This window comes from Thunnus thynnus, chromosome 15 (genome assembly GCF_963924715.1).
Source record: "Thunnus thynnus chromosome 15, fThuThy2.1, whole genome shotgun sequence".
Taxonomy (NCBI): Eukaryota; Metazoa; Chordata; class Actinopteri; order Scombriformes; family Scombridae; genus Thunnus; species Thunnus thynnus.
Genome location: NC_089531.1, coordinates 16,322,103 through 16,394,191, shown reverse-complemented (window position 1 = coordinate 16,394,191; position 72,089 = coordinate 16,322,103). Strand labels below are relative to the sequence as shown.

At 40.3% G+C, this 72,089-nt stretch overlaps 3 protein-coding genes across 5 annotated transcripts; 2 read left to right on the top strand and 1 right to left on the bottom strand.

Annotated features, from left to right (window-relative positions):
- Window positions 1-24,061: 24,061 nt before the first annotated feature.
- Window positions 24,062-47,141, bottom strand: zbtb10 (zinc finger and BTB domain containing 10). Of its 2 annotated transcripts, XM_067613013.1 has the most exons (5): window positions 46,211-47,137; window positions 37,444-38,476; window positions 32,127-32,192; window positions 27,804-27,979; window positions 24,062-26,927 (listed from the first exon to the last, which is right to left on the bottom strand). In XM_067613013.1, exons 1-5 carry the CDS (start codon window positions 46,850-46,852, stop codon window positions 26,634-26,636), a joined length of 2,211 nt encoding a protein of 736 aa, XP_067469114.1. In that variant the 5' UTR covers window positions 46,853-47,137; the 3' UTR covers window positions 24,062-26,633. The 2 variants fall into 2 exon arrangements, with proteins under 2 accessions (XP_067469114.1, XP_067469115.1); XM_067613014.1 differs by lacking the exon at window positions 32,127-32,192 and having other exon boundaries at window positions 46,211-47,141.
- Window positions 47,142-57,941: 10,800 nt separating this feature from the next.
- Window positions 57,942-64,441, top strand: tpd52 (tumor protein D52). 2 transcript variants are annotated; one of them, XM_067613010.1, is made up of 5 exons: window positions 57,942-58,367; window positions 61,902-62,032; window positions 63,018-63,166; window positions 63,631-63,732; window positions 64,411-64,441. In XM_067613010.1, the coding sequence occupies exons 1-5, from the start codon at window positions 58,244-58,246 to the stop codon at window positions 64,439-64,441; spliced, it is 537 nt and encodes a 178-aa protein (XP_067469111.1). In that variant the 5' UTR covers window positions 57,942-58,243. The 2 variants fall into 2 exon arrangements, with proteins under 2 accessions (XP_067469111.1, XP_067469112.1); XM_067613011.1 differs by lacking the exon at window positions 64,411-64,441 and having other exon boundaries at window positions 57,944-58,367; window positions 63,631-63,736.
- Window positions 64,442-65,002: 561 nt separating this feature from the next.
- LOC137198974 (tumor protein D53-like) lies at window positions 65,003-68,347 on the top strand. Its single transcript, XM_067613012.1, has 3 exons — window positions 65,003-65,407; window positions 66,368-66,416; window positions 66,784-68,347. Exons 1-3 carry the CDS (start codon window positions 65,352-65,354, stop codon window positions 66,904-66,906), a joined length of 228 nt encoding a protein of 75 aa, XP_067469113.1. The 5' UTR covers window positions 65,003-65,351; the 3' UTR covers window positions 66,907-68,347.
- The last annotated feature ends 3,742 nt before the right edge of the window (window positions 68,348-72,089 follow it).

Genomic DNA, 72,089 nt, shown 5'->3' with positions numbered 1-72,089 from the left:
GTTTTAAGTGCTCCGTGTCACGCCTGCGTGTTATTGAAATTCAGGGTTTGAAATTGTTTTTTCTCTCCGGGTGTGGAGATGGGGACACTTAAACAGAGCTAGTAAGAAAAACAAAATGAAGGTCGGCATATTTTCATCTGAAAGAAAAGCAGGAAGCTTTGAATTCCGAATGCCAACAGTTCAAAGACAGGAGCTGCAGTGAAGGTGGGGATACTGGAACATACACACACATATACACAGTAAACCATTCAATTTAAACAAACAGGAGGCCTCATGCACCCTCATAAGGCCATGTTCATGGTTACTGAGGCTACCAGTTGCCTTGCACAAACACATACATGTTCAAGCAAGGCCCACTTTCAGCAAGTCATTGTTGTGTTACATTCACACACACACACACACACACACACACAGTCAACCACAGTCAAACACATACAAGGCCCCTCACTGCCTCTCCTGTTTCAGCCGCATGTAACCAGTAATGCGTACAGCCACACAGGAGAGGCCTTGTGTGCGAGGGATCGTAACAACTGCGGCAGTAGCTGCACGGTGACCTTTAACCCCTGACAGCATGGGAAAGTGGGCTCACTCAGCTGTCAGGACCCCAGTAGGCCAGTTACCCCCCTCAGTAATGGTTAAACGATGATTAGACATCAATGGGAAGACACCCACAACGATGAGCGAGGAATGTCGTTAAGTGCACAGAAATGGACAAAGTGCACACAAACACACCCATTTCAATACTAACATCTGAGCGCTTGATGCACACACAAACACATTTCATAAGAACACTGTCCTGACCTCTGCTGTAATGATGTATTAGTGGTGAATATGACTTATAACTTATATGAGAATAAAGGGCAAAAAACTCCATTCATTAGTCTTAGCTTTTGGATTTCTTTGGTGGTGACTTTTTTTAATCACCATTCAAAAAATAAAACACAAGGAAATAAAAGTGTGAGGAACCGATTAAACTGTTTATTTTTCTGTTCCCACGGAATCTGTAATTGTTAGCACATCTGGTTAACCAGCTTACACCTACAGTAGTAACCTAGCATTACTTCCAAGAGGGGAGCACATCATTAAAAACTACATTAATTCTGTGGGGTTACCAGTTATGTAAAAAAAAGGCACCATTTCATAACTGTGTCGATGCTATCTACATTTTTAGAGGCAATGTCCAGCTCTTTTAAGATGTTTACATTACAGCAACTCCCGCCAGTGCTACTCAAGATAGCATTTGCCCATTAGCCATTTCTCTTGTATTGTTAAAAGTGAAAACATTATGTACAAGAATACAAGCAAGCAAGTAGATTAGCCACACATCTAACAGGGTTATGTCGCTAAATAGCAGTCAATCTTACATTTTCCCACATACTACTAGGACTAACTAGCTCTACGCTTAAATAAAAGAACAACGCTAAATTTTTTTAATTCTTTGACTTCTTAACTTCTTTTTCCCTGGACATATAGCTTTAGTTTAAGTTTTTTTAGCACAATATTATGTATGTAGCCATCAAGTTCATATTTAATCTCTTTTAAAGGATACTTGTTTTAGAGAAAGTCAGCTAGAAACATTAAAATGTTAGCCAGAAACACTGTTTTAAACCAACGCATGGAGCTAACGTTAGCTTAATTAGCTAGCTTCTTAACATCAACATAAATGAGAAGAATCTTGGGGTCCTTTTTTTGCATTATCTGGACTAAATTTGACTGTATTTGTATTCATATTTTTTGTTTGTTTGAGTTGTTTTTTGTCTCATTTTTGAGTAACAATCAATCATATGTAGCTGATATGTATTGTTATGATGCTTTGTGTCCCAGATACATGGTTGAGATGAACTACTTTCAGCTACTATTATCCTTCTCCCCTGGTGTGTGTATGTGTGTGTGTGTGTGTGTGTGTGTGTGTGTGTGTGTATGTGTGTCTGTGTGTGTGTGAGTTTAAGTTGGGTTTCAGGCATTGATCTTTGTGTGGTTTATGTGTCTGTATGAAAAATATGTCAGTAAAAATAATATATAAATAGATCATTTCAACCACAAAATTGGTCACCAGCTAGAAATGAGAAGCATGCTTTTGTTTACTTTTGTCTGAAATCAAAGACCCATTGTTTCAAAGATTGTGAGTGGTAAATTTGCCACATTGTCATTGTAAACATAATAATAAACCATGCAGGAATGAAAAGCTTGACAGGCATAGCAACTGTAACTAAGGGTGCAGAGATTAATGACTGGTTACCCACTAACATACATGTACATACACACACATACAGGCACAGTACTCAACTGAGTATATATAGACCAGTAATATACACTATACTAACTGTAGTCACGCTAGCACATAAAAACTGTCAAACATTGACCCACTTCTATGTAAGTGTGCAGGCAAACACGTACAAAACTTAACATTTGCACACGCATACACAGACACACACACACACACACACACACACACACACTGCATCAGTTTTTTCCAGTCTTTTAAGACCAAGGAGTATTTCTGCCCGAGTCTCTTGGTTCTCACAGTCTCAGTCAGTGTAGGAATGCTAAGTATCCAGGAACCCCCCTGGCTGAGCGGGCCAGTGGTTAGGCCTGTGATTTAAAACAGCCCTGGTTGTTCCCATGTCACACGCTGTGACAGGAGGGCATGTGGAGGTACAATATATGCCACAGCCCTCAGCAGTCCACTCTCCATGTGGCTTCACATTCTCCAAGAGTTTTTTTAGGTGGAGCAGACATGTTCACCTAAAGTAGCTGCCACACCACATAAGGGACCAAAGTGGTATGTTGTGTGTTTCAGCCCAGTAACTACAAGTCGTGAACATTACTGACAACCATTTTCCAAAGCATACTGCAGGTTTTCAGAGTGACAAATGCATTTTTCCTACCAGTGGAAAGCAGCAATTTTTTTTTAAAGACAAAAAAACAATTAAATTCATAATGTTTCTCTCTGCAATGGCTATATATGGTTGCTTCTGAGATTTATTATGTGTCCACATAGTTTGTGAATGTATTGCTTCACAGCAGCCAACAGAAATATAGGATGTTTTTCACACAGAGCTAAACTTCAATAGTGGATGATTCTAACATTTGCTTGCGAAACTTGGTTGAGGTTGGGGAAAGATTGTGGTTACAGATAAAATAAACTAAATTAATTGCGGGTTTGTGACGTGATGTGAATGCCGGCCATGCTACACACCCATTTACCACCCAGACATCCACAGCCATATTTTCCACTTTACACAACATTTGTTTTCTACTTTCTGCATTGACACTTGGAAGTGGATGTAAATGTTAACCGGGCTCCCCAAAAGCACCTGAATACACCAACAAGGAGGGGTCAGTAAAACTTGACCTGGTCTGAACTGCATTATCCAATAATAATAAAAAACTATAATACTTGGAACATAATAAAACAAGATAAAAGCAGTACAAATAAACATCATCACACCACAATGTTTTATAACAATATTTCATGTGTTTTAAAAAGTTAAGTTTTAAGAAGATGTCACTGAGTCAGTGAGCCTCAGATCCAATGATTAAAACATTTAAAAGATAAAATAAAATAGATGAAAACAGCAGACAAAATGCTCAAAGTGATGGATTACTTTCTCAAGAATGTTTTGAGGTTCTTCAAGTTAATCTAATAATGGTGGCATGAACTCAAACCAGTGGCTCCCAGCGAGACTTTATGGTATGCTTTTGTAAAATGGTCAGCAGTAATGTAAAGAACATACAATTTGTGGTTAATAAGAAAAAAACAGCAAAAGCTCTGTTGTGGTTGAAAAAATGATCAGGTTGCATTTAGAGTACATAAAGCAGAGTTGATTTAAGATTTGACAAAGCGCTGTGGTGTGTCTACAGCCTTTACTCTCATCAAGCTAGTAATAATGGGTCAATGACCACACTGTCCTGAAGGATCATCCTTCCATTGTTATAATCCCTCAGACAGCTGGGACCCTCGGACTCACAGATGCCCAGGCGAGAGGAGTTGAGACTGATAAGGAATGAGGGGTGGGGGTGTGTGTGCGGTGAAGAACCTGTTACTGATATGCATGTGAATGTGTGCATGTCTGTGCGATGCAGGTTTATGTATGTGTGCATGTGTGTGTGTGTGCATGTGTGTGTGTGTGTGGCATGGAGGGCTTCATGCTCTGCATCCTTTCCTTGTCAGGTTGGCAGCTGACTGTGATTAATATTTCACAGCTAACAAATGGAGAGCACAGGCAGGCCCCTGTGTGTGTGTGTGTGTGTTCGTAACCTTGCCATGACAGCAGTATAACTGACATAATTACCCACCCTTGCTAAACACCACACACACACACAGACACACACACACACACACACACACACACACACACACACACACACACACACACACACACACACTCGGACACACACAGGGTCAGCACTCCACACCTTTCACTGTGTGTGTTCACATGTCTAAACTGATATACTGTATGTTCAACAGTCACATGCAGAGGGGTGACCACATTATCCCGCCCCAGTGCCCGGACTAAACACGCACACACACACACACACACACACACACACACACACACACACACCACTGCTCTATCATGCCACTGTGCATAATTCATAAAGTGCAACAAATTGTACTTTTAAATATGCGGTTAAACTTTCACAGTAAGTTAATTTGTGTAAAAAATGACTAAAACATTTAACAAAATCACATTATCATTTTATTATATGAGAATCCAATTTTTTTTTTTTTTTAACTGGCAATGTAAAAATTGAGTATTAAAAGAAGAATGCTACAGAGCCTGGGAGAGGCCATGGAGAAAAAAATAACTAATTCATGCCCTCAATTTAATAATTTGTGCAGAATTCACCCTGTTATTCTCTCGTCCTGCGTTCACCCCTGCTATGGATCGCTTGGATTTAATAAGGTTTTATTTTGATCTTGGACTAAGATGTTTGCACAACACTGAGTTACCGTATCTCCTAAAATAGTGGCCAGGGCCTTTATTTACCTCAGCTGCAGAGGGTACCAGGCCTTTATTTCTATATCCCTCTGTCTGATAAGTATATTTACTCATATTTTAGTACAAAGCCTCCTTGTTTTCTGATCTGCTTCCATTTGCTCTGTTAAATTTTTTGTCACTGCATTACCGGTAATCCACTTACTCTGATGTGCGGAACAATAATTCTAGCGCTTGAGTTCCACCCGGATCATTTTGCCAGTGCACCAGAGCTGTAGCATGCAAGTCACATGCTCATGAATGTACCGTATGCTCGCCGGTTTAGCCAAGTTACCCTGCTTACCCATGCTCATGTAGCGTGGCTGCCGTCATTATAATTGAAATATTGGCCATTCCCACCTCCCCTCTCTGTGACGGTCGGCCACACATGTACTCATAGAACCGGAGTTACATCCAGGTAACTTCTACTGTATTTATGCTTAACTGACATGCACATTATATAACAGGCACCAAGAGTTTATCCACCCTTGTTTTTTCTCCCGGCCTATTTTTGGGGCCAGTCTTTATATGTTTGTGGTGGCCACTCCCCCAGCTGTTATCAGAGACTCCTCCTTTTAATTGACTACCAGCCACTATTAGAGGAAATACGGTATCTCTGAGATCCATTAAACAAAACATACGGGATAAGAGACTTTTTCACAGTAAAAACTTTTCATGCCCCTGCAGATGTCATCCAAGTTCATAAAAACTCTGACACTGAAATAAAGTTTTACCTGCTATTCATTCACCACAATCAGCACATTCGGGGGAAATGTCTTTGTCGCTTTCTTCAAACTTCCAGCTGATTGAATGCGTTTGGTACCCGCCACAAGACGAGAACAGGCAAAACAGATAAATCATGAGCACTAATTAAGTAATCAATGTGTACAAATTATTAAATCAAGGGCACAGATGATTAATTCAAGAGCACGAATAACGTGATATAGTGATAATATTCGTTACTTTAACTGCAGCATTAGTGTAGTTTCATTCTGTGTGTACATGGGTATCATTTTAAATATTTTTTTTTATTTCATTTTTTTATTAATCATTGCTTTAATGTATATCAACAGTTTTTTTCCCCTACAAAGCCTTTTTCCCATTTATCAAAAAAAGATATAAAACATTGTCTAAATAGAAGCAATTGGATTTTCTATTACGTCTAAATAAAATCCTTCAAGCTACTTCTGTCTCTTTCTTCTCAAGTAAGTAATCACTTTGAAGGACTAGGGCGTCACATGTTTCAAATAGCAGATAACTGATTTAGGAATGAAAATTAATGCCAAAGTTAAAGCAGTTATCTTTGTTGTTTGCTCTTTTTTTGTACGTGAAAACATCAAAATACAATCATTATCCCATGTGAAAGTTCCCCCCGATGAGACGGCTTTGATGAGGGCTTTGAAGTGGAGGAGTCGAGGTAATAATGGCGATGATGGTAATTGATAACGGTGAGCTGAATGGTAAATGGCTGTTCATCGGGGATAGGAAGTGCTGAATGGAAGCCAGACTGGATACTGCTGAGCCTCGGGCTGTGTGATAATAAAAGGGAGGGGTTGGAACAGAGATGATAAGAAAAAGTGGCAATTGTGTATGTGTGTGTGTAGTAGTTTCCATGTCACTCGTTAATGTGTGTGCATGGGAAGGTCTCTGTGTAAGAGTGTGTGTCTGTTGTTGTGCTGAAAAGCATATGGGTGTACACTTCCAGTACATGATGAGTGTTTTTATCTGTATTTTGTGCATGGGGTATGTGCTTCGGGCTGTATTGGGCCTGTTGGGAGTGTGTGTCAGGGTCAGAGTTTATATGTGTGCGTGTGTGTGGGGTGGTGGGTGGAGGGGGGGTGGTAGCAGGTGGTAGTATGGTAGAAAACCAACGCACGCTGTCACTCTGATTATAAAGGGGGACGTGGTGGGTGAGAAAAAGAAGTAAAAACAGACAAATGGATTAAAAAGTAAAGAGAAGAGAAGAGAGATGCTTGGATGGATGGTCAAGTACTGATGCAGTGATAACGAATCCTGGTTGGGGATTAATATGACTATAAGAAAATGAAAATAAGATAACAAAGCACCATTTCCAGAAGCAAATGTATTTCCATGAGATAGAAATATGAAAATCCTTCTTCCACCTCCATGTGGCTCAGTGAAATAGTCTAATGGCTTGTATTTTTAATCTTAAAAGAAACTAATCTCTAGTTGATCAGTAGAGGAGTGACATTAGGTAGTATTTGGGCAAACACTGCATCTTCTTCAGTTGTGCAAGAAAGATTACCCTCAGCATGACAGCCTGGCACCTGAGGTCAGGTATGCAATATATCTGTAGGGAGAAAAAGACTAGGTTTTTAATTTTACTTTAAATGAATTGTTGGGGAAAATATGCTTGTATTGAGCATATAAAGGGCAGAAAACTTAACTTGTTCTCCACAGTTACCAGGTTACGTAAAAGTGAGCTAGATCAGTACAAAACTTTCAGACAATATAGAATAACTGAATAAACATTAATATAAGCTAACGGCTAACTGACAATCACTATTCATTCATGTCCTCACACACACAGCCTTGAATACTTTTCCTCCCTCAACTTGTTGCTGTCACTCACTGCTTAGAGCACCTAATGATGCGCACCTGTTTTCACCATCGCTGATTAAGCAGATGATATGCCCTAACGTCATAAAACACACACGTTATCAATTCAGCAAAACATGCATTATCAACTCAGGACTTAAGCCCTTCAACAAAAACCTTGTGAAACAACAACTACTGAACTGAGGCTTGTATCTGGTTTTATTCGATTCATTACACAACACTGTAAATGTTGGGAAAGAGGGTCCACAACGGCCATGTAGGACAGCTTACACGGAAGGGAGATAGATTGCAACATTTTCTTACACTGTCACAATACATTCTGATAAATGACGTTTTCAATACTGTAATGTTTAAAATAAAGATAACTGGATAGACTGATGGCAAGAGTCAGAAAAAAGAAAGTTAAAAAAAGAGAGAAGCTGCATGACGAATAGGAGGAGAGCACGTCTGGACAGTCTTTATCTCGCCCTGTGTGTGTGATTGTGTGTGCGTGTGTGTGTGTGTGTGTGTGTGAGACTGTGCTGCAAACTAATGGAGCTGGCAGGGCGGAATCAATTACTGACCAGCAAGGATTTTCCCACAAGCTTGAGCTGGTGGGAAAACAGGAGCTCCTCAACATGCATCTGTACATGCTCGTGTGTGTGTGTGTGTGTGTGTGTGTGTGTGTGTGTGTGTGTGTGTGTGTGTGTGTGTGTGTGTGTGTGTGTGTACCAGTGTGAGCATGTAGAGGTGTGCATGTACGTGTGTGTTCACTTGGCTGCTATCTGTGCGTCTGCATATGCAAATGTGCAAGTGTGTTAATGTTTACTTGTGTGCGTGCGTGTGTGTGTGTGTGCATGTGTGTGTGTGTGTATGCATGTGTGTATGTGTGTGTGTGTGTATGTGTGTGTGTGTGAGGACAGCTGGCGCAGAGCAGACACTGGGAAAGGAGCCGGCAGGCCTTCAGGGAAGAAACAAGTTGACTTATAAGCGAGTGACTCAGTGTTCAGTACAAATCTTGTTATGCTTTCTCTCTCTTCCGTCTCTCCCGGGGAAAAAAAAAGACAAAGAGAAAATAAACTTCATCACATGTGGCTTTTGATTACACCCAACACTTTACGACATAAATCCTCCTCCTGTCAGCGTAATTGTCTGGCAGACTGAAACGTGAAGTTACAGATGGGTGTAAGAGTGTGTTCCAAAGGAACACGTACCAAAAAAAAGTGGGAGAGTTTGCATGAGAAAACAGAAATTATGCTTAGGGAGACAGTTTTTTTTTGGCCGACGACATTGTGTGCTTTCTGTGAAAATTTGTAAGCAAACATCTGCTCTGATAGGCTCAGTCAACAGTCACATTTTGCATACTGTATGTGTGTTTGTGCTATTTTTGAGAAACTGAAAAGCCTTTGAAAAGCTCCCCTCCCTCACTCTCTCTCTCTTTTGTTTTGTCTCTTTTTTTATTTGTTGAGTGAAGATGCTATACCCTTTGAACATGAAAGCATCTGTTTAAGGATTATAATAGTCAGAATCATAAGACTGTAACAATCATTTCCCAATAACTACATCTCCCATGAGTCTTTGCCATAGGCCCACCGTCAAAAACCTGGTGGGAGATGGGAAATAATTGCTGATAAAACCATGAGGATTCTCAGTTTTATTAGTAAATACAGCAGCCATTTAGTGTGTGTATAATAATGTGAACAAAAATCATAAAGAGAATCATATTCACATCCATCCTTAGGTCTCATCTTTTCAGAAAGATGGAAGAAAATATGTTAATTCTAACCAGCCACAGTTGTTTCCAACTTCATAATAGTATTGCCATCAGTACCATCATGCCTTATTTACTTCTTCACATCTGTAACATGGTAACCTGTCACCAAGGCAACACATACAAAGTGCAGGACTTTGACAACAGAGACCTGGTTTTGCATCCTGAGTCACACATGTGGTTGGTGCTTTGGTTTATGTTAAGGAAAGATTGCAGTTTTGGTTAGATGTTAATGAAGTGAACATGTCCTTTCTCATGCTTTAAGTCACTTGTAGTCTTCCTCTAACCTTATACCAAATAGTTCATCTATGAACATTTTGCATTTACTGTCTGTATAAACAATGTGGGATTTGGCAGATAGGTTTATTAAAAAATATTTCCTCATTATGCTGATTTTTTTTTTTTTTTTAAAAAGCTAGTCTGATATTATGTTTCTGTTTTGTTGTTTGAAATTAGCAGCATATGAAGGTAATTTCTAGGAGATATGGTTGTTCTGTTGGACAAATGAAGCTTCAAAGTTCAAAAAGGAAAATGTCTTTTCATTTTTTTTATCTCTTATTATGCTTTTTGTTTTTCCTGCTTCCAAGTGTATCAGCTTACTGTGGGTTTTTTTCCCTCTTGATTATCTTTAACCAGCTGGATTTACCACAACCTCTGTTAACCTTATGATCAACCTCATACCATTATTACTGTCTGAATTAAAAACTTTGTCCCCTATGGGCTGCTGTTAGCTGTCACTTCAGTGTTCAGTGTATGTGACTCAACTCCATCCTACAGTGTTCGTCACAGTGTGTCACAGGTTTGGATCTGTCCCATGAAGTCCTCAGGAATCCCACTCCAGGTCACATTCATCCAAATCTTTAGCTGAAGGCTTAATCTTTTATTTATTTTATTTTTCTTAAGCTTCACCACCAGGCTCTTGTGCAGAAAAAGAGGAAAAATTACCCCTGCCATCTCATTCTCAGGACATTGACACCCTGTCATGTCCATGAGATAGCATAGATGTCATTTTTTGGTTTGTTTTTTTGTGCAGATTTATTGTTACCTAGCCTAGAATACATTCCTGTGCAGTTCATGGCATTATTACCACCATGAAAAATAATAATTTCACGGAGGGGTCTTGTTGCCAAAGACTCTTTATACTAGATTCTGTACTATGCAGCCTATCAAATAGATTCCCTTCATTCTATCTTTCTAAGTCTTTCTTTCTGTTAGTGTCACCTGTTTGAACAAAACCACTTTGTCAAATGAATTGGCTTTAAATATACTGTATGCATGAACTTCTATCTCTATAATCAGCTGGTGTTTAATAAAAGAATAAAAATGTTCAAATCCCTGGTGTAAAGACAGTGCCACTCAGTGTGTGTGTATGTGTGCAAACATGTTTGTGTGTCTGAAAGAGAGAGTCTGTGATGTTCCTGCTCTTGCTCAGTGGAAAAGGGCAGGAGCAAAGGCTTCACATTATTGTTTACTCGTGCTTTGCGTGTGCACGTTGTCGGCTTTTCATTTCTTTGATTGTTCTGTTCAATAATCGGCTGTGTATTGAATGGCTGCTGCTCTATAGCAAACAACTGCAGCAGGAAGTGTTGCCCTGCAGGATAACATTGGCCTGAATGTAGGGCTTGGTGACCCTGGGGATACTGAGCCTGGCGACACACACGCACACACACACACAATTGGGAGCCAATAGGACTGGACAACAGTCTCTTGGGTGTGTCATTTAAAAACCAATCAAGCAGACATCTCGGCTCTTGTCATTGTTGGGTGCTGCAGTAACGCCGCCTCTCTAAGCAGATACAACTGCGAATAAAGTCTGTAAACACACACACACACACACACACACACACACACACACACACACACACACACATGCGGCGCACACACTCTCAACCCTTGTTGTTAACTGGCCAGTGGCATGTGTGTGTGTGTCTCAGGATGTAGGGTGTTGTTGCACATGTACAGTTGTACATAAAAAGCAGGGAGTCATCTTTCCTTGCATTCACATACTTCTATAAGCGGAAATACAGTTCTAACAAACATATTTACATTTAAAAGGGTTAAAAACTTGGTTGTAAATTGGCACCACTTCACCTATTGTAGGGTGAATAGAGAAGAAAGCAGTCTTAACACTATTTTATGGATCCGTAGTTTCCGACATTTCTCAGGAAGAACAATGGAATTTGGCACTAATTATATGGTAAATAAAGACAGTGTTCAATCAGTACTTTTCCAGTGAATTAATTCCAGTTACCAGTGGTTAATTGCTAGCATAATTAGAGAGTCTTTTAGTCAGAACAAAGTAAGTCAGCTGAACATATAAAGATGTGAGATTTGTCTACAAGCAAGCACACAACTCAACACATATGGAGGATAAAGTTTCCCAAATAAATTCATGTTTTCTTGGTTTTGAATGGAGCTTTTTCTTTCAAGGATATTCAGATTTTCCCTATAAATAGTATCAGATTACATAGTTCTTTTCAGGAACATTCAATGGAAAGACATTGTAGTAAATGTTATTTCCTAATTTCTCATGCTTAAAAAGTATAGAAAGTGGCTATTATTCCCTTCAAACTTTGCTCTTGTGACCTGGACAGTGATATTTTGAAATTGACCTATTTCCAATGGGAAAATGGGTGATTTTGCACATTTTCATTCACATGAAGTCAGAAAAAAACAACATATGAATCAAAATTGACATGTATTTATACAAAAGTTATACAAAAGTGACCACAAAAGATTAAGAAGTGAGTATCTCTTCAAGATTTACGATTATACTGTAAATCACTTTCATGAATCAGCCCCCAAACATAGTCTCCCACCATCGCATCCATTGATTCATATGTTGTTTTTTCTGACTTGTCAATGTAAATGTGCAAATTCGCCCATTTTCACATAGACATAAGCAGTTAGGAAAATAACACTTACTACCCAGGAACAAGAAACAAGTGAAAGTTTGTTACACAGTGTTTTCTTTTAGATTAAACAATTAATGTTTGTAGCCAACAAGCTTCATCCAGGAATGAAAGTGAAGAGGAACAAGGCCAACAGGGCAAATTCTGAATCTTTGATGTCACAGTTCACTGATCTGTGTGTGTGTGTGTGTGTGTGTTTGTGTGTGTCAGTGTGCGTCAGTTTGTTGTGTTTGGGACTGAGAGCCATCGTCTTATGTAACAAATGATACTGGGTGTGTGTGTATGTGTGCACAGACGGATGAGTTGTTAACAAGACCAACAACAACACCTTTAGCCACAGTAGCATCCCAACCTCCTGGCCTTAAACACACACACACACACACACACACACACACCCACACACACACACACACACACACAGTTAACAAGCATTCCTCCTGCCTGGTCTACCGCATGCTATTCAGTCAGTACACAACACACACACACACACACACACACACACACGCACACACACACACACGCACACACACACTTGCATGAATACAACAATAACAAAGTGTGCTGAATGCACACAAGCGACTGTATAAACACTTGAACATTAAAACTCATGGGGCACCAGCATTTGCATGAACAATGGTACACACACACAAACATACACACACACACACACTTATTTTCACACAAACACTCCCACATGCTTTCAGCCGCGCTCTCACACACACCCTCCCTGCCTCCCTGATCCCCAGCACACACAGGCGCACACACACACACACACACACACACACACACACACACACACAGTGCTCCCACACTCGCTCACATCTGTTTGGATTTGTTTTCTGTCTGAAGCAGCCCCCTCCATCCCTCACTCCCTCCCTCTTTCTTCTCTCATTTGCTCCTCACTTTCTTTCCTCTGTAGTCACAGCAGGCCAAAGGAAACTTCACACAATTCAACTTGACTCTTCCTCCTTCTCTCAATTACCTTTACCTCTTCATTAATCCTTCATTATATAGTTCTCGAGCCAAGTGATCACTGAAAATTCAGCTGTAATAATTATTAGATGAGGTGGAGGCCATTGGTCATATTGAAATAATGTTTCCTGCAAACTGGTACTAAAGAATGTTTAAATTATCATGTTTTTATTTAAAGTTTGTTTTTTGTTAGTTTAACCCATGGTTAGGTTAGTTTTCTTGCAAGAGTTACTGTACCCGTGAGACAGGGGGTACTGTTGCTATGGTTACCTGTAATTTAGTAGCCTATCCTTTGTGCAGGAACTGAAAAACTGAACTTCAAAGGACCAGTTTGTAAGATTTAGTGGCATCTAGTGGTGAGGTTGCAGACTGCAACCGAGTGAATACCCCCCCCCCCCCTTCCCTTTCCAAGCGTGTAGGAGAATCTACGGTGGCCATGAAACTCAAAAAGCGAAAGGCGCTCTCACGAGCCAGTGTTTGGTTTGTCCGCTCTGGCCTACTGTAGAAACATGGCGGTGCAACATGGCGGCCTCCGTGGAAGAGAACCCGCTGCCTATGTAGATATACAGGGCTCATTCTAAGGCAGGGGTGCACACACTTTTTCAGCTTGCGAGCTACTTATAAAATGACCAAGTCAAAATGATCTACCTACTATAAAAATGCAAAACATATATTTATTTATAAATATATTGACAATTCTTTATATGTACAATGTATGTTGATGTACCTTGCATAACTGCATGAGCCCATATTGCACAATTTAACTCATTTTTTGTCATCACTTTATTCTGATGACTTGCACTGAATGGAATCAGCCAGGGACGCAAAGCCCGGACAGTAGCTCTTTCAACACTTCCAAAGGATCATCAGTCATGGTGGAACGGTACTTGGACTTAATGATCTTCATGTGGGAAAAGGCTGACTCACATAAGTAAGTGGAGCCGAACAATGCAGTCAAGGAGGTAGCACATTTCCTCATGTTGGGGTACTTATCCTCTGCGAGTAAGTTCCAGAGCTGTCCATGAGCTCTGGACTTCAGCTGAATGTCGGCTTGTAGTGTCAAAATCTCATCTTCCACTCCAGAAGAGTTCAGGTGAAACAGTGTTGCAATTTTTGATGCAGAGTGAATCAACCTCAGCATCTTCCCAAAAAGGGTAGCACATGAATGTAGAGACTGGCTCGAGCAAAGAAAAGTCTTGAAATTGTCAATCTGCTGTGTAGTGTGCACTGTCAAGTTGCACACAGGCCTCCCCTTGCATCTCCAGCTCTGACGCCAGGTTCTGGAAGTTTGCCAAATCATGGCGCTGCAGCTTTGAGGAGAGATCTTCGTTTGAAAGCATTAACTGAGCTGATCATATTGATCACTGTTTTGTCTTTTCCCTGCGGCTCTAGATTAAGGTCATTCAACATGTTTTTCAGACCGGTTAAAAGTGCCAAGTCTAGCAGCCACTGATCGTCATTTAATTACTTGTATTCTCCATGTCCAGCTACACAGAAAAACTCCTTAATCTCCGGACAGAGCTCTCGTAATCTTTGCAGGAATTTCCCTTGACTAAGCCATCTCACGTCAGTGTGTAGCAACAACTCAGAGTGGTTACAGTCAGCCTTCTCCAGATGTGCACGGAATAGCCGTCTTTTGAATAGGCGATCTTTGTTGCCACATCCATGATCTTTCATGTTGATCATTTTAGCGCATAACGCTTGTTGGTGTATTATGCAGTGGTAATTAAGGAAGTCCAGGAAAGCATTGTCCTTCCTGCACTTGGCAATAAATCCATTCAAGCGGCCAACCATCGCGGGTGCTCCATCCGTGGTGATGGACACCAATTTGTACACTGGGAGCTGGGTTTTCTCAATAAAGTTTTTGAAAGACTGAAATATGTCCTCTCCTCGCGAGTGTTCTTTCATGGGCAGTAATGTTAACAGCTCCTCTTTTGCAGTGATATCAGTAAACACCATCCGAATAAAAATGTACAACTGGGCTGTGTCACTCACGTCCGTAGATTCGTCCAACTGCAGTGAGAAACACTCGCAATCTGCGATGTCCTTCCAAAGTTGCTGGGTCAAATCCTCGGCCATGGCTTCACTGCGCCGTGTAACTGTACTTCTTGACAGCTGGAGAGCTTTGATTGAAGATAATATTTCTGTTTTGTTTTTAAAGTCTCGGAACAATGAGTCAGCTGCTTCAACAAATGCCTCTTTTACCATCGCTCCATCTTGGAAGGACTTCTTATTCTTAACGATGAAGAACTCACCCGGAACGATGCTTCGGTGGCGGCTTTCGCTTTTGAAGTTAGCTGTGAGAAAAATTACTGCTGTCCGGACAACTGGCATTTTAGGTCCTTCACCTTTTGTCTTTCTCAGCTCGCTTTTCGGCGGGAAGTCGGTGTCGTACAGTCCGAAAATGCCGCTCCACATTTCCCTTCTCCGGTATTGCGATGGTAGACTGGCAGATGAGGCAAACACACAAAAAAGTCCTCCTCCCATTCCATACGAGAACGATACGTTTTTGGCTTCTTACTTGGTCCAGCTCCCCCACTCTTTTTTATACCCTTTCTTAAGTTTAAGAGAAAAAACCGATGGCTAAAAATTGGAGGCTAACTAGGCAACTTGCTAGCTTGTTTAGTTTTGCAGCACTTAGCACCGTTGTTTGCGCATGCACAGTGACCTAAGTGTCAGAAAAGGTCAGATGTCAGACTGGCTGCCCTGTGTATCAATCAAGTGACAAATTTCATAGTGGGGATGGATGATAGGCTCACGTCTATTTTTTTTACTGCCATGCGATCTACCCACACTACCTTTGCGATCGACTGGTAGATCGCGATCAACGTATTGGGCACCCCTGTTCTAAGGTAACGAAAACACAACGATTCAAATTTTCACTAATTAAAACATACTTATCAATATTATATTCCATTTCTGCCAAGTCCATTCTTCTAGATGCCACTAAATCTTACACATTGATCCTTTAAAGTGTTTCAATATACAATTTTAATTTTAAGATACCTGCCAGCCTATTAGAAATAAGTATTTTCTGTTGCCATAGTAGGATTACGTTTATTACTATAAATACATACAATAAAATCCAACAGTAACAATCCAACATCCTGCAGTATTATGGTACCTCACAGCATAGTTATTGAAACAAAAAAACAGCGCTAACTAATTATTTGTGTTGCATTTTTGCATCCATTTTAGCTTCTGAGTTGACAGCCATGTAAAAAATGAATAATAAAAGGAGTAATCGTTAGTCAACAGACTATAATGCAATGCAGTAACAAGACACAACATGTTTTGAATACGATTGTTATTGCTAACTGAAATATGTTATATGTAAAGAGTGAGGAATGTGAGTCAGGAAATGATTTTTCTAATGAAAGCTGCAGTTAATTCGTCATTCATTTTTCTTTTCTCCATCTATCAGTTAAAGCTGTTAACTGTATTCACTATGAATTTGTATTATAAAGACTTTAAATATTCCACACAAATATCTTTCTGCTCAATACACCACTTATCAAACCTTACATGTACACAGATACAAAATGAACTAACTAAACAATGTCACATAAATGAAACTAGAAGAACCAACTCAGGATTGAACCAACTCAAATACCTTTGATGTGTCTCACTGACATTCAACAGGTGTCATTTCCTATATTAACATATTTAGCAAGAATGTAAGACTCCACCTGCATTTGTAGGTTTATGACAAAGTTATTATATGTGTTAACCTGCCATGACTTATATTTTTATTTTCCGCACGGGGTTAAATTAACTTATCTGACATGTGAGTATTATTTTACATAGTACACACGTTCTAAGACAGCATACAAGTTTTTTGACCCAGCGGGTTGAAGAGGTTAAATGTCTGTTGTTAAAAAATGACAGCAAGTAAATGGGATATTTTATAAAAATCTAATCTTAAAGACTAACACTTAATTGTCTCCCAAATCAGTCAATGCCAAATAATTATAAGATCTGTGCTACCAAGACATTTTAGACATTGCTGAGCGAGTTCAAATATCAGTTTAACACCTTCTTATCCCTCGTGTGCGCTCAACTAGTTGGAAGGACTTGTGTCATGTCATGTGTCATCGCCCCAGAAAAAACACACACATACATACACAAACAAACAAACACACATCACCTGTGTCCCATAACCTCCCAGATCTCTGAATGGAAGGTGTCCAGCTTATATGCATATATATATATATGTATATATATATATGTATGTATGTGTGTGTGTGTGTGTGTGAACGTGGCTGCTGCTGCTGCCGTCAAGCTCCTGGTATTGACACAGTAAACTGATCCTAAGGGGTCTGAGAGGGGAAATGTCTCAGTGCCACACACACACACGCGCGCACACACACACATGTAGGCCTATATACACACACACTCCAGAGGGAGAGGAGAGCACTGGAGGAGCGGCACTCACACGGAGATTGAGTTACAGCTGAATTAGATCTGAGCTGTGGGAACCAGCACCTTCCCTTAGACACACACACACATACACACACACACACACACACACACACACACACACACACACACCGACACACACACACACGTGTTGTCACTTCTTGACACCGTAGACTCCCCGGGACACACGCTGAGATGATACGGTATGTGTACACATTCTCACACACACATGCTCTCCCACACACGCACCGACAGATGCTTATAAACAAACACACGGTCATGAACAGATGCAGGGAGACCTTCAAGAACACACACACACACACACACACACACACACACACACACACACACACACACACACACGCAGAGGGAGCAAAATGACATCAAAGAAAAACTATGTGATCCCACAAATATAAAGCAAGTATGAACATGACATGAGTGTGTGTGGCTGGATTAACAGACATAATCATAAACTCAGATACTCATCTGTAAACATGATGGATTAAAAACACAATCACACATTTCTGTCACCCAGAGATAGATAGAGAGAGAGACAGAGAGAGAGGGAAGCCTGAGGTGGTGAGTTTATATTTGGCACAAACTCCTCCACGCACAATGTCCTGGAGATGGCGGCCCTAAATAAAGCGAAGCTGAAAAGGAAAGGACAGAAGAGAGGCCACCACACCACAAGCCAGTAAACTCTCCACATCTTAATTGTCCCTTTCGTTTTCACATGGTAATGCCTCCTCTCGTGTGTGTGTGTGTGTGTGTGTGTGTGTGTGTGTGTTTATTCGTGTGCCCCTGCCAGGTTCACACAGTGGAACCCGCCAGCCCAACAATGCGTGCGTTTCCTCCTGCCATAAACACACACACACACACACACACACACACACACACACACGCTAGAAACACACCCCACTGCCCCAAGCTGCAGCCGGATGGATGGAGCAATCCCACCTCCGCCCCCACATACCCCCATTTTATTTCATAAACAAATGTTTTCCATCCCCTCCTCTGCTCAGCCACTCCTTCAGGAAGCATTTTGACATTTTGGAGAGTAAAGGCTCAGTCTGAGTGGCACTTTTTAACAATCTGACTGTTTGATTTGGTTACATTTCAACAAACTGTACATCTGTATCTTTGCTATAAGTCAAGACATGAACTGCTTTTAGTTTTTAAGAGTAGTAAGTCACCAAATATCTAGAAATCATTCTTTATTTACACAAGATAAAAACATTTTGTGTCGTGAACATTGGATTTTGAGTTTCTACATGATTGAACCTGAACAACAACGACAAAAAAGTTGATACATCTCAATAAATTTAGAAACATTTCGGTGGGACTTGACTTTTTCAACTTTTCCTGCGCTCTGCCAGCACACTTCAGAAGAAATCCTTCACATATGCTGGACTGAACTTTTCCTGAACTTTTGTTTTTCTTTAATAAGAAGCTGCATTATTCCACATTATGTTTACAGAAGAAATGAAACCCCAAAACTCAAGCATGCGTCATATTTTTTTGTCACATGCAACGAGCCAACTGCTGCGTTTGCTTAAAGACACAGTGTGATTTAAAAAAAGGATTTTCAAATTGTAACCCTGCACTAAATGTTAAGTTATTGCTTGCTGTATGACAATTATGTCAAAAAATATAAAGATTTATATCAAAATCCTTCTCTTTCTCTTCTTGTAAACACATTTTTGATGACTCTTCTTGAACTCTGGGGCTTATAGATTAATTTTTCCAGTCAAATGTGAATTGAGGAGACAAGCTAACCTCGTCCATCACATAAAACCACACTTGACTGTTAGCTTGTGGTTCATAACTAGCAGAGCAGTATCATATCTCATTCAAATTCATATTGTGTATACTGTGTTTTTGTCTGTCCTGCACTGTGTAGATGTTTATAGATTTTATTTTTTTAATTGCTAACATTATATATATATATCCTGTTAACACACACACATACTTTATTTACATTTGAATGTATATTTATACCTACACTGGCATTTATATGTCTATTTATATTCTGTTTTTTTTGCACACACATAGTTTTTATCATGTCAATATGCAGGCACATAGTCTGCCCCCACTACACAGAATCTTTGTAAATGACTGTCTCTCTCTTTCTTACACTGTTATGTTTGTGTTTATGTTTATTGTTTAATGTTCATGATTATTTCTTTTTTTTCCTGTTGACATCTGGACCGCAGATGTTAACTGTTCCTTGTACTTGTTACTTGGCAAATAAATCTGATTCTGACTCTGACTTATAGTCTGGGCAGTGTGTTTGGCTCTCAGTTAACAAAAACTTACATTTCTAAGAAAAGAAAAAAAAAAAAAGGTGTGGTTGTGCTTTAAATATTCATTTCTCCCTCGTCCTTACTCCAGTCTTCAGCAGCTTTATATCTCTCTGCAGCCCCATATTGCTCCATATTTTCAGAGTCACGCCCACTTTAAAGCAATCTAATCAAACCACAATAACTTCATTTAAATCCTTATATCCTGCCTACACATTCAGTTTCACTTAAAAATACATCACATTGAACAAGCTAAAGACACTCTGGCTGCTGTATCACTTTGACTTTAAGGTGGGAAGATAGAAGATTTGTAGCCTGTGTGTCATGTGCACGATGACTCTCACACTATAGTCAGTTTTAAAGCTGCGGAGTGAACGCAGGACATGTGGAGCGCAGCATTAAGCCGTCCTGCTGGGAACACTTAACGCATGGGAACCAGATTTGTCTCAACACCAGCGCTGGGTCACAGGAGGTCACAGAGGAGATAATAGCGATCAGAGAATAATCTGCTCCATTAATGTTTGCTCTCCCTTTGACCTTTAAGTGCCTCACTGTGAACCATCAAATCATTTCAGACGACAGCAAAGGACCAGTACGCTGTGACGGTCAAAACCACACCACAAACCTACACAATGGGTGGCACGGGGAGGTTTGCCTGTCAGAGGTTGCAGCTGTGATCACATGATTACCTGTCTCAACACCTTAGAGACACATATGCAAACATACACACACACACACACACAACCCCACTCTCCAAACTTCCCCCTGCATACAAACCACAAACACACTTGCACTATGTCGCCATCCGTTGAGCCCCCGTCCCCATGGACAGGAGCTCCAGGAGCACCAGGGGAGTGAAAGGGGAGTGCAAACAAACTCTCCCCAGGTCCGGGGCTCCGGTTTCAGCCTTCCGTCCGCCGTGGCTGGGGGGCCATGGGAACACGAAGCGCCAGGGGCCCTGTGTCAATAAGGAGCAGCGGTTCAACACAATGGGGGCCTGCCTGCAGACAACACCGCTGACAGACACCCACACAAAAAGCGCCTGTGAAAAGGAAGGAGGCTCATGCACACACACATGCACGTGAACACACACACATACACACACACACACACACACACACACACACACACCGAACAGAAAAGAATAGGGCAGTGTGTGGTTGCCCACAAGGCCAATGTTTGATGACTACCTCTGTGTGTGTACATATACACGTTCATGCCCACGAGGAAATAAACACAGTACAATAAACTGTGACTCGTACACTGTTTACACTTACAGTACAGCTTGTACCACAGAAAATCAGCGTGACAAACAGACATCAGTACTTTTAAATGCATTCTTTGCATTTGTTTCAGTCTCAAAGTCAAATTGGTGGAATTTGCTGCATTCAGGCGTTCAGATAACATTAGATAAATTATCACAGAAAACTGTATCAGATACTTCCAGTTAATCTGACTGTTACAAACGGGCGTATGGTCCTGTTTTGACAATCCTGCATGTTGAAATGCCAAAGTTATAATTCTGCTTATCGTGCATGCTCAGGAAGAGGAAGATGTAATGTGACAGATTTGATGCTGTTAAGGTGTTGACAGGGCTACCTTAGAAGCACTAAGCACTTTCGCTCTATGTTTCTAATGTTTGAACACATGGACGAAAGAGGAAATCAGACAGGAAGTTCCTGAGAGAAGCGGTGTTTTTCATTAACCCTAGCTAATACAGTGATTTGGTTGTCAATCTACATGCACATCTGTCCTCCAGCTCATATATTGAATTAAACAAGCTAATAATACAATTAAAACACTAGAAGGCTAAACTAAATGTATGAGTTAATGATAAATAAAACATAATGAAGCCTAATTTTACACCTAAACTTGAGCTTGGATCAAATCATAGTTTGTTATTTAAGGATTTAAACATTAAAAATCATCTTACCTGCACCACATCAGGCAGATGACAGTTACAAAGTGCTCAACTGCTGAAAACCCACAACCCCAGTGTTAGTAAACCCATATTTCATCAATGCATCAATCAATTCTTTTCTTCATTTTAACTGGAGCCACAGCTGAGTTCACTGTTTGACTGTTCAGGGTGAAATGCAAAGACAAGTACTGCCACCTGGTGTCAGCAAATGCAAAAAACTGAATGATGTTTTAATCCAAGTCTGAACAGCAGGTGGCAGCAAGTTGGCTTTTAAAGGAGGGTGAGTTCATGGTTTAAACATTCCTTCATCTTAAAATAATAAAGGTCCAGAAATCAGCAGAAAACACACTCCTGGGCTGGAGAGATGTGGAGAGAAAATCAGTTTATTCATGATGGAACAAAGACACATCAGGGGTTGTTGGATCATTCAAGAGGAAGGGATAATTTGCCATCAGTGTCTTTTTTTTTCTTCCTCAAAAAGATCTAACAGACCACAAACCATACTATGAATTGATGATTCAACCTGAAGCTATGCAAAGAAGAGTAAGGATCTAAAAATATATTCTTATCACCCGGGATGAGTTACTGCGGCTGTCTGCTGTCACCCTGTTGTTATCCCTTAACCACAGGTGTGTCAGGATGAACTGTGTCCCTGTGCAAGCTGCAGGCAGTTAGTGGACTCTCTTACACAACAAAAACATCTAACGCCTACATTAAAGTGCATCATTACCACCATACTAGCATTTCCGTTTATGATTTCTTAAATGAAGACACTCAAATGTGTAAAGAACTGTGTCAAAAGTTCATTATAATTGTGTTTCTGAGTTTTATTCCTCAATAACATTTCTCAGTGACCCAGAAATTCAGTCAAATATTCTCTACAGCTGTAGTTAACAACCTTTTCAGCCTGTGACTCCTTAAATAAAGCAAAGTCTATCTGGGACACCTCATCACATGTTGCACTGTCCACCAGTTAAACAACTCACTCAGTTTATTTGAATACCTTTTAGTGGCTGGATGAGATAAAATACAGTAATCCACATGAAATAAAGTAATAATTTGAGGAAAGCTATCCTATCACCTTGTGACATCGCAGGGGTCAAGCACCCCAAGTTGGGAACCACTGCTCTACAGCCAACTGAACGGTAAGTCCATATTCACAGGTTTCTCTCATGTGGAAAAAAAAGAGAGTATTGCTACATAATTTCATCTTCCTCATATCTGACATTAGCTCTTGCATGTTTTGGTGTTATGAAACTCTCCCCAACATCTCCGCTGTGATGTCCTCACAGGCAGCGTGTTTGTCTCTGTCTGCTCTCTGTGTTCACCTGCTCCTGTCGTCTGTCTGCTCCATATTCACACCAACTTATGCATGACTGTCAACAATACTTTCACCCTGTGTAGTGTAAATGTGTTTGAAAAATGAGTGCATGAGTTGTATCAGTGAAGTAAATTGATAATTTAGTGCAAATGTGGTCATTTGCATTACAATTGAAGGATAAACATGCTGCTAATTATCTCAATATTATGACAGCAGAAAACCAAATTACTGAACTTTATGAAACATTCATGTTTAAAAAGGTTTTGACCACTGGCACCGATTTGTTGAGATTGAGGATTTACACAATAAGCATGTCCATAAACACATCTGAATGTAATACAGTTCAACTGGAAACAGTAATTCATTCTAACCACCAAGACTGACTCAATGCATCACTTGACAACCGAAGATATTGATGAAAGCAACAAGAAATTTTAGATTCAAGAACCGCACACAATTATAGAAGACATAAATTGGTAAACCTAATCAGAAAGTAGTTCATGGTCTGATTGGCATCGTCTCTGAAAAGAAAATGTTTGTTGTTGCAGAATTTTTTTTCCCATTTTCTCAAACAGAAATGATGAACATTAAGAGGACAAGACGTTTAAAGCAATATCAAAGTTTTATTCTTAAAATGTAGTATAGAGAGGAACAGTAGTACAATTCAGACAGAAAAAAGGAGAATGTAGTTCCATCTTTGAAAACCTTCGATAAAAACGTAAAAAGAGTAACCTGAATTTGCTTTGTGTTCGGAGAGCACTGAGGCGCGGCCCTAGTTTTGCATCACTGTTAAAGTTCGAGAGAAATTGAAAAATACAACCTTTTGCAACAGCGTAAAAAAATACAGCTGGGGAAAAAAAACCTCTGCTTTACATCTGTAGTGTTTTTGCTTTGTTTTTGTGTGTTTTTTTTTTTTTAGTTTTTTTTTTTAATGTTTGTGTCCATATAACAAATACAGCATAAAATCCAAAATGATACATCATAGTTTTGAGTTTCATTCATTACAGTAAAATCAGTAGGATGGTAAATAGTATCAAAAGAACAAACAAGACAACAGGATGGTGTGATGAACAAGCACACAGCGTGAACAGAGAGAGAAAGTGGAAGGTTAACGTTCACGGAAATAAACCACCACGCCCAGGAGGTTTGTAGAGCTGACTGTCAATGTGTTTCATTAAGTAAATCCATTAGTTAAATAATATTTTCTTCATATATATATATTTTATCTTGTATATTCTCAACATATATATATATATATCCATAATATAACCCATCCCACAGTGATTTGAAGGTAAAAGTGACACAAAGAGGATGAAGATCTCTACGACTTAAAATATATCTTCTTCCACTGAGAGTAAAGGGAAGTTATACATCTTCTGTATCATTAGCACTTCAGTACATACTGTATATTCCACTGCATATGAACAGATACTGCTGTTCCAAGGTTTTAACCCGCAAACAATCCGTGTTTCTTTAGAAAATATGTGCTTAATGAAATAAAAAGGAGAAAGGAAACATCTGTGGAAAGGACAAAAATTAAACAAAGTTTGTATCAAGGGTAAAGTGAATGATTCTGTAGCATAAAACATTTAAAAATCTCAACAATTACAGACACGAGCAAGGATTTTCTACACTAAGCAAGTTTTCACCTGGCTTTTCTCATACATTATATTTCAACAATAATTAAAAACAACAATTTTGGTTGGACAAATAGAAATTAACAGTCGTGATTGCATTTTGGAGTCAATATATATAATATTAAATAACAAAACAAAATGTCTAATAAAAAAAGTTGCGCATTGGAAGAAAGACACAACAGTTGTTTTTTTTTTTATAGTTCCATTCAGACCCGCTTTTGGGGAAGCAAAGAAACATAAAACGAAATTATTTTCATGAACGCAAAAGTAAGTGCATGTCTATGAGGCGCCATAGAGCTTCACTTTTTGTGGAACAAAGTGTTTTCCTACCTGGCAGACCTAAAAAAAAAATAATAATAACAACAAAAACTTACATCAAATTAATCCGATGACATTTTGTATACCTTTTACACATGAAAAATGGAGTTCTTTCAGACTTTAAACATCACACATCATGATTTTTCTGCACACTTTCTTCCCCTCACAGCCAACGTTCAAGTGATTCAAAATATATATACTGTATTTACTATATAACTCAGTACCAAATATAAACAAACGTATACAGGTATTGATGTCCACTTAGGTCCTCATAACGTCAATTACAAGTACTGCCGGTAGTTCTACAAAATGGTATGTGTGTGTGTGTGTGTGTATGTGTGTGCATTAAATAAAATAAAAGCTTAAAAACAATGGCAAAGCATACCTGATAGTCGCCGTAGCACAACAGTGTTCTATAGTTTAAGCTGATTACATATGTATAACTGAGTCAGTTTAAGCTTTATGATTATAAACATCATATATAGCCTGTAGGTCCAGTATTCTGCGACAAGCATTACAGCACCAAACGTTTCATCATTTGGCAAAATTCAAGCTTTAAGTGAAAGTCAAATGCTTTTGTTTAATAACAATAAAGTGTTACTGTGACGCTGTGATTTGTATAAAGCTAGCAATAACATTTCCCCTTGTACTTTCGCTTTTTTTTTATTCATCTTTTTTTCCCCCGCTTAACGAAAAACCTCACGTTGTCTTTTTTTTTTTTTAATTTTTGAAGCGTATTCAGTAGTTTTTGTTTCCTGCTAAATCTTGGTGTGCGGTCTGTTTGGCACAATATCACAGCCCTCTTAAATTAATCATAAATATGGCTGCAATACATTAGAGTCACAAAACAGATTTTTTGGTTCCAAGATTTGTGCAGGGAAAGAAAAAAAAAAAAAGAAAAGAATAATATAATATTTAGCGCATCTAAACAAGATTCTACAGAGAAAGTTAAAAACCTTCTTGTCTGCAATAATGCTCTTCTTCCGTGTACTTCTACAAGCACCAAGCAATATACTTTCAGATTAAGCAGAAGGCGACAGCCGTCACTGCGCCTCTGCTTACCGACAAAAACAGAAATAAAAATTATAGCATTTGATAAGACCATAATAACCTCTTTTCATAAATTAAATAATTAACATTTCTTTTTTTTTTTAGATGATTGGCCTACCCCAACTCAAAAACTACATCATCACCCTGCCCAACTCTCCCCCAAATAACAGGAAATAAAAATACATCACCAAAAAACCTGATTTATCATATTATTCGTCGTTAGAATCTTTCTCTAGTGGGCGCTGGGCCCAGCGTTGGACACATTTTAACAATAATAAAATCTGTACATCTTGGAGTTCCCACTCTACCAAAGCTCTTTTTTTAAATCCATCTCTTTGTCATATACTTGCACAATTAAGTAACCTCAAGGTTTGATAGCACTTTGGAGTTGATTGTTTACCAGCTAGTTTTTGTGTACATAATATATTAAACATCAACTTATTTTATTTTGTTTCTCAAGCTTGTTAAAATCTAGTCTCTCTCTTCCAGGGCAGCACCAGCGTTGCCCTCACCCCAATTTGATTGGTCGTTGTCAGTAGGCTCCTCCCCCTCCAGGTCCTCCCCCTCCTCCCCTTCGAAGTCTTCGTCGCGAGGAAACTCCATGCCCTCCATGGCCTCCAGGCCCTCCTGAGTGGCCTGGTGTGAGTCGGCACAGTCTGCGCACACGCCGTAGCGCCGCGAGCCGTGGCGGATTCCGACGCTGGCTGCGAGCATGAAGATCTTTTTGCACACCATGCACTTGTACTTTTTGTCCTTCTTGTGCACCTGTGAGAGGGATTTGGGAGAGGAGGAGAGGGTCGAGGAGATGGGGTGGAGTCAGGTTAGTTGTCGTTTGAAGTTTGGGCTCACTGCTCGCTGGCAATTTAAGGAATATTTCAACATTTTGGGAAATCCGCGTGTTTACTTTCATACTGAGAGTTAAATAAGAGGATTGATACCACTCTCATGTCTTTACTGTAAATATGATCATCTCCCTGTTTCTGGTCTGTGTGCTGAGCTAAGCTAACCAGCTGCTAGCTGTCACTTCATATTAACAGTAAAGACACGAGAGTGGTCTCGATCTTCTTATTTAACTCTTGGCAAGAAACTGATTAAGCAGATTTCCCAAAAAGACAAACAATTCCTTTAAACATTAACAGACACTTTCTCAATTATTGCATAATGTAAGAAGCGAGAAATCAGAGTTGCATTTTTAGCTTTTTTCCCACATGGGCTTGAGTATAAAAGAAAAAGCTTTTTATCCAACAGTCTGACCGTTCAGTTCATCAGTTTAGCTCAGTAAAACCATTCAGATTACATTAGTATTTAACAGGACAATGCCTGCTGTCAGTACTATGATATAGAGTCCTGATTTTTTAAACACAAGTATTGTATATTATGAGACAGTCTCACAAATCAGAATCACAAATGTTTTGTACCACATTGTGAGATCCTCCCTACGTTAGAAGATAGATATCACACACAGACTTCTTGTTCAACTTTCTTTCTTGAGATAAAATCTACCAGACACAAACCATGAGGCGGAGCGCTAAGATGGCCAAAACACTGTAGTGTTTGGCAGCCAAAAGGGGAAGTGCATCACATGGTGGTACGAGAGGAGGAGGAGAAGAGGATGATGTATGTGTGCATGTGGGAACTCACCAGGGAATGTCTCTTTACGTGCTCACGGCGGGTGAACAGCTTGCCACAGATGTCGCAGCTGAAGGAGCGCACGCCTGAGTGGATGATCAGGTGCCTCTTGAGCGTGCGCCGGTGCTTGGCGATGTAGTTACAGTGGGGGCACTTGAGCTTATTGAGGGCTAGGTGTGAAGACTCGCCTGGGTAGAGACAAGGGAGAAAAACACAAACAGGAAGAGAAAGGTCAGCAAGGAACAACAGAGCAGATGTGGAAGCAACTTGTTTTGATGCAAGATGTGTTTTTTTCCTTTACGTTTAAAAAAAAACAAACAAAAAACGGTATGGTCTGCTCTTTTATATAACTTAAAGAAGAATTTCAGTTTTATTGGACCGGAAGTTACTTACACAAACTTGAGATGGAACAAGACAATAATGATAACAGCTACATTTGCATCTATAAATCCTCTGATGAGAGAGGGGTGTGTCAGGAACCAATATCCTGTTTATCAAATAACTGAGTTAGGATGCGGTGGCCATTAGAAAGAGAAAATAAACCACAAACTGATTTAGGAGCTTTTTGCCATACATCAGCAATTGCTATTGAAGTTTATTAAACTGCAGAAATGCAACAGATTACAGTGGCGGCCATGTTAACTTCACAATCCAGCTCTGTGACTGTTGCTAAGTAACTGCAGCTCAACTTAATGATGTTGGGAGGTCTCACCATGGCAATGTTAAAAAGGGATACTGATTCATATTAGCAGAAAATGAAAGGCATCAACAGGGATGGCCAAAATATTGCAGTTTGGTGTGAAAAAAAAAATCATCTATGTCATTGCAACTCAAAAGCCTCCTACTGCTATTCAACTGATGAAGATGTACAACTATTAATTCAATCACAATACATAAAACCAGGTTACGTTGCACGAAAACAACTACAGCTAAACAGCAACAAAGATTGTAAATGTAAAGAAATATCCTGCAAAACTAAATAACTAAACAACATGGACTTATATAACCATTATGCATTTCCTTCATGCCTGGCTACTTAACGAACAGAGCTTATGGTACCAACATGTTTTTATTTCAGTCTATAAAAGGGAGAACTCAAGATGTCCTCACACCACTGAGTTCTTCATTCACCATCTCGGATGTTTACGCTAACGAGCTACAGCGGACAGCTGGGCTTAAAAGTAAATGTGAAATCTATTGATTTTGAAAAGGCTCCAAACAGTATGATAGTCTTCACCGCTGAGAGAGAGAGAGAGAGAGAGAGACAGAGAGAGAGAGAGAGAGAGAGAGAGTGGGGTAACAGGGCCTGGGCCTTTTGTTTGAGCCAGGGAGCACACAACAGAGGCGTTGTCAGGGCAGGTTGCTAGGGGGAGGAGGGAAGAGGGGAGAGTGTTGATGAGAAGCAGGTCACCTGTGTGTTCCCTGTGTGTGCGCGTGGGTGTGTTGTATACAGCGGAGACACGCTTTGTGGAAGTGCAACAGGCAAAAACATGCAAAACACACTTTTTCAACATAAATGTGCGTCCCTTGTGTGTCTAGAGACCCCCAAACTATGAGAAAAGACCATCCTCTCCCTTTTTTCTCCTGCTCCATCTTTCAGTAAATGTGTATGCAAAAACAACTGAATTTGGCTCCCTTTATGACATCATAAAGGGATCTGTTGAACATAGACCTCCCCCTCAAGCCCTTCAGCAGGTGGACGGTCCCCGCCCACTGAAAACCTACTGAGTTAAATTTTAAACTGAATCAAAGTTCTGTTGTTGGCTGCAAAAACCAACAAAACAGTTTTTATGTCCTCCCATCACCTGAGGAAGTGAAGATCAGTTGGATTCACTTTATTTTCGATGGAAGTATCCCCACAACGACTGTAAAACGGAAGTATGCATGTGTGATGGATTGATACCATCTGTCCGTGACTCAACCTCAAACATGGAAGCTGTACGTTTTGCCATGTTTTATGCTATTTTACTGTTTATTCAGCAGGTAAGCCTGTTGAATTTGGCATTAGCATGTTGCACGGCTAATATTGCTAGCGATGTTGGACTTTTGTTGTAATATTGAGGGACAGTCAAGATAAATTGTGTGAACGTTAAGTCTCGTTAAATAACGACAGTATCAGGTTGGATGGTGGTAACTGGTTTTTTATGTTGCTTTTTGTGGAACTTTGAACTGCAGCGGCGCTAATTCAGCTAGCTTTGTTGTTACATGTTAACCTCTTCTGCTCTGTGATCCTTGCTGATATGTGTGTGTTGCTGCGGTAACGTTATGTAAATGAACTTGATAGACACACCATGAAGGTAACGAAACACGTAAAAAAGAAATGGTCAAACTGCAGGAATTGTGTAACTTTGATTAGCATCCAGCAGCTAACTTGCTCAGACAATAAAGCTATAGTGGCCTGCTGTGGCAGTGTGTGTAGAGTCAAGCCGAGGTTAATAATACATCCATTATGATCCACAGCACAGAAACACTTAGCACTACTGTAATACTAGTATTTGTGACGCTACTGCAGCTCCGTTGCAGTTTCAGTATGAATATGAATTCTGTTAACAGCCTTTGGTCTCTCCTTTTATGGTCATATAATCTCACATTGTATCACCGCTGGAAAGTCGCACCCAGGTATGGAGTTGGGAGTGGGGAGTAGCAGCTCATTTGCATAGACACAGAAACAGCCCATCGAGAGCAGGACTGAAACAGAGGCGTGCTAGAATGCATTATCGCAGTGGTATTTTCAGCAAAAAAACTTCAAAGGCATGTTTTGGGGACCTCAGAGACCTATATTAACTTGTTAAAAAGGAGTATAATATGTCATCTTTAATTTTTGTTTCAGAGGGTTGGGATGAAATCAAATTTTCGCCTACACACACATACAGAGCAGCAATAAATATAGACCTTAACAGGTGCAAACTCAAGTTTTATACAAAATACAAGCACCTCATTTCCTTTTTGCAAAAAATTGGATTCTTACATTTTGTAGCATGTTTAGCTGAATGGCTGATTCACAGTAGAGCCCCTTCTTCTATGTCTTCCTCACTACTTTTCCACTGAGCTCTCAACTACATCTGACTTTGGTCAACTGTCAATAGAAATTGGTCTCCTGTAGAGCTGCAACAATCAGTCAATTAATTGATTAATTGTCAACTATTAAATTAATTGACAACTATTTTTGATAAATCATTTGGAGTCATTTTTTAACCTTCTCTAGTGTGAATATTTTCTGGTTTCTTTAGTCCTCTATGATAGTAAACTGAATATCTTTGGGTTATGGACTTGGTGGGGACACAACAAGACATTTAAGGTTGCATCTTGGTCTTTGGGAAACAGTGATCGACATGTCAACATTTTCTTACATTTTATAGACCAAACAACTGATCAATTAATCGAGAAAATAAACAGATAAACTGATTCGACAGATTAATTGTTAAAAAAAATAATATTTAGTCGCGGCCCTTGTTTCTTGCGTCCACTGACCCACAAGATGACGTGGTACAGATCGGCAGACATATACAACACATGTGGCACTAGCCATCCATCTATTTATTATCTACATTTAATCCTGTGCATGATCCAAACTGATAATGCTATTAAATACTGGTATCTGTTTTAATACGACTTAATTTAATAGGGAGAGAGAAAATGCACAATTCTGTACATCAACAGTGTGTCCCAATCATGTACTACAAACAAATAGTAAACAGTATCTACTATATACTCTACTAATTTTCTTCATATAAAATGTTTTTTTGTATGCTAACTATAAAAGCTGTACACTAACAGGAAGTTATACAAACCTTCCATCAATGCTTGTCAAATAAACTTCTGTTTTACCACCATCCACAATGAAGTTTTAAATGTACTGAAGTAATGCAATGTTGTAAAATGGTGTCCACCAACAGCACACTTCAATATGCATGCTGACATTTTTGAGATACTTCATCTTGATACTTTGAACACACTGCCAACTAAAAACAAGCTTAGAGTTAATGTGTCCTATAGATTTGGGACACAGCACGCCACAGTGTACTGTAGAAAATGGTCGCCAACTTATGTGACTCACTCCACTCATATGAGGCAAATTTGTGATTTTTGGCTTTTTTTAAATAAAATCGGCTTCCATTTCCATATTTTTGTAAATAGACTGACATGGGGATTATGTAGATAATTTTGTATGAAAAAGTCCTCAATCAGAAATTCAGTGTTTTTCTGCTCTTTTATTAAAGGAGACATACTAAGTGAACTGCTCACACTAATTTTGAAAGATGCACACTAAAAGTTGTCAAGATTCACTGAAGCAGCCTAATCTTTAGTTGCAGTCTAGAGAGTGCGGCGTCTTACCATTCTCCCAGGACTCCCCTTGCTGTAAGTCTTGGATGATGCTATACTGGATCTGATTGGCCAGCTCTGGGAAAGGGGGAGGGGACAAGAAAAGCAAGAGGAAGAAAGAGAGATGAGAGGTGGTTGAGAGCCTGGGGGGTGCACACCTCAGAACGCCTTGTGTACATAACTAACCGGCCTCCACCTGAAACAATGGAAGTTTCAGTTAACAACATCGGCAAACACACACACACACACACGCGCACACACACACACACACACACACACACACAAAGAGGCCCCTACTATATGTAAAGCAGTGCGTTCCCCAGGCCAGAGCAACAAACAGGACTCCAGCGGGGAGGGGGTTAATTAGAGAATGACAAAGTCAAGCCCACACACTGGCTCGGCTTACACTCAGCTTTTGTAAGCACTTGTGTGTGAGCACCTGTGTGTGCGTGTCCGGTTCCTCCAGCATCAGCGCTTAGAGCCCATTAAAGACACGCCCCTGTGTGTGTGTGTGTCTGTGTGTGTGTCCATTCTCCCTGGGTCAATATTTGGAATAGTGAGGACAGCCCCAGTGCATTAGAGTGGATTAGGGAGAGAAGGGACAGCCCCTGGCGGCTTTGCACCTCTCAGGGATTGGGGGGTGGGAGGGGGGGGGGGGGGGGGTTATAGTGCGACGGTGTGCGTTTGTGAGCACGCTTTAACAGAGACTAGTGTGTATGGAAATGCGTTTCACCTGCTCTGTGTGCAGCACCCACCCTTTAAACAATCCAACAGTCTTGTTTGGAGAAGACCTAAGAATTTATTGGCTGCGAGTGTTGGCTGTGGGCTCAGCGTGGTAAGAGCAGACGGCGATGGTAAAGCACTTAAGAGCCTTGAAAGCATCCTTCACTTTCAACTGTTCTTATTTTCCACAACACTAGCCATCCTGTGACTCTGTAAACTGTCTACCTTCAACACCAGCTGCCTCTACATGCCTGTATTTGTCACTGTTTTTTCTTTTTTGGCAAAGCGTTATAAATATTTAAAATTTAAAAATGAGGTAAAAGAAAAAAGTGCTGTTTTCAAATTTTATCTTGTTGAACGTGTTATGGTGTAACAACATCTTTCAATCTAAGAAAAGGTCACATTTGATGGTTCTCAAGTGTGAAGATTTGCTGCTTTTTTTCCTGTTAAAAATTAAATATCTTTGAGTTCTGCATCATTGGTTGGACTAAATAAGACATCAATTTGGACTCCAGGAAACTGTGACAAGCATTTTCTCACATTATATAAACTATAATAATGGAGGAAACAATTGGAAAATCAATAAAATCGGTAATAAAGATAATTGTTAATTGCAACCTTAAACATTTAATTACTTCAATATCCTCTTAAAAGATAGGGGGGAAAAGACAAAAAAGGACTAAAAACAAACACACATCTTGAAGGGATGATAAACAATGCAACAGAAAACAAAAACACCACCATTTGGATGACTATGTTTACATCCTTGGAGCATGACCAGACAAATCAAACTGAAGCTAAATGAAAGCCTGACGAGTGACATCACTGCAGGAAACTGGGACAGTGAATATTGGGTGGATGACTGTTCGTACGCTCAAACAGAAACATGAAAGCAAACTAATGGTACAAGAAAGCCGTCTAGTTGTAGAGCAGCCGCCTCATAAGCAAAGATGTGTTTTTTTTGGTGCGGATGTGCCCACGAGCAAGATGGTGACCTTTCCTAGAGTTTTCTGCATGACTGTGCATGCATTAAATTTATAGAATAATCTAAAAAGCCCCAGTAGACATTAGTAATTGTACACTTTCTTGTTTTTGCTTTGTAAAGCAATATTTCAGGAAAGCATAACTAACATTTTAGACATCATGTGACGCGCATATCCAGAGCGAGTCACAACAAATGAGCACTGTGTGCAACACAAGGCTAATCAAGCCGGAGTGTGCCAGACAGCGGGGAGACGCTGTGGGAAATGCTGTCGCAAACTGAAACCTTTGACAAATCATTTTCTATCCATAAACGGCTCCGGACAATCTTTTCAAGTACATTCCAGAAGATGTGGCCTGAAAAATGGCATTGATATGGTTTCAAGTGCTCCGATTCTACACATATAACTAGACTCTGTGCAGTCCATTGCATGTACAAAAATACCTAATAATTCCTATACAATATTAATTATATAAATTAATCAACACCATAGATGTGATGAATTCATTAGCTCATCTACAACAACACTGATTTTGTAAGGTTTACAAGATGCTGAGGTGAGCTACTTTATTTGTATGAACTGAAAGCAAAGCTACTTAGCTTCTACAAAGTGGGGAAAAATATGCAACTATAAATATGATGGACACTTAATGTTTATGACTACAGGTCTCTCCTTAAATTTACATATAACTCTCTGTTTGTCTCACCTTGCTGTAATAGATGGACAGAGTTAAATTGTTGATGAAAAGCTGATCATGGGTCCCTAAGTTAGTATAAACTTTAAACTGTACTGAGAATAAGAAACACACACACATGCACGCGAACACAGTATCACTTCAGTAAGTACTATGGGAACACTTTCTTTAAAGGGAACTGAAGAATTGTTTAAAACACACTTTTCTTACAGCAGGAACTGAAAAACACTATATACAGAATGTCTGCTATGATCTACTCACAGAAATGAACACAACATCACACGTTTAATATAGTATATAACTAGGCCACGTGTTCGTTTTTAGTGGCTAAAAGGGCATACTACCTTCTTCCCGCTCGAACATCAAACGGCATCAGAATAATTTGTTGCACATTTCTGCCTCGAATTCTCTGGACACCATCTCGCTCACATGTTACGTTTCAACAATATGGAGTCCGTCAGTTTGAGACATTTTAAATGTTCTTGACTACGGCAAAGACTGAGAAGGTTATTTTTGGCGACCCTGTCTACACAGACAAATTTTTTATGATTTCAAGCCCTTTCAGAGACTTAATATTCACAAATCTATAATTAAACTGCATGAATGAATTCTACTGTTTGAGGTTAATGGACTGTTGAACACAACTATAATCTAGGAGTAAACAGCTGCCTTGAAACCTTTTACTGTGACTAACCGCCTACTTCAAGTCTTAGCCATATCTTTATTTGGAAAAGTAGTACACATTAAATAGAGACATGGAGCTAAATAGCAAAGATACATGAAGAGAGGACGGTTGGAGAGTTAGCACCAATGCACACAAACTCGGTCTTTAAGTGAGCTATTACAACACCCTGGATCACTTCGCACACACATTAAAAAAGAGCCCTAGGAGGAGTTGGAGGCACTAAGAGCATTCAAGCGCATTTAGGGAGGCCTGAGGGAAGAAATGTTTCCCCTGCTTTCTTCATTATCCTGCATTAGGGAGGGCTTCTCTCTCTCAAATACAAAATGTAGTTCTCTCTCTCTCTACACACACTCTGTGCCTCACACATCCCCTCCCTCCCCCTCCCCGTCCATACCACTCCACTTAATATGTGATATCATTATGGAGTGCCATGCTTAATGGGGCCAACAGAAGGAGAAGGCTGGAGTGGAGAGAAGAGATTACTAAGAGCGGTACACTGTATGTGGATAGGATGGACGGATGGAGCTAGCCGTGGATAGATTAAGGCACAGAGAGAGAGAGTTATCAAAGGGTAAATAGAAAGAAAGACGATGGAAAGAGCGCAAAAAGGTTTATCGAGCAAGACGGAGAGGATTGAACAATTGATTGAATGCGTGAAAGCCACTTAGAAAGGGTCAAGAGGATGTTTCCTGTCAGTCACAGCACGTAGCAGATTTACAAACTAACATAGGACAGGACAAATTATATATAGATTTTATGAATGAATGATTTTTAACTCTTTTGAAACATCTTTAAATATTAAAGTATATTTTTATACAATAAAAATAACAACCTGAATCATTAAATAGAAACAGAGGTCTTATATAGGACACATGGATGTAACAGAACGTCTCATCTTTTATTTACAACAAGTCTCAGCAGAGGTGTGTGGTTGAGACACAGCAGTCCAGGTGGGCGTAACTTTCATAAGCCCCCCGGCTCTGGAGTGATTAGTGGAGATCATGACTGGCAGTGAGTCACTTGTTGGCTATGCATGGCAGGTTAAAAGCTTGATAAGCAAATATCTCTGCTGTTATATTGATCAAAAGCTTAAAATCCACACTTCTTGTTCTGGGTGTGGGTTTTGCTGTGCTCAATAATTTGATAGTGATAACTAATGATTGTGCCAATGGTTCCCCACTGCGGTTGGCCAAAGATTAACCTCTGAGCATAAAATAACGTCAGGTGATCATGGGTGTGGCATGATAAGGTATGTCACAATATGGTGACAGACTGTTCATGCAAACAAGACAATGAAGCCCCAAAGTAACAACAGTGCTGTCTTACAGTATTACATTAAAATCATGCACAATTTTACAGGGAGGAAGACTGCAGAGGATGAAAATATTAAACCATGTGACCTAAAAGGGTTATCCTCTAAACCACTCTGACCCTTTAGTGAGTTAACCATTACAGTACACTGTGTTTGAACAGGCATTCTTCACCCTATAAAATGTAATTTAAAATATTGGTAATTACACCATATTTCCAAATATATCAAATAAGATTAAAACAAAACATCTAGAATAATTCTATTTGATGAAATGATGCAGCCATAAAAAAACCACTCTGTCTGGGTTTGTGTGAGCATTTAGCTTCAATTAAGTGTTGAAACAGGTAGAAACTGAACGTGACAGTAATTTCAGGTGAATACCAGGGATTTAGAGTTAAAACTATTAGTCATGGGGGCGGGTGGAGCATAAAGGGAGACAAGCATCAAGCCAGCTAATGACACTACCTGACATAACTGGTGACTGTGTCTCCAACTAGCATTAGCCCTGGTTTACGTGTGCAGTCATAATTATAATGTATGTTGAAAGCAGTATGGAGATCTTGACAGTTATAGAGATGGCTGATCAGGGACATCAGAAGGACTCTTATTGCTAAATTACAACTTTTTAGCCAAAGGGGCCACACAAAGGATTAGAGGATTATTTTGATCATTACTTTCCCCTCATAACATCTCTTTTAGCATCTCTTTGCCAAAAAAGAGGTTTGGCAGGATTGGCTATGATAAAAAAATACTACGACCACCTCTTTTAATGATATTCTTCCTTGACCCTGGCCATGTTGTTAAACTTTATGTACTTAACATGACTAGCATCATTCAGGTCTCTATATATAGTGGATAATTATAGGGGAAAGGACTGGGAGTGAAGAGTGTGTGACGTTAAAGGTGTCAAAAGGTGCAAATGTGTGTCATACCAGCATTTTCGGAGAGGGAGGAGAAGTCCTCTCTGGGGTAGGAGGCTGATGGCTGGATGAACATTCCCTCATCGAATCCCTCTTCAGGCTCTGGTGGGAAGTTGTAGACAAATCGCCGTGTGGTGGTTTGTTTTTTCCTCCGGCCGCTTCCAGCTGCAGCATCCGGTGCCTCTCGCTTTATTGCCGCTGGTGCTGCTGCAGTGCCACCTGGGGCTGGCTCGTTCCAGACGAATACCTGCGCCTGGCCACTCGCCGCCCGGGTTTCATTGGTCTCTGCTGAATCAGAAGAGTTGTCGTTGTGGTGGGCCCAGCTCCCAGAGGCTCCGGGAGTTACCAGGGCACAGCCCTCACCCCCGACCACTGTCACTTCTATATCGCTGGTCTCCTCCTTTACCCTGCCGCCTTCTTCGTCTTCTTCCATTGTTTCCTTTCCTTGGTTGTTGCTGGCCTTGATTGACAGCTTTGACAGGATGCTTGTGGCCCAGAAGTTGGTCGGCTTCCGGTCCAGCCCTCTCTGGCCCTCTTTGGCCACCATCTGCCTCTTGTTGTAGTCCACCACCACAGAGTCAGGAGCCTCCTGCTTGATGCTGATATTCAGGGCATCTTTTATAAAAGCCCTACACGACTGTACAACCTCTGTCATCTGGAGGTAACTAGCAACCGACATCACCTCAATGGCATTTTGGCTTGTGAGCAGCAGATTCCCGGAGTAGAGAAAGTCGAGGATAACTGAGAAGCCCTGGATTGCAGCGACATCCAGGTGCGTGACCGTGGCCTGGTCCTGGGCCTCGTTCTTGGTCAGACAGTAGAGGGTTTTGAAGTAGCGGCTGCCCGCCACCAGGATGTTCTTGTGTGCGCGAAACACCTGGCCTGAGACGACTATGTTGACGTCACAGAGGATGCCACTTTTGCGTTGCTTGTCCAGCTCCTGGAGAAGCTGGTAACAGTAAGAGTTCTCGTTGGGCTTGTTGCGGTAGTCTTCCTCTGAGGAGTTAGTGGAGGGGCTGGCATTGTCTGAGGGCCTCACCATCTCCTTTTAAAAGGAAGAAAGAGAAAAATTATTGCAGACAATGTGTTTATTCGCACACAGTAATTAGCAAAAGCAAGCACATATGCACTTATACACAAATATATTTTCCCTTCCTGTAACTCTGTCTCTACAAAACACAAAAGCGCACACACACACACACACACACACACACACACACACAGACAAAAACCCTGGAGGTTCCCGACACACCTGCCCTAGGGGTGAAACAGGTTTTACAGGCTTCTGTTATGGTGGAGGTGGGATACAAATGAGGTACAACCCAAGCCACAGTAGATCAAGGAGAGGCCTTTGAGAATAAGTACTGCAGCACTTGATTCCATTTGTTGATTTGCTCTACACGTTCCCTTGTGGTGGCTTACCTATTTCTATTTCAGTCAATGATTTACTACATTTTAAATCTTCTAACAACCAACAGAGAAATCATTCCCAAACTTGTTGCATTCAATAACTCTGGTCTGATCTGATTATTACTCTTTAAATTTAAGACAAACTGGAACATTTAATCCAGTAATCTTTATTTTATGCTGTACTGAAGAAAAATATGGTGTAATTTTGGGCCTACATTTGTTCACTTATCCAAGTTAAAAGCAAAAAGGAACTAACAACAACAACAACAAAAACAGAAATGTAATCAATTACTATTTTTTTAATAGATTCAAACTCTGAGGTTACAGTATGGCACACATTTTAGACTACTGTTCATTAGGATTCTCCTGAATTACTACTTTCATGTGTTGAAAGGCATCTATTTCTTTTGAGGCAACTATAAAGAATGTGTTTCATCATTTTGCCAGGAGCATAATTAAATAACTAATTTACAGTAAGACTACAGAATGTCTTGCTTTTGAAAAACTCCAGTCAAAGATAAATGCTTGTTTTTACATTATGAATGAATAAACTTTCCAATTTAGCTTTGGTTAATATAACCCCCCAGACATACCTAAAACTAGATTGGAAAATAGATTTAAAAGATGCAAAAAAGGGCAATGATTAGACCTGCAGGAGGGCTGACAAGTGTCAAAAGCAGGACACAACCTGACTGTGGGATGGGAGGGGAACTGGCAACAGCATAGAACTACCCTGTAACAGCCCTACTCCCCCTCCCCTGCTCCCCCTTAACGGGGCAAAGGGCCAGCCTGGTACGGAGCAGAAGAGAGGGGAGTACACACACACACACACGCACACACACACACACGCACACACACACACACACACACACACACACACACACACGTGCATGTAAATGCTTACCAAAATACATACAATCAAATATAACCCCCAAAGGTTGAGTTAAGTGCATACAAGCACACAGACAAAATACACGGTGCAGCAAAAAGCAAAAAGGCACCCAGAATGTGTAGAGGTCTGCATTAAAGTTTTTATATACAACACACACAGCAGCATACATGTCCAGCTCATTTTAGAATTGCACAGCAGATGTCCTAATCCAGAATAATTCACGTTGCTAGAGCCCTGCATTTTTGCCCCCACCCACCATCTCTTCCGTGCACACATGCATGTATATATACACACGCACAAACACACAGAAACCAAGCTGCCTACACACACACACAGCTGGGGTTTCAGCTCAAGTAATTCTGATTAAATCCATTTCTCTGAGGTCCCCACCCAGCCCCCACCCCCACCCCTACTCCCTCCACACTGCAGCTCTTGTCCAGGGCAGCCTGGGCACACAGGATAGTATAGGGGGGCTTATCGTCCTCTGCCACAGCTGGAGGTTGAGAGATGGGATAGAATAAAATGAGAGGCAGAATGAGGGAGAGACGGAGAGGGGGAAAGTGGATGTGCTTTGCAGGCTAGAAAAATTGTAAAAAAAAGGACGAGAAGGGCAGCATAATAAAAGGACAGCATATAATGGGTAAGAGTCGTGAAGGAGAAAAAAAAAAAGTAGAAACACGGCTGATAGAGATAAGTGTGAAAAGAAGATGAGAAATGGCTGGCGCATAAAAGAGAAAAGCCTGATAAGACAAGCACAAAGAACACTAGTGAGAGCATGAGGCAGAGATTGAGAGAGCGAGACCTTGAGCCTCGAGAAAAAGGGCGGAGGAGAAAATGTGGAGCAGAGGGGGACGAAAGACGAACACGAGAGAGAAGGAGTTGGGTCACCCCATTTTAGCCTTCACAATAGCCCGCGTTCTCCCCGAGGCTCATTGTCCACTCACTGTGGGCCTTTGTGAAAGGGCTCTGCAATCACTCTCTTATTACACAGCAGTTCCCACTTGCAAGCACAGAAAAGGAGCCAGGGTGCATGAGGGTGAGACGAAGAGGATGGGGAGAGGGAGAAAAATTATTCCGTGATATACACATCAAAGCCTTTTGGAGGGGGCATGGTCATAATGTTGAGTACTGTGGTGGAATATATTGGTGTGGTGCGGTGAAGGGCTAGAGTGCTACACAACAAGTAGAGTTGTATATGCTTCAGAGTAGGGTTGGTCCATCTGACATTCATCGACCACTGAGCCCTCTACCATCGTAACATCGTGATTTAAAAGCCACCCCCCCCTCCCGCTACCGCCCTCCACACCAGCACCGGGGCGCGCCCTGCCACACACACACACACACACACAGACACACTAATTTTTTATGGCCAGCCTGGATCAAATCTGCATGCCATACAGTAAACTACACCAAGCAGAGATTGACAATAGTCACAGACACTGAAATTACAAAACAAAAAAGCCAGATGGACAAAGTGGTACATTTTTTAGCGACCAGGTTTGTCACAACCATAATGCATGGTGATTTGCCACCATCACTGATCAATATCCACTCACATCCACTGGGCTGACTGCATTTTTTTTTAATTCACGGGTATATTCTGCAGTTACATCACTATGACTAGTATTTAAAATATTTTTTAAATCAAATGATCTGCTTAATGAGGTAGTTTAGGCATAGGCTACAGGGAGGAAAAGTAAGAAATGACCAGATGAGTGGGTGAGGATGGGCTGTAAATGGGCTCAAATGTGCAAAAAATATAAATAGTAATTAATATCTAATATACATACATACATACAGCATAAAAGAAACACACACACACACACAACATCATTGTCGTCCATTTCGACGTTTCACTGTGGATATCGTCATATGCCAATTCAGTAGACATGGCTCAACCCTTCTTCGGAGACAGACTGTCAGTGGTAACACGTCATTTTTTCTGCCTTGTTTTTGACTATAGTTCTCTTCTATTTGATTAGTTTAAACCTAACAAGCTTTCAAAACCAGAGGATGGATTATATTTAGCATTCTCATACAAAAATACCTTCAAACACGCATTTATAGTCAGAAGTCGTTGAGAGTTGAAAAGAAAAAGAGCCAATATATTAGAAATGCCATAAATAAACAAGTATTCTCAGACTCCTAAGTACCTGGGAATTTTTAAATCCCTTTTATCATCGTTTTCAACTAAATATCTATCCCACCCCCAAACCCCATGATTCCCCACAGCTTTTATCCATTACACATAGCAAGGCAATAGGCCAGAGAGGTAAGACTTGCCTGGCAGTTCTGATATAAGCTGTGTGTGTGTGTGTGTGTGTGCACATATTGGAATCAGGGTAGGACAGCCTGGTACTGGATAAGTTGCTCCATACTGGCCTCATCAGCAGCATCATCCTTTCTCCAGATGTGCCACGTGTCAGCTGGGAGCTTTGAGAACCAGCAGACCAACCCTGCACAGCAGATGCTGTAGGCAAAACCTGCCTGAACTCAGGCTGTGGAAGCCAGAGCCAAAAGAAAATGTGGGGACAATATCAACCTCCCCCAGTCTTGACATGGCTAGTTTTTTTTATTTGAGCCAGAGCTGGTAGGGGTGGAAGAATGAGAGGCAGGAACAGAGTGCAAGAGAATCCAAAAGGGCGCCGAGGAAGAAGAATCCTTTGATCTAGGTCAAACATGAATGCTTCAAAATCTACAGTCAATGGCCAATAAGAGCTGATTTACAGGTGGATTAAGCAAACCAAGATGTCCATAAATTCAGTCTTATTGAAGCACTGACCCCACAGTCAAGATGTGCACCAACTCGGAGAATAGAGTCCTTCAACAAATATAAACCTCAAACCCAAACAAACCACAAAGCCCCAAGGCCGACAGATCCATGACAAACATGACACACCTCTAACAGATCATGCGATATAGCGCTGTCCCCATACAACATAATGACCTACTGGAGCCAGTTTTTGTTTACCTTTTATGCACACACGTTCACCTCCGTCCCCTCACTTGTCTACCCCCCACTCACCATCAATGCTGTCCCATGACCAGCCTAGCCCTGAGGCCATCACTACCGCTCCTTCCCTAACTCCCTACATCTACTGTATAGTTCCCTCAATCCCCCCCTCACCCAACCCGTCTGTCCCCAGATGCTAGAACAATACCGCTGTGTACGTTTGGCCCAAGGTGTGGGAGGGCTGCACTGAGTGTCTCCCGGCCTCCTAACAATGCCCTGCCAGAAGAGGCAGAGGGGGGGGGGCAGAGTTACTGACGAATTCAACAAGAAGAATTCCCTCTGTGGCTCAACCCCACCCCATTCCCCTGACCTGTGCCCCCCAATAAACATCTCATATACTGTATCTGGAAGGCACCAGACAGCAATGGGTGGGTCCCCCTTTTCCATTCTGGGGAGACTCCCTCTTAGTAAAGTATTTGCTGTTTGTCTTAGCGAAAATGAGGGGGTGAAAATGACTTGTACTGCCCCATATCTGAAGTTTCCCCCCCAGGGATCGTCTAAGTAATCTTATCTTACACCCCATTAAAACAGACACAGGGGTGCCTCGATAGCCTACTGGTTAGAACGCATACCACATAACCGCAACATCCGTTTGATTCCGTCTGTGGACCTTTCTTGCACGTCATGCCTCTCTCTCTGCCCATGTCTCCTGTCTCTCTGCATTTTTGACTATCGAATAACTCAGTGGGTCAACGTGAATGCATCCTCCCACATGGCTACGTGATCTTTATCCCAACCTGGGCTGAACATAGATCAGATATTGTTGGGCTTTGTTGAGCAGGTGTCTACTAGAAATAGGAATTCAATTTGTTTGGGCATTCAGACAATGAATGCAGAAGAGAAAGACAAGAATGTGCATGAGTGGGTGAGAGAGATAGAGAGTGTGTACAAGGGTTGGCTGTTGCGAGAACTGAAATTGAAACTAAATTTATGGAGTAATTACTCGGTGTACCTCTGTGTGTAATAATGTATATGGAAATGCAGTTGTAGGCTAGATTCTCTATATGTGGTGATGACAAGGGATTCCTCTATGACAACCAATAACACGTTTCATAGCCACACGTCATACACTCATCTCCTGCACAAGAAACAGTGAAAGACTGTTTGAGAGAATTTTACTCTTTTGTCAACATAAGGAGAAAAAAACAGTTACTAGAGAATGCAACTGACCTGTATAGATCTCAGATATGTGCTCTCATATCAGATTTAAGAGAACCAATTGTCTACTTTTGCCTCATTTTAACCTTTTACCAGTGAGCATAGGGAACAATCTAGGGAACAATCTAAGCACAAGACCGCATCTAGAGAATTAAGGACAACGGCCCCCTTCTCCAAGGAGACCCACATTTACCACAGCTGCCCTGGTGTGCTAGGGCTAATCGAGTTAGCTTTAACGAATGCAGCAGAGGCCTGACTAACGTCAGGAATGGGTGAATAGAACAAGACATTGCCTCGTAACACCATAATTCCCCTTTAATGTACTGCTTCACAATGCAGCCTATCTTAACATACACTACTGCTCATGATTTTCACAAGTGCTTTATATGTGAGGAACATTACATCTTTATAGAGAAGGTGGACCGCAAAAAGGAAAAAAAATCTTAATGAGGGAACACCAAAACATAACATCAAAATATCTAAAAAGGAAAAAAAAGAACCAAATAATTTCCCATAAAGCAGCACTGGGGATTTTATCTCTCTATCCTACATGAGGAAATGGCCTGAATAACCTCTCAGTGCTCAGTACAGTGTCTGGGGTCCTTGTTGCTAGGGAAAAGCCACACCAAGCCCCTAATCCACTCCTACTGCTCTCCTTACCAATTAGAGATGTGTTCAAGTTAGTGGATCACTTTAAGTCATTCTGATTAGTGATTGCGTGTACAAAGGAGGGAACTAAATGTAGTAGTACAATCCTCTTCGCTGACAAATTAGAGTCAAATAGCACCCCGCTCTTAATTCCATTGACAGCTCAGACCATCAGACCATTGTCAAGACATGGTAGGATGTGACAGTGAACAAGGAACAGTAAGTAACAGTATGTTGGTTTTTTTTTCTTTGATTGGAAAAATGCCCTTTGACACCAGACTGTTTGGGCAAATATGCACTCCCTGTTTTTATGAGGTCACTGGAAGAGTACTGTGGAAATGTTGCCTACACTGCAATAAAAATAATGAACCAATAAAAACATTTCATGCACATCGATAAAGACAGGGTTCACCAAATATAGAACTGCCCTGACCCCAAAAACTGTCAATATCTTTACACCCATCTCAAGCTTAGGTGAACCACATAGTCTTTGTATGCCAGTTAAATAAAGAGGAGTAATCTCCAAATACTTTGACATATTGTTTCAGTCTTCTGCATACAGGATGGGCCCTTAATCATAAGATATGCCCCAAAGGTATAAATAAGGCCCATTAATCCAGAAATATGTTGATGACGGGGTGAGGTGATGAAATCTATTTCACTCATTCAAGCCCATTTAAACGGTTGCATGTAGGCCAGGCAAGCTGTCAGGCTCCAGGCAACATAATTTACTCTCCTCCTCTTGTCCAGCCTTGCAAGTGACACCATCTATGGATTTTGGGGGGTCAATCTAGCACAATGCCTCTAATTTAGTTCCCCCAAAGGGAGGAGGAGGTGGAGGAGGAAGAAATGCGCCAGAGGTCACCCGGGACTTGCGAGCCAGCAGAGCTGCTTCAGAGTCCAAGAGGCGGGGGGTTGGGTAGGGGTGCGGTTCCCCAAAGGCTGCTAGGGTCGAGCCCTTGCCATTGTGTGACCTCTATCAAGCTAGCAGTCAAGACAGCTGCTGATACAACAAAAGGGTTTGAGCATCTAAAAAAAAAGTCACCTACAACCCTACCAATGTCCATTATTTATTAATGACTTTTTAAGCACTTCACAATCATTAATAATTATCTGACATGCAATTCAACCTCCACTCTGGGAAACACCGGTATGACAGTAACTTAGCTAGCAGGTGTCATACTCAGGCAGGTTAGTGCGTGTAATTAGTTTGACTGGTTAATGGACAGGCAGACACATTTTAGCCGTTAACTTAATCACAGAAAATTCGTGTCACGCAAACTGAAAAGTGGTTCAGTGTGTTTTGCTTTTCAGAAACTGAAGTTAATCGACATTAGATTCGACAGGGGGGTTTCCACTACAGTCACCGGCCAACTACCTCCGGCTAGACAGTAAAGCTACAAGCGGCTAGTTTGCTAAGCTAGTCGTTAGCTCAGGTTAGCAGGCTGGCGCTAGCTAATTAGCCCGGAGAAGAGATTGTGAAGAAGCTTAGGTTAGAGCCGATTTTTGCCTTCGTTGTGTTTAAGAAATTGTGGAAACTAATGTTTTAAGTGACACACAATACAGATAATGGACTTGTGTTATAGCGAATGTGTGACAGGTATTTAAAGCTACGCAGGTAACGAAGCGAAAGTGTGACGGACCGGAGCTAACGTTACCTGTTTGGTGGGGTCGTTTCTCCCGTGCTCAGAAGACAGGTGATGTCTCAGCAGCAAGGCCCGTTTGTAGTTGCGACTACCTTTGACAAGCTCGTCGCTGTTTTTAGTGGCAATGTTGTGACACCAAGAACAGGACATGAGTCCTGTCTCCTGGCAGAATTTGAGCCATGGAAACTCTTGCAGCCACGAAGCGTGGAACAGTGAGCGTTTCTGAAGCAACGTCTGCGGTCTCATCTCGACCCCAGATTTCCTGGATCCCGTCTCACCGCTTCCCGACTCCTGACCGTCCCCCGCTGTCCAGCTTCTGTTCCCCTCCCCGGACCCGTCCTCCGCTTCCACCGAGCCGACGCGATCGTCGCCGGCTGCCGAGCTGCCACCTTCCGGGTCCTCTTCTTCCTCCGCCTCGGGCTCCGTGCTGTCGCTGACAGACCCAGCGCCCTCCACTCTCTTCTGCGATGGTCCTTTCGCCCCCAGATCCCTGTCCTCTTCTTGATCCGGCCTGTTCCCGTTAAAATGTCGGTCTTGACAGGCCGGGGCCTCCCAGCTGTTACAGTTCCCCCCACCGATTCCGCTGGAGCCCGTTAACCCAGCTAATCCACCTCCTCGGAAAGCCAACGACCTGCGGTTTCTCTCACCGGACATTTTTATCTTAATATAAATGACAATCTTCACTTTCTCAACAGTATCCCCCTCCGACAAAAAGATAATGCAGTTGTAAACGATGTATTTTCCCGAAAGAGATGGACCCGTCGTCGTTTCTTTTTCTCCGCTTTGGCCCTCCCGGTGAGAGTATGTAGGTTATGCGGAAATAAATAAAGGTTTTAAACGCATAATGAATTTCAGGGTTCTCGCTGCGTCCGCGCAGGCCCCGCAGAGGTCGAATGGCAACGACTTTCCTCCCCACAATGCACCTCGACCAGAGACAGGGGGGGTTGGAGAGAGGGAGGGGGCAGCTTTTTAAAGGAAGATGGGGGTGCTGTTGATCAGCAAGGGGTCTTTTGTGTTTGAAGGCTGCACCCATTTTCCGCATGCTTCTCATCTTTTGAGCTTTGCTTGTCTTGTCAGCCAATGAATACCGGCTTGTGTGCCCCACTTCAGACCTCCTGCTGATAATATGATAATAATAATAATAAAGTTTATTTATATAGCACTTTTCAAACACAGTTACAAAGTGATTTACAATAAAAAATAACACATTATAAAACACAGAGAGATTAAAACGAACTTAAGTGCCATAAAATATAAATTAATTCACTGAAAAGCTTTTTTTTTTTTTTTTTTTTTTTTTCTTAAAGTGGGTTTTTAAAAGTGATTTAATTGCTACCCTGATCTCCTCAGGCAGGTCATTCCAAAGTCTAGGAGCTTATTCCTATGAGAATTCAATAGTACTTTTGTTGTATTCTTATTTTTAGTCATTCATTTATTTTATTTTATTTACAAAAACGCCATATACAGAATGACATCACTGATTATCCACAGAAATGAACGCAACTTCACATATTTAATATATAAGTAGGCCACATGTTCTTTTTTTAGTGGGCAAGCCCCCTTCTAACCACTCAAACATCAAATGGCATCAGAATTCAACAGTACTTTTCTTACTTTTATTCATTCATTTTATTTATTTATTTATTTATTTTTTTACAAAAGATAAATACATACAATATAAAATAAAATATATGTACATGTATAAATATTTATACGTGTGTGTGTGAATGCATTGTGATTTATTAAATGAAAATCAAAGATGGCTTATTAATACTCCATTACATTAATACAAACTTTGTCTTTTTCCACAATGTTGAGTGGAAGTCACCATGTTATAGAGTGTAAGTCACCATAATACTATACTGTAATGTATATTTGCTGTAGCTATTTGTCATCCTAGAAATATAACAAAATCATGAGTTAAATAAATAAATGAATATGAATGATAATAAAACAAATAAAACATAAATGACTGCAATAAGTCAAGTGATGTGTGATCACTGGATGTGTCCTGAGATTATTGAGAAACAGCCTTCAGTAAAGTAACATATGAACATGGATCTCGAGTTGGTGTTTCTGTTCACTGTCATCAAGGTTGGGTCCAGCAGGTGGCAGTCTTTCATGTGAACACCTTTCTCTTCACCGTTTCTCTCTCTCTCTTTATATGTGTGTCTGAGTGTGTGTAATGGTTGACATAGTTGGGTGTATAGTTTCATTGCTGTCCAATTAAGGGCTTTGCACACAGCGTGTGAACAAGAGTAGGATTTAACCCAGGTTTTGATTACAATAACATGGGGGGGTGGGTTGTATATCCCACTATAATGGTTAAACTCCCATGGGGGTAATGAGGCATGCCGTGTACAATTAGTGTATCTATTTATTGCTCCAGCTCATATAAGCAATAGCTATCTATCAGCTTGATATTATAGATGGGATGGATTTGATGAATTTAATTTCCCCTGCATTGAATAGGATGGTGTACGTTATACTATTCTCTCAGGCGTGAAGTAAACGAGTCGCAGATATCAGTGACATGCCTCTGCCACTGGCATGCCTTCAGCTAGGTAATAATTGACTATAATCCTACTTCCATTGTTAAAAAAAAATCTGGTGATGATGTAAGTAGAAGCGCAGGAATAAAACCTGATAGTCCAGCTCAGCATGAACTCCCTGAATATTCCCTCCAGGTTCTAGTATTTCCACCAATGAAGGAATGCTTCAAGAGATACTGTTAATATGTTGGACTGATTACATAGCCACTAATTTCCCTTCAGTCCAGAGATAGGTTACTGCCAACACTCAAGACAGAAATAACAAATAGAGACCATTAAACCAACCAAAGATGAAATAAACTGATACATTTTGTAGAGCTATAAAAGCTGCTTTCCATACATTTCCCCCCTGTATTCCTGTAACCTGTATTTTTTTTCTTATCTCTTCCTCTCTTCATTTTGGATTTACATATGACTTCTTCTTTTTTTTTTTTTTTTTTTTTTTTTTTTTTTTTTTAACTTTTTCCATTGATATTCTGCACAACTGCTGCTCCATCTCTTGTTCCAACTTTGGCATGAGAGGCAGCAGGTAATGAACTGATTCTATGTATGATCTCACTGACACTTAAAAATGATTTATTTTTATCTCCCAATTGATCCAACATGTAAAGGACTTAGTTAGTATAAATATCACTATTATTCTATATAACTGAAATATGACAGAGATGCCTATTTGTGTTTTACAGTAATAAATAAATAAATAAATAAATAAATAAATACGTGTCGTTGCTATGCAGCTATTCAGTTGTTGATGGTGTAAAAAACTTCTTCCACGTGCTCGCCTCTGTTTACACTTGTACGCGCTGACGTCAGAGCGAACCCCACCCCGCACGGCGGCGAGCTGCCTGGCAACATGAGAGCGAGAACAGGAAGGTCTGCCGCAGCAAAGTGAGCAACCTGCACACTCTGGACATACAATTACCGCAGAAACAACGCTCAGCCGCACAATGGAGGATGCAGAGAAAGGTAACTGACGTGCTGAATTGTTTCACAGTTGGCTGCGTTGTTACCCGAAAACGTTTTCAAACTTTTGTCTCACGTGAAAACTTAGCAAACTAGCTAAGTTGGCGCAGTAACTAAAAAAGCTCTGTCCAGTGAGAACATATGCTACTTGTCAAACTCGTATAAATTGCTCTTTGTGACAGAGATAATTCTGCTGAGGCTTTTGGAAGGAAATAAATCTTTCGATGTCAACAATTGAGTGCCAACGTTTACCAAAAAATGACACGGAAGTGGTATATTACATAGAATTTGTGCCAACATTGAAGCAGCTGATGAGCAACTTCAGTAATAAATCAAAAACGAGGAAGTTGTCATGACTACATATGGCATAGACTTGTTTTAAATTTGGTCACGTTCTGTAACTGACAACTCAACCTGCACAAATAGGTTACACCCGTCTGACAGCTCATTACATGTTCTCCAAATTTCCCTCACTGTACCTGTTTTAGTGAAGTCACACTGTCCGCTATTATAATTCCCAGAGCAAGGAGTGCATGCTTTTTGATTGAAAGTAGCACTTTCCTAATCTGTATCAGACTTCATATGGGATAGTTGTGAGGTTTGTTACTGAGGGTCAAACAGGCCTAAAGGCACACGTGTGGGACTGTCAGGTATTTTAATATAAAGACAGCAGGTAAAAGTATGAACCAAAGGTATGCCGTGAATGCATTTTATTCTGTCTTTCCTCTCTCATATACCTACCTTGACATTTCACATCCTGCTAGGCAGCCATCTGTTCTACATTTCTTCCTCACTCATCTTCCATGTTTGTGCGCGTGCCTACTGGGACAGCTGCTCCTGAGGCAATTGCATGAGTCTTTCCTGCAATACCAGGTGACATTTGCAACAGATAAAGCGTAGTTGTAAGACTTAATTTAGTTTCTTCGTTTTTTAAAAAAAAATTATTTCCACATAACAGGGTCTTGTAGTTTTTGTGGAAAGAAATAAGTCATGACAGAGGTTTATTTGTGAAGGTGATGCCAGGTAAACAAGCCGCAGTCTTGACCTAATTTCCCTTCAACAACAAAAAAAAAAGTCTTCACCCATTGGTTTCAGAAATGTAATTTCCTGAAGTCTGAATTTTGTATTTCCTGTCCTCTTTTTTTTTTTGTATGTGTCAGGTTTGTGACGCTGGTGATGGTGAGGTGGTGTTTATCAATCCCAAAATCTGTCTCTTAGTCACTGTTACTGAGGCTACTTGTCTTGTGACCATGGTTCCTCTTTGGAAGTGTAGATTTCCTGTGTTATGCATAAGTTGTCTTCAATTTTAAAGGGTATTCCTGGCTACACATTTACATTATTTTCCAGTGTATGTGCTGAGGATAAACCAGCAATTCAGCCAGCAAGTATCTTGTCTCTTTATAGCTGTATGGGTTCTGTTAGATGTCTGTAAAGATAATACTGCTGAGTTGTACTACTGATTTTTATTAATTACAACATGACTTTCTTGTGGTTTATAGTAATCACCACCTGACTTGTTGGTGCATCCGTGGAAACAGCAATTTATTTAACAATGACCATCTGCACAATGTAAGAAAATTGTCAAACAAAAGCAAACTTTCCAGCTTCACTAAACTGAGCTTCACTACAGGGCTGTTAAATATTTAGTTTTCCAATGTCACTGTATCTCTTACAGCGTCATCATAGTACCTGACATGTTTGCTTTTTTTCTTCCTTTTTTATAACCACACTGTCATGACAACACGCAGTGAAGTTCATTTTCCTGTCACGCTTTCATGCAAGTATCTGTGGTAGCTGTTTCCTGGCACCATCGTTACCTGCATCTTATTCCTTGTCATGATCACCTGTTGGATTTCAGCCCACTCAGGCACCAGCAGTATAAAGACTAAAAGACACTTGGAGGGGTATTGTTACAGGTTTGGGAAACTTTCTATCCCACTTAGTGTCCAGGTGTTTTTCCACAATCTTTTGTCAGTGTTTGAGTTGACACATTACAAATGACCGGATGAAAAGAGCTAGGCCAGTGTGCATATTGAGTGCTCTGGTGCTTCTCAAAGGAGCTGTCAAGGGACTAGAGTCTGCTCTCTTCATATTGTGTGTGTGTGTGTGTGTATGTGTGCGTGTGTGTGTATGAATGACCTTTTTGATAGTAAACATCCCTTTCTTTGTGTTTGATTTTCCCTGCAGCTAAATGGAGTTTCTAACAGGGACTATTTTCTATCTCATATCTATAGTTCTTCTTACTTTTAAGGAAGGAATGTTGGTTTGAGTTTGTTTTTGCGGACTAGAATTTGTACACAGTTAAAATATCATATTAATTTTCATATTTTTACCCTTTTTGACACTTTCTTAGTCTTTTTTTATTCATATAAGCCCAATTAAACACTCATTTCCAAAATTCTCACTGAGGAATATTGTTCCATGTGGATGTCAGGCTCTTGAACTACATTTTTTTCTACTGTGTGTCCTAAAGTACTCCAGAATATGAAAGCAGATGTCTACATATTGACAGGGTGTAAGAGAATTTTGCAGTTTCTTATATTTTCTGCTTCCTGCTTCAGATACTTATGATACTTATGTATCTTCAGATACTTATGGTTTTGGCTCAAATCAGATGTTCAAAAATGAGATCTTAGTCAGGCTTACCCGAGCCGTCTTGTTTTTCCACTCAGCCATCTAATGAGATTGATCAAGAGCAGTGGCCAACATTTTTTGCCTTATTAGATTTCAATGAGACACAAGTGAATGCTTTCAGCTGTGTGAACAGTCAGGAAGTCTCTCACAGACAAGATCACCCCCAGCCATGTCGAGCTGACCTGTTCAAGTTAGAAATGTGCTTTACTAGAACAAAATCTGTATTTAAAATATGTTTTCACACATTTGTAAGCATTTTAATTCTCATGCTGTGATCAATTTCAGTAAGATTTAACTAGTCATTTGTCACAATGCTGTTTCGATATGATTAGTAATAATACTGATTTATCATCCAGTCCTTTTTAAAGTTTGTCTCAACTCACACAAAGTTATTCTGCATTATTTCATGACAATATTTGGTCATTTTCACAGCTGTGAGGTTTTCTGTGCATTGTCAAGTTTTGTTAGAAGTGATGGAAACTGCACAAGCATATTTATGTAAATTAATTGAAACCATCTGGGTTATTACACCAGAAAGGACAGCAGTGACGTATTATTTATTCAAAGGTTTGTCATGATTTATTATGATGTGTGAAAGTAGTTTATGTCAGAGTAATCATGCCAATTGAAGGTAAAGTGCAACTCAGTTCAGCACCTGTCTCACATCTTTGTGAATTTTCCATTGTAGGTGGTGGTGGGTGTTTGTTTGCCAAAGTCTACCTAGAAAAACATTTCTGTCTGCACACCAGTCGCGGCTGTCAAGTTGCATTGAAAGGAGCTCTTGAAGGGTTAGATGTGAACCATTACCGAAGTAAAAAAAATACTACCCAGAACACTTAGCCTCTCCAAAAAACCTGCAGCTTCCAAACATTGGTGTCAGCAGATTTGCATATTTCCTCTCAAAGATCAAAGGCAAAGCCCCCAGCCTATTTGAAAACTTTGAACTTTGAGGTGATAGTTAGATGACTAAAAGTTGGAAAAAGTAGTATATGATTAAAATATTCCTTATAATTTTAAATTAATATTGTATGTTCTACATTATGGGCTGAATAGTCTAACCCTTTAAAGCTGTTGCACTCTGTACAGCCTTCTAGCTTCACAGCGCTGCATTGAGAGAGTAATGGAAATCATGTATGACAAAGACAAGTTCAGGCAAAGATGTCTTTGCTTATCCGAATATAAATAATAATCCTACTTGTGTTATGTTAACACATTATCTAAAATACGTTAATAGTCTTTGGATTAAAAAGAGACTCAAATTATGCACTAGTCACTGAATTCTCTTTCTTTCACTCCTTTTTTTTTGTAGAATTTTTCATTAACCTGTGAGATTTGGCCAAGCAGAGCTCTCACCTGTCTGGTAGCTCTGGCATCATACGAATTACCTTCCACCTTGACACTGTAGAGAGAAACTTTGGGCCTCACTGTAATATGGAGCAGAGTGGGTGTAGAAAATTAAACAAATTTCAAGGTTTCATTCGTAATTCACTTTTTTAAAATCAGGCTTAAGTACTGATTCCAGAGAGACTAGATTTTTTCCCCTATTTTCTGCATCCCTTTATTGCTGTCTATATTTTAGGAATATGTCATACGTGCCTGCACCCACTTCTAAATCCAATGGAGTGATGTAGTCTCAGTCATGATGTGACCGTTGGAAGACTGTGCACATTGTGTGGAAGTAACTGTTATCACTAAGAATACAGACTTCTTCTTCAAATCAGTTTCCTTTTATAATTCATACAGCACTAGTTAAACGTTTGGACACACAATGGAGCAATTTCCCAATTTTGTTTTGTATCACACATGTTTGCGCACGTGGAAACTGCTTCCCTCTGTTGCACTGATTGTGGACACCTGGCAGTGTTAACGTGCAAAGAAACATAGCAATGTGCCAGTAAAAGCAGGGCAGAAGAAGACTGCTGGCTTGCAAACATTGATGTAAACTATGCAGGTTTTTAAATATTTTTTAAAGTGGCTGAAATGCATTCAACACATTTTTAGGCCTCAAGGAAACACATGATGGTCTCAAGGAAACACATGATGGTGGAAAATGCTAAATGTAAACCTAACTTTGTTTACAAGAAAACTCCACAGAGGACCTTTTAAGTTTGAAGAATGAGACTGATTTTGTAGGGTTTGTTTTGTCTGAAATACTGCTACGGAGAGCCTAGATTAGATAGAAACACATTTGCGAGATGAATAAGATTCTTAAAGGGGACGCATCATCATGCACATTTCCAGGTCTATGTTTATATTATGCGGCTCTACTGGTATATGTTCACATGATTTACAGTAAAAAAAAAAAACTCCTTATCTGTCTTGTACTGACCCTTCATGCAGCCCCTCAGTTCAGCCTCTGTCTGAAACAGTCCATTTTAGCTCCTGTCTCTTTAAGACCCCCTCCCGATGAGCCCCCTCTGTTCTGGTTGGCCAGTTTCAAGCTGCCCCATGGCAGGGAGCATTTTCACAAGCGTTCACCTCAAGTTTTGGACCTTTTGACCATGTTTAACATAGCCATCTGACATTATAACAGTATAAAAATAACAGAAAATCACAAAAAGCATGGTATGTCCCATTTAAATTGTAGTGGTAGGATGGAAATATGGCACTCTATATACAATAAGAAAGGTTTGGCTTTTATATCCACCCAGTTTTCCATTTACTGTCCATGTACAGTGTGTTTGTTGCATCTGAGGTACAGCCACTGTTTTCCCATGATGCACTCATCTCATGGGAACTTTGTGGATGCGTTTGCTGTACCCACAGTCATCCATGTCTCATGATTCTTGTTTTAGGCTAATCATGTGACAGGGTATGCCATGAATCGTAAGGTAATTGATCTCACGCTGTGCTTCATTAACCACTTGAAAATGGCTGTTTGTTCCTGGTTACAGTCTGGGTGGTTGGGTGGGTGCCACTGGTTGTTCATGGTGTTCTTTGTTTATTTATATATATACATATAATTATTTATTTATTTAAAAAATCATATCCAAATAGTCACAAAGGGTGGAGTTTTTGACAGGGATGATTTTCAAAGCAAATTTATTACTTTGGAATTTTTATTCCATATATTTAATAATTTATCCAATTCAAGCATACCAGTCATTTTCTTTTTAAATGTCACATGAATCCAGTGTCTCTCATGAATCAGTGGCTCCATTGGTCAGAAGGGCAGCAGAGTGGAAGTAATGTTGAGCTCATCCTGTAGGGAGCTCTGTCCTGTATTATTACAGTAAGATGTGAACATTTAATTTTTCTCTCCATTAATGGTAGTTTTGACACAATCATATTTTGTATCTCTCTGTTTTCTTTCTACCGTTGCAATAAACAGATTTGGACTTTTACAGTGAATATGCAGTAGGATGGAGGCTGATGTGTATGCATGGATCTTTTGAATGCGTCCTTGTGTTAAGGCTCTCAGCTGCAATACCGCCGCACAATGTGAACGCTTCACAGCAAACGAAAAGGAATCAAAAGTACAAACATCTGAGGAGCAAGAGAGAGGGGAGTTGAGCTGGCAAGGATTCATTGTACTCGATGTAGGCCTATTTCAGTGCATGTTGACACTTGATAGTTTGCGATGGGCGACTGTATGTGTGTCACTTCCTGGGCTGACCTTGCTAAATGGAAGCACAGTGCAATGGAGGCTGACTCTGCAGATCAGGGCACACTGTAGCTGCATCAGTTAGCTGTGCATGTCCCACAGCCTGTCTTTCATTGTGCAGGACTGTCACACATACACTACAATCAGGCTGGGCAGTACCTTTATATTTATTATTTATCATCTGGCACTGCCATTATAATGTCACTGCTATTATATTAGGAGAATGTGTAAATAATGTAAATCATACTACATGGTGTTGTCACATGAATTAATACCACAAAGCAGTTACGTAACCAGCTTTCTCCTTTAATAAAATACAGTAATATTTGCCAGCTGAATGTGTGTTTCAGTTTCCATGTGATGTGTGATGGACATCAATTAGACTGTTAAACAGTTTGGGAAAGTATAAATCCAGATGTTATCAGCATGCTGTTAAAACAAAATTCGTAGTTAATGAATTGTTGTCTGAATGTATAATTAAGTGCAGCTGTGCAGAACATCATCAGTTTTATCAATCTGTATATAAAAAAATAATCTTTCATACATTTTGTAGTGCACACAAGTGCAGTTGAAAACTCCATTCTCTTCACTTGTTGTGGTATTTGCCCCCCCCCAGTGCTTCAATACTTCCAGGGTAGTGTCCTATCAGTCTCTCTTAATGTGAGGTATTTCCGGGACAAGATCACACAAACATGCTCGTCTGGCTCTTAACCACAGAGGAATGGTAGTTGAAGTTGGCTGAAGGGCGCTCACTGTAGTACAGAACGTGGTTTGTTTTAAAATGGACTTAGTAGTGGTAAACATTTCTGTATTGAGCTGCTCTCATTAGCCCACAAGTGTGGATGTTAATGTTGTCATGACCGTAGCTTTTCATTTTCAATAATGGGGGAGTGAAAGCAAGAGTCTGACCATGCAAGTCAGAAAGCAGTTTTTCCAAAGCATGTTATTTCCAGCAGTCAATGTTCAACCACAACAAACTCCTCCATCTTGATTCTGGCATCAAAGTGCTCTGTCCTAAGGTATCACAAGATAATCTTAAAACTAATTTACATTTGTATTTTAGCCGTGCTTCCTATTAGGAATAGTTCATTTACAGTAATCTTGATTTCATCTGTCAGCAGGCTGCCTTTCCACTTCACTTCACTGCAGAGTGGAGCGTCAGCAGGTGTTCAGATACACTGCGATGCTTACTGTCTATTGACACTCAATCAATTTCTTTGAGTGAAACGTGACATATTTGTGTATACAGTATATCTTCTCTTTGTGCAGCGCGAATTCCTTCCTCATACAAGTATCTCTCCTTTAGTGTGACATGATGATTACCTTCTGAATTTGCTGGAAAAATATCTTACTGAAAGAGTGTGTTTTTCTGTGGTTAAGTGGTTTTATAAGGGTGCTTCATACCTTTGCTCTCGTGTACATGTTCACTTTACCACACAGAGTGTTCTCCGCCCCACATACACACACACAATACCTAGTATAGCCTCTGGCATCCTCTCCCCTCCATTCGAGCTGACTAGCATTACTGCTGCTCCAAGCTGGACTGGCCACCCCAGATTAGCGCTTCGCTGTAATCTGGGACACTGCAGATTATGCTTTTCATTTCATGCCCCCCCCCCCTCCCTCCCACGCACATCACGTGACCAGCCCACACAAATGAGACCTCTTTTTTTTTTTTTTTTCCTCCTTGGATAACAGAAAGTGAAGGAGGGAGGGAATTGACAGAGAGACCTGAGAGTATTGAAACTGGCGAATAGAGTGTCATGCAATATCACCGCAGTGCTAGCTCTGCTAACAGTGGATAGCGTCGGGAAAACGGTACTGATTACGCAAATGGATGTTTGAAGGATGGATTGAGAATTGACCTTTGGGATTACAGGAAAGAGGAAGAGGGAGGGTGTGTGTGGAGTGTGTGTGTGTGTGTGCGTGCTGCAACAGCTGCTTGAAGGGACAGGTAACTTATTAACAGCAAGAAAGGTGCCTTGGCCTTCCGCAGAAACAGAAAATGGAAAACCAGCTTCACTGTAGTTTCACTCTGACCTTCTGACCACCTGAAAGCCAATACAAAACCTTCTCCCATCCACACACACACACTTGGACATTGAGCGTGTGTCTGTCACACACACACACACCAGAAGAGGCCAGGACGCTGTAAACAAGGAGACACAGAGACGACCAGCACGCGGCCGAATCACATGCAGACAATCAGCACTTGTCTGGCTTTGCTTAGGTAGTGGTGGTGATAGGAAGGTGGTAGTTGCTCCGGCTAACAACACACAGCGAGCCGTAAACATGGAGCCTCTGGAGGAATACCACTCTCCATTTGACTTTGAGCAAGGAGTCAACACCAGCTACCTCTACCTCTCTCCGGCCTACAGCGACACACCACCCAGCTCGCCAGCTGTCAAAACCAGAGGTAATCTTAGGAGGAAAGGGAGAGGCTGGGTGGAGGGTCTGTGTGTGTGTGCGTGTGTGTGTGTGTGTGTGTGTGTGTGAGTGTGTGCTGGACAGAGAGACAAAACATTGGTTTGGTTCACTGGAGGGGAAGAATTTTGGGGAACACAAACTGGAAGGGGGAGGGAACAAGTGATAATTGGTGGCAGTGGTGTGTGTGTGCATGTGTGTGTGATAGCAGCTTTTGCTTTTGCTTTAGCTTCTAGTCATCACTTATATTTCAGAAAACCATACTTACAATGATTATTTTACAGCTATGATCATATTAGGAAAGGAAGGTTTTGGCAGTTCTTGCCTATTGAAGTTGTACTGTCTTTCAATTTTTCCTTAACAAAATATTGGTGTTATAATTTTAAGTCTTTCCGCTCACAGAAACTCTATTTCAGCCACCTTTGTAGTGAATTTGCTGTTTGATTTTGTTTGTGTTACATCTTGATCTGTTGAATCAAGTCGATATAATGTTAAGTTCACATTTTGGAGGCAGCCGACGTACCACAGTGGCATGTCTGTCTCACAAACAAAGATTGATCCAGTAATCTCACGCGTTTGGGCAACCTGCTCAAACAACTCTGGGATAGCTTAATCTTCTATCTCTATATTTCTGTTTGTCACAGATGCTTTGTTGAATGTGAAGTAACTTTGCCAAGCTGTATGTCTCTTATGGGGTATGGAGGTAGAATATAGAGTACCAGATCAAAGATGTGTCTATATTCTATATTTATAGACATATAACCAGTTCTGTTATTGCATTGTCACCATTGCTGGTCACATCCTTGTATTTAAACAATAAGATTGCATAATACATGGGACCGAACAAACAGAAAAACAAATCAGCTTCCAGATTGAACAAAGTAATCTATCAACTCCAGTTCAGTGGGCTTAAACAATAGCAGAGACTTTTTTTTTTTGACTCATTATCACAACAGAGGAGAGTCTGTTAAAAATGTCTCTTTTCAGGCATGCTTCAGCTTTATGGCCTCGCTTTTCTAATGAGTTGTTATGCAGTTGACTGCTACACAGAGTTACAGTAGGTGGTCATGGGGTAGAACATAGTTAGTCTAAGAGGAAATGAGCTAAACTAAAGGGGTAGGACAGTAATGTGGGTGGGTATGTAGTTTAGTGTAGCAAGCCAAACTTCTGCCTACACTCGCATATAAACTTCTCTCTTTCTCTCTCCCTTTGAGTGTTGTTTTTTCTCTCTCCAGCTCTCAGCACCTACTGATAGAAACACACCTCAGAGGCATACAATTGCTTATGCATAGCTCAAACACACACATCTCACATTGCTGCCTGCAGGAATTTATTACAAAATTTTGCTTAGCAGATGAATCAGGCGAGGCGTCGGCCTACGGAACCTGTACTTCTCACCCAGAGGTGATGGGAGATATTGTGTGTTTGACAAAAACTCAGTTCTTGAGCAGTATAATGTACGTTACATAAAACAAGAAAATACTAGGCTGTTGCAGAGGCACCGCCGTTATAAGGGGAAGTGTCAATTACACAATCCTGTCGCTGTAAGCAGGTGTTAGAACTAGTAATGGTGCAACCCAGCACTCAGTTTATAATACTATGTGATTGGTAGATTGGGAGACATTATTTCATAAGCAACTCTGTAGACAGTTGTGAGGAAATTCCACAGTTGTCTTTGTGGGAGTATATATCACTGCATTCTTGTGAATTTGGTATCTCTGTCTGCACCAAACATCCAACCATCTCGGCTAAAATGTTAAAAAAAGTATTGGGAGTAGTGGGGTGTGACATGAAGGAGAGGACGGGTGCCAAATGATTGGAATGAGGTGGGAGGGGAAGATGTGGAGTTTGTTGACTGAGAAAAGATGTTAAAGGGCCGCCGATCATAGGACGGACCTGTTAGTGTGAAAGGTTATTCCTTTTAGACAAATTATATCTTAAATCATCCCTAAACATGAGATAAGAAAATACTGTAAAACAAATGCATACAGTAGTTCATACAGGTAAAATAAGTCTCTCTGAAGAGCCTCGCTCTAAGGTAAAGGTCAGCTAAAAATCCTGTCTTTGCTGACCTCCAGTGGTTTAACTTCTCACCTTGTAGCACCCATGTGTACACCTTAGTGTACACATGGGTGTGTCAGTATACTGTGACATCACTGTGTGGGTGTGGCTACAGGTGTGAAATGTTAGCATTGCAGCAGGAAATTAGGAGTTGCTCATTTCAAATACAGATTATCATACAGCTTATTATCATTATCATTATTATTATTATCATCACCAGTGTTATTTAGTGTACAGCTGGTTAGCATGTTAGCTTACCTTAGCATAAAAAGAAAATGGGGGGAAACGGCTAGCACCTCTAAAACTCACTAATTAATACACTATATCTCATTTGTTTAATCTGTTGAGAAACTGCTGGCTTTTAGTCGTATATTTACCAAACAAATATGAAAGTGGTATCAATATTCTCATCTAACTTGTGTGGGAATGAACATTTTCTAAAATGTTAAACTATTGCTTTAAGGAGACTAATTGAACAAATACCCCAAAGCTCTTTAATCTGACACACCATAATGTTTTCTGTTTATAAATAGCCGAACAAATGCAATTTTTCCATAAACACATTTGCACACCGTAATGTTTTCTGTTTATAAATAGCCAAACAAAGATGTTTCTGCTCATTCTACGGGTAATTAGCCAGTTAAGGAATGCTATTTAGCTTCTTACTCTATTTACAAAGGGCAGTGTAAATACCAGCAGCATGATGGTAGCAGGTTTAGAATTTTAAAAATATATACAAGACCAATGTTTTGTTGAAATCGACTCTCAGGTTTATTTTGGCCTCTTAATTCACGCTTATTTTTACTCTCAACCCTTGAAATATGAGGAAAGTCCAGATAAAAATAAAAAATGAACTCAGAGACAGTTGTGTCTTCCTCTTCCAGCTCAGCTCCGGCCCAGAACATCCCCAGCCGCCGTTGTCCTTTTGACTGACAGATCCTAACAACCCCTTTGCTCTAGTGTTCTCTCACGCTGTCTGAGTCCAGGATGTCTCCATCCAGGAAGTTCTTTGTATTATTGATGCACTGCTGCTCCTACCGGGCACAGCTCTGTCAGAGGCAGCAACATCAAAGACAAGTGTGTACACTGTGCACTGTATGTGTGTGGAGAGAAAACACAAGTGTCTATGAGAGAGAGATAGAGAGAGAGAGTTTTGTGCAACTGTATGTTCCTGAAAGGCTGCTACAGCCTACCATCAAACAGCATTGTTACATCGTTAATGTTCCTTATCCAACTCTCTGATATCCTTCATCCATTCACCTACTACCAGCTTCCTTTCTTCTCCTTATCCCCCAGAGGGACAGCGTGACAGCCTGTGCTTGACAACCAACATTAGCCTCCCCTCTCATGCCACCTGTTCGCTGTCACGCTGCAAACACAGGTGCCTACATGTGAATGTGTCTTTTAAAAAGTAAGAAGCACTGATTTATGGTTTGTTTGTTTGTTTTTAAATTTTACCTCCAAGGTGCACAGCAGCATCCCGATTCAGTTCCAGAGGTGGGAGAAGATGCAGTGACGTCTGTCAGTCCTACTTCCCCTCCTCCCGCTGCCTTGACGGAGGAGGAGCGGCAGGAGCTACAAGAGGAGCTAGTCAAGGTCAGGAGGAATCAGGGATTAAAGAGGTCATGGTACAGGGAGTCAAGATCAGGTGTTGGAACCAATCTGTTGTATTTAAAGATAGCTGTCCTTGCAAATAGTGGGGAAGGTCTTTTCATCTCAAACAAGGCCAGGCTGTGTTCACACAGAGTGCTCGGTTCCCATTGCGCTCAACCACTTATGTTGGATTACTGCTTAATTTTCCATTTCTATGACAGCCATTATGTCCCGCAACTCTACCACTTGTGATTGTAACATAAAAACATAAAACCAAGCATCTCTTTCATTGGCTAAATAGTGTGTTTGTTGGGGTCTATATTTAGCTGCAGATTTGCTGTAGTAGTGGGTATTTATGGTAGCAGACGTTTGTGGGATTGACTCATCGTAATGAAGTAATGTGTCACCCAGTGCATCGTTGATTCTCCTTGATGTGTTTTAAATAGTTTTTGGACAACAACTGAGCTCTATGGCACAGAGGAATAAGATCTATCAGGCTTTGGATACACAGAAAATGCTTTTTAGTAAGATCGATTTGTTGTTTGTGTTTACTTTGCTCTTTTAATGGGACTTATTGATAAAAAGAAAATTGCACAATATAACCAGAGTAATCCTTTAATTTAGAAAAAAGTGGTTGATGTCATTTGACCCTTTCTAAAAAGTTCAAACTTTCTCAAATTATGGGAGCGGTTCGCTCTTGCAAAAGAGCTGACAGCTGCAGCGCCTGTCATAGAGCGGCCGCGTTCTGAGTGCCTTTCAGCAGCTTCTCTTTACTTAAAGATTACTTAAATAAACATTACTTTTTAATGCGCCTTTACGCTCTGTGTTTGATTTTGCTGCTGTTATTTGGTTTCTCAGTGAATCTAAAACGGATTAAGACGGGACAAGGTTAAGCACAATGTGTGTACAATATAAAACCTCAAATATAAAACATTTCTAGCTGTCTATATGTATATGTGTGTGTGTGTGTGTGTGTATGTGTGTACAGGTGGAGGATGAGATCCAGACTCTGTCTCAGGTGCTGGCAGCCAAGGAGAGGCAGTTGGCGGACATTAAGAGGAAGCTGGGTATCACACCTCTTAACGAGCTGAAACAGAACATCACCAAAACCTGGCAGGAGGTCACCACCTCCAACGCGTAAGTACTAACCTGCACAGTATGCTGATGTTAGACTTGACACATTTATTATGTTTTGACCTGCATGGAATTCCAAACAGAAACCTCATGACCAGCTGCTTTATTATCCACCATTTTTCCAACATATGCACCATAAATCTTTTTTCCAGTATCTTGGTACCCTGGAAACACAGTTAACTATCAGCACAGTTGAGGGAGAACTTTTTTTCCTCCACTATCATATGATGAGAAGAAAGATGTCAGTGCTCTTGATAAGCTGCCTGTATGAAACGGTTTGACGTGTTTTTACATCACAGGAACGAGCAGCATTTTGATGCTTTCAGGTGTTTTTTTTAAATAAAAAAAGACATTGAAGTTTAGTTCTGACCTTGATGCTTCTCTTCAGTCTTTGATCTCTTGTCTCTTTTCATCAGTCTCATACTGTATCCGCTCTTTTTGCTGCCCATCACTTGTCCCTCACTCAGCTATAGGAGGACATCTGAAACTCTGTCTCAGGCAGGGCTGAAGGCCACAACAGCCTTCTCTACTATGGGCTCAGCCATCAGCCGGAAACTTGAGGATGTCAGGTGAGATGTGTAATGTGACTTCACATCAAATATCTTAAAAAGTTATGATGACACCATATTATTCATTGTTCCGCTGCAACGTTTGTGCTCCATCCCCCGCGCTTAACTGATTTGAGTAGAGTAACCTCATGGTTTATTTCCTTGAAATCACCCTACCTCTTCCCAGATACCTCTCTTCCCACTCAAAGTGCTATTTACGTGGGCTGATAGCTTTAGTTCTTTCCTGGGATTTCTACCTGTTAGCCATGCCCAGTGTATCTACAGTATACAAAGAGGTGCTAAGATCTGTCAGTATCAGCCATGTTGGCCATCAGCCACAGATGGGACAAGAAAATTCATGTCTCAACAGACAATTTCCAGCTTTACATGTTGCTTTACAGCTTTTTTATGCACCAATTCAGGGATATAGCGTGATTTTATTGTCTGGGAGTTATTAGACATGGGTACGAACAAGTTAATGTTGCAGCATATGGCCAAAGGCAGGAAGTTGTCTACCAGCAGCTACAGTATGTGTAGCCTTAGCTTAACTCATTCTTGCCTGTTTTTTAACCCGCAGCACGATTTCCATCGGTGGCATATTTGGATTTGTGCAGTAATCATTTAATATGCTTCACTATGAGATTAATTAACACACACGACTCAAATCTTGTATCTTACATCCATACTTGGCCTTTGCAGGTTGCAGTCTATTTCTAGTATGTTTGGGTAAGACAGCCAAAAATATCTAACTTCTAACTTAAATTTTGAATTATCTCCAATTTCTCTCCTGTCATCTGTTTCATTTTGCATGAACACTGGTTTTATGTTTTAAATGCATGTTATTCACCAAATTCTACTGACTAAACTGCCACCTAAGTTATAGATGTAGAAATGAAGGGGTAATAGTGTGTGTGTGTGTGTGTGTGTGTGTGTGTGTGTGTAATTGTCCATTCTAATTACTTTACAATATTGCTTTCAAAATGCTGAAGACATCTAAACACGACAATACTAATTATTGTGAATATTTCCTGATTAAACCTGGCTTTTTAAAAAAAACCAACAACAGATTGTTCCATTTAAAATCTATCTCCAGTTGATCCCCCCCGCCCCACCCCCAGATCCTAATCTGCCGTCTTCCCTGTCATCCTTCTTCTCTCTGGATTACTGAGCTGCAAACAAGATTATTAGGCCCCTCAAAGCTGCAGGATGCTGAGAAATGCAGCCTCACGGATGAGCTAGAACACAGGGCTCGTTTGGGGGTTGGGGGGGTGGAGAGCAACCTGGCAGGGGTCAAAGGGTGGGCGTGTGTGTGTGTATGTGTGTGTGTGTATGTAAATGCTTTGTGGGTGTTTTGTGTGCGTGTGTTTCTGATGACAAGATATTCTCCCATAATACACAGGATTAGTACACACCCACTGTGTTAATACACAATCAATCTTAATGGGATAAAGCAGGATTTATAGGATTTATGCACTTGAGAGAATACTTGCTTATTGAACATACAGTATATAGTAGAATAAATGAGGCTGTGTGCACTCTGCTAGCATATGCGTGCCTGTCTTGTTTCTCTCTTGTTCTTCCTGTGTAAAACTGTCTTTGCTATGCTAATGTAACCACTAACGAGCCCTTTCTTCTCCATAATGCTGTCGGATAGCATACGATCAATACAACACTCGGCTAGTATGCCTGTCATGAGGTAAGGGGTTGACACACAGTGGCAAAACGTGAAAGAGGTAAAGAGTCGTAGTCCTGTATTTTCATGTTATAGATATATTAAAAAAAGATATAGCGTGAAGTTGGCAAAAGCGTCCACTGCTAACAGCCACTTTAACAGCTATCAGTGAAGCTGCAGTTTTAATAATATCACATGATCAGACTTCAGTTTCGTCAAGCTGACAGAGGTCTATCAAAAATCTTGTCAAAATTCTTGTGATAAAAGGCATCTTTGAAACCCTGAGGTAGTATCCTTGAGGTGTGAATTTGAAAACAGACACCTTCAGAAAGGACTCCTCTGGTTGGTTTTCTGTAAGTGAGTTTTAACAACTCACTATTGTCTCACCGCAGTTTCCAAGAAAGGTTTTAGCTCAATTTCTCCAGACTGTAGTGAGTTGATTAGGTAGAGGTCTGGTTGTGTGATACACTTGCTCAAAATATAAAAAGTACAATGCACTACTGTGTATTTGTGTAAAAAAAAAAAACCCAAACAAACCCCCCAAAAAACCCCAAAAAACATTTGACCTAATATCCAACAAATATATCACAAAAATGTGAGCGCCAATCTGTTTCTGTATTCCTTTTAAACTGTATGAATCAAACACAACACGTTAAAAGAAACACCTTGATTCTCTTGATTATGTTTTCATGAAAATCACCTCTTCAACACCTTTTCAGTAGAACAGAAAGGGAAAGAAATGGGTTCACATTAGAAAATCCCACACTGTTTGTATCAAGTATCAGATAACGTGACTCCTAAAGACACGATCACAGTGGATGTCCTGCTCCCTTTTTTTTTTTTTTTTTTTTCTTTTGAAGGGCTGACTTGTCTGTATGTCCACTTTACCACACTACTGTATTATGAGAACATCAGATAAATTCAAACACTGTAGGTCGGTCTGTGATCTTGTCACTCACTCTTATACATCTTGTCCTTTCACAGGAACGCACCAACTTTCAAGTCATTTGAGGAGAAAGTGGAGACGCTGAAGGTAATGGATTAAAAACGGGACTGCAGGTCACACTGCTGTGATAGTGACGGACGTTCACCAGGAATGTATAGAGGAAATTTCACTAATTTAGTTACACTGTATTTGTGTAGTATTGCTTTTCCTTTCTAATGTTGCCCTTTAGCAGCTCAATGAGATATATTGACTCAGTCATGGTGCATTAGCTTGACTCAATTTTAGACATCACCCTTCCAATCAGTCTGTAATATTCCTTTTTTTAATTTCATAGCTTGAATATAGCTACAGCTCAGAGACAGTTCGTCAACTCTTTTCAGTGTCAGTAAAAACAGGAATTTATATTATTTAAATTAGAAGTTAAATTGTAAAGATGTTTCTCCCTCTGTGTCAGACCAAGATGAGTCCATCAACATCCACTACCAACCCCGGCGAGCAGGACAGCGGCATCCCCACCACCGAGTCTTTGCTCGATCAGCCGGAGGAACCGCCCACCCAGGAGGCCCCGATGCACTGAGACCTGCCTAACCCCTCCTGACCCCCTCCTCACTTGACCCCCTAACCCCTGGACCGTCAACACTCGTCCCCTAAACTCTTGTGTGCCAGTCTCCCCCTTTTATTGGAAACAAATGACTTACCCCAGCCTTCCCTGTGATCTAATTGTCTGGTCTTTTTTGTCTGACACGTGCGCTCACTTGTTAACTGGTGTGGAAACTGAAAGCATGGGATGGGTGCAGGCATGTGGTCTCGTGCCGGCCGTTTATTTTTGAGTCGGCTGTGGCTCGCTGTGGGAGAAATCCTCCCTGCTGTATGACTTTCCTTCTCCTCCCGCACTTCTTTTTTTTTTCTCCTCTGCCTTTGTCTAACCAGCAAAGCTCAGATGCCAAACATACTTCTAGGGTTTTTTTTTGTTTGTTTATCAAATTAACACACGGTTTTTGTTTGTTTGAGTGTAGAAAATTGCACAAATATAAAAAGATTTACACTTTTTATGTGAACCAGGCAGTTGTTGGCTTATTGCTTCTGCATGGCCCTTATTATATACTGGGTTTATTATTATAAGCATTTGTTTTGTGTGCCTCTATGTTGGGGCTATTCTTGGTTTACTTTGGGTTACAAATCTGATTTCTTCATTATATTAATCTGAAGACACCACACAATCTTAAAGTAGTCTTGACACTGTTTTCACAATATGAATGTATGCATTTTTGTGTGCTGTAGGAAGTCACCTACTCCAAAACTGGCATTTCAAAAACACACCTGAGAATAAAATCCATCCCCTTTTTCCCCCCACTGTTAAGAGCCTGGCAAAATCCGATGTCCACGCCACGATAGTTACAGGAAAACAGCCGAGATCAGCAGAACAGAGACAGAGCAAACACACAGTCGAGGCTCGGCCTTGACCCTGTGTGAGAGTGAAATAAATGTGTCTCTTTCAGAGCCAGAGTCAATATTTGAACACTTGTCCATTGTTTCTGCGAGGGAGGTAACACCTAGCCTGCTTGTGCTCTGTAATACAGAAAAAAAAACAAGGCAAGGCCAAAGAATATACTGCTTGGTGTTACTTTGTACACTGACACAGGATAATGTAATGGTGCAATTTTCCTCTTAAATTTTGGTTTTGACAATTTTCTGGCAATGTGTTCAGACACAAAACAATCAAAATCTGCTTGTTTTTATACAGCCTTGATAAAGTGAATCCAAATTTGGAGATTTTTAATTTTTCAGATAAACCGAATGATGAACTGTTCCTTTTATGGGGTTAGAAAGTTCCCCTGCTTATTTAGCAAAATAAACTGATAAAATCTTACTGTTAGAAAGTGGAAATTAATGTTGTGGATACAGAGTTTTCACAGGGTGACGCAATGTCAAATGTATGAATCATCACAGAATAATTTTCTTTACTTGACAATCTCATGCTGCATTAGGCTTCATATTATTAAACTACTGAACATTTACTCTCATCAGACACTTTTCTAGTACATAGTTATGCATGACACAGGAGTTTTACAATCAATGGAGGTTAAATGAAACTTGAAGGGCGCTCAGAACCAATCTGAACACACAAAAGGTTTTCTTTTGGTACACAAATGGAAGACGCAGGGATTCAACATATTTCTGACATTCATAGTACAAGACTTCCCCTGCTGTTGGACGACTGGCAAAACATGACACAGTCTTAACCATCATTGATACAATTTGCCACACTGGCTGAAGATCAGAACACCATGTAAGAAGACAGGTCCAGTGAGGGATATCTGGTGTTAAGATCTTGTATTTACCAACCGTAACACAACGGCGTTTGCTATTTTGAGTCAGCCATGACAAGTAATGATTTTCTCACAGTAATACAGTATCCTATGTCCTCATGTAACATTGCTTTCCAGCCATGACCTAGATCACCGAGAGGATTCATTACAGCCTTTTTATCTCAGACATGAGGATTTAATCTGTAATTAGCCATACATATCACACACACACACACACACACACACATACACATATGATTTGTTTGGTTTCTTAATTGGAGCAGTGGAGTGGAGAAATGTACTCTAATTAAAAAATTACCTCTGAAATAACCTGACTCAGTGCTAACTGTCTTAATGTAGAAGTGAGGGGGTGGAAACGGCTGCAAGATTTTCACTGTATCTAGTTCACATTTGGCTGACACAACATAAGGTAACAACTGTGATGATATGTGGTTACAACTGGAACTGATGGAGGGGAAAAAAAAGCAAGCTGCAGTTCCTCGTTTGAACACAAGAGGGCAGCCAAGCACAGAAGCTACACATGATGGCTTTATTTTTCTCAATATCCATACCAGATCATACATAATATTTCCTGGTGCCAGGACTGACTGCTATTCCTGATCTGACTCATACTTATGAGCTGGTGCCTAATTAATAGATCTCTATAGAAGCCCAGTTCCAGCAGGATACTGAGGACCTTAGAGTCCAAAACTCAACATAAGAGTGAAAAGCCTACAAGGAAATGTCACAATCTTGTTTAAAGTGGTGATAAAAGCAAATATCCAAATTTAGACTTTACTGTAGTAATCTGTCTTTCACTGATGAGGGAAAAATAAGTATTTCTAGTCCAAATTCCTGGTAATCCTATTGGTAATTCATGCAATTTAATGTTCATGTACTAAAACAATTCCATTGTAAGTATAATTGTTAATGAAGATTTGTACTTTTAAACTATATTTGAACACTACTACTGTTGGTTAGACATAAATTATATAATCGTTTATGGCAGGGAAGATGTTATTGGTAGGTCTGCTTTCATTTTTTTTAATAAGGTAATTAAGGAGAGATTTTAAAATGCCACATTGGCTTAACTGACTCATTATTCTGAGTGAGGGAAAGTCGCAGAGCTGGTGGCTATAGAGTAGATCCAAAACATTCGGACATATTATAATATAAAAGCAGAGCGTCCTGTTTAAAGTGGTAACAAAACTGGATGTTAAAATTAAGAGTTGACTTTGATAACGAGGCTCATGATTGAAAGACAAAAGTCTGTTTGTAGAAAAAGGTGTGTCATGTTTACAGATGAGGATGGAGAGTAATTAATCACAAGTAGTTTCATTAATATAATGTAAATGACACTTGAACCTTGACCTTTTGTACAACCACAAATGGTTGTACAAAAGCAACAAATGTTCAACAAATTGTAATTGTGCACAAATGTTCAACCACATTTGTGCACAATTACATTTAGTCAGACACAAATGACATCATTATTAGAAGACAGGGATGATGCTTCATTCATATTTGTTTTGAACCTTTTTTGTCGAGCACCTCTGAGTTAGAGAGGGACAATGAAAAATATACTCTCTATTTACAAGTAGAAGTCCTGCATTCAAAATCAGTATAAAGTTCTTAAAGCATTAAAATTAAATACTCATCATGCAGCAAAATGACCTCTATGTGTTATATTACATATTATATAATTGTATTATTGTTACTGAAGCATGATTATAAACATATTTTGCATGTAAATTCTGACCCTGAAGTAACCAGTAACTATCATTGTCAAGTAAATGTAGTGGAGTAAAAAGTTGAATATTTTCCTCAGAAATGTACTGAAGTATAAAGTAGCAGAAAACTGAAATACTCTAGTAAAGTACTAGTAACTCATAATTATAGTTGTGTATAGTAGTTGAGCAAATGCACTTAGTAATTTAGTCAAGATGCTACATTGAACTTTTCAGTGAACCTATGTAACTATCTCATTGTCATAAAAAGAGTTACTTTAGTACTTTTGAGTATATGTCTTAACACTAAATGTTAATGGGGCAGTGAATTATTCTTTGAGCGGAGCACAGAAAAGACACAGTGACATCAGCTAACAAACAGCTGCCAAAAAATCTTTATTCAGTTAAAACCAGATGCCTCCAGATTCTTCTAGTCACACACAGATTACTCTGGAAAAAGGTCTAAACTGTACACCGAGTCAAACGACAACAGCACCAGAACGCAAGTGTCAGTAAACACCATTTACAACAAGAACCATGGCAGTTTCTACACTAGGAGACCAGATAAGAAAAGAAAAAAAAACAAAAAACAAACAAACAAAAAACTGCAGTACAGGAGTTAACAGTCAGAGTGCATCGATTCTTCTACTTTGAGAAAAATCATCATATATTCATAGAATTCATTTGATTACATTGTGGAAAAGAATATAACAAAACATCATTGGAGTATACCATTTGTGATAGAGCGGATACATAATGCGAGTGCTTTGTGTAGTGTGTTGTTCGCAATAAAGAATCCCATATATAGACTCAGTGTCTGACACTGATAACTGTTTATGTGTGTAATATAATAAAGCAGGCCTTGATTTAAATGTGCAGAGAGAGAACATTCAGTTTAAACATGGCTTAGTGTGTGTGTGTGGGAGATCAGAAGGCAAAAAAAAACCCTCTGAAATTGTCCCAAATGACTTCCCATCCCTCCGGACAGTGAGAGTGTACACATACACACACACACTTTGAGGTACAGTTTTAAGGAATAGTTTGATGTTTCAGGGAAACATGCTTATTTGCTTTCTTGCCAAGAGTTAGGCTAGATGAGAGGTACCACCCTGACACATAACCCCCGTAAAAAAGGTTTTACAGTTTGGTTTTTGTACATATTAAACAAACAAGATATATCATGTTAATAGTGAGCTTTAGAGGTTCTGGTAGGTGTATCAATCTTCTAAACCAGGGGTCAGCAAACACTTCAAGTACTGTTGTTGACACAAACCTGTTCTGATCAGATAGGACAAATTAAGTTATGCACCTGTATTAATGTATAAGAGGTTATAAGCTTATATTTATTGGGATTTAGATGAGCCTTGTGTTTACATTGTCATCTACTGTAGAATTATGAAGAGTCATGTAAAAGATTTGATGCAATCTATAAAAGGGAAAACTTCATTTGGGCCCAAATATTTTTGTTGGAGGGCCGTATTTGGCCCAAGGGCCGCTACTTGCCTACCACTGTTCTAAACTAACTCTCAGCTAGAAAGCAAAAATAAGTGTATTCCCAAGACGCTCAAACCATTTCTTCAAAGTTCAAACTTTTTGCAAAGAGCCGGGAGTCATTTGTGACTTCCTCTAAAATATCAGTCCCCTACGTCCTCTTCTTCTTCTGCCCCCTCTAACGGCTGAGACCATGACCCTGATCAAAAACAGGCTTTGTGAGACATTTCTGT

What these genes read in the sequence shown, in the direction of transcription:
- zbtb10 (XM_067613013.1), bottom strand. Translation starts at nt 46,852, where the DNA reads ATGTCCGGTGAGAGAAACCGCAGGTCGTTGGCTTTCCGAGGAGGTGGA. An exon ending in GAAACGACCCCACCAAACAG is followed by an intron (nt 38,477 to 46,210) that starts GTAACGTTAGCT and finishes TCCTTTTAAAAG; the next exon opens with GAGATGGTGAGGCCCTCAGA. An exon ending in CTCCCTCTCCGAAAATGCTG is followed by an intron (nt 32,193 to 37,443) that starts GTATGACACACA and finishes CCCCTTTCCCAG; the next exon opens with AGCTGGCCAATCAGATCCAG.
- tpd52 (XM_067613010.1), top strand. Translation starts at nt 58,244, where the DNA reads ATGGAGCCTCTGGAGGAATACCACTCTCCATTTGACTTTGAGCAAGGA. An exon ending in TACAAGAGGAGCTAGTCAAG is followed by an intron (nt 62,033 to 63,017) that starts GTCAGGAGGAAT and finishes ATGTGTGTACAG; the next exon opens with GTGGAGGATGAGATCCAGAC. An exon ending in CGGAAACTTGAGGATGTCAG is followed by an intron (nt 63,733 to 64,410) that starts GTGAGATGTGTA and finishes TGGCCTTTGCAG; the next exon opens with GTTGCAGTCTATTTCTAGTA.
- LOC137198974 (XM_067613012.1), top strand. Translation starts at nt 65,352, where the DNA reads ATGCTGTCGGATAGCATACGATCAATACAACACTCGGCTAGTATGCCT. An exon ending in GCTAGTATGCCTGTCATGAG is followed by an intron (nt 65,408 to 66,367) that starts GTAAGGGGTTGA and finishes GTCCTTTCACAG; the next exon opens with GAACGCACCAACTTTCAAGT. An exon ending in AGAAAGTGGAGACGCTGAAG is followed by an intron (nt 66,417 to 66,783) that starts GTAATGGATTAA and finishes CCTCTGTGTCAG; the next exon opens with ACCAAGATGAGTCCATCAAC.